General features: G+C 38.3%; 1 protein-coding gene across 2 annotated transcripts; it reads left to right on the top strand.

Annotated features, from left to right (window-relative positions):
• The first annotated feature begins 7,339 nt into the window (after positions 1 to 7,339).
• GXYLT1 (glucoside xylosyltransferase 1) lies at positions 7,340 to 58,020 on the top strand. 2 transcript variants are annotated; one of them, XM_006051512.3, is made up of 8 exons: positions 7,340 to 7,694; positions 16,135 to 16,227; positions 25,392 to 25,563; positions 31,010 to 31,135; positions 35,008 to 35,259; positions 42,835 to 42,958; positions 43,168 to 43,340; positions 52,185 to 58,020. In XM_006051512.3, the coding sequence occupies exons 1-8, from the start codon at positions 7,474 to 7,476 to the stop codon at positions 52,344 to 52,346; spliced, it is 1,323 nt and encodes a 440-aa protein (XP_006051574.2). In that variant the 5' UTR covers positions 7,340 to 7,473; the 3' UTR covers positions 52,347 to 58,020. The 2 variants fall into 2 exon arrangements, with proteins under 2 accessions (XP_006051574.2, XP_006051575.2); XM_006051513.3 differs by lacking the exon at positions 16,135 to 16,227 and having other exon boundaries at positions 7,341 to 7,694.
• Positions 58,021 to 67,853: the final 9,833 nt, after the last annotated feature.

Raw genomic sequence — 67,853 nt, 5'->3', positions numbered from 1 at the left:
GGAAAAAATGAGGGAGGCAGAGAAAAAGCAATAATAGTAGGAGAAATTAGAAAATGGCACACTGGAATGCAGTTGATGACAGCAGAGAAGAATCACTAGGAAGGGAGAAAGAGAACAAAGAGAAGAATTTGTCTTGGAAAAAAATTTAAAACATGATTAATCATCTTCATAATGATGCAGTCATTGTTCCAGTTGTGTTTACTAGAGCAGCAATATGTGAAATAGCTATAAAATGATTTTCTTCAAAACCAGTTCACTTTTAGAAGCGTCATAGAGAAGATTTACCTTGAATTATATGAACACTTTGCTGTCTTGAATCACAGCCCTGCTAGCCTGGATAATCTCAATGTTACACTTTTTAATACAGCTTTGTATTTAGCCAGTGCAGGTATTCCTGCCTGTGCAGAATGGGCCAATTCTGGAGCATATGAAATGTCTTGATAAGACCAGGTCCATACATACTAGAAAAATCAAGTAGAGCTCTGAAAGCTTTCAGTTCTCTGGGACATGTTTCATGTTCTGAATTGGTTTTTGGTGGTGATTTCTCTCCCCTCCTTCAGTGAAAGTTGTAGACTATAGTTGCTGTTTGATCACTACTTCCAGTATTTTCCTGATCTTGATTTTCTTTATGTTGGTATTCAGTGAACATTTATTGAGTATATTTGTGTGCTAGGCACTGGTCTGGGGGTTGATTTCAAAGAGGACTAAGATGTAGAACTCTCATACTAGAGGAGAGATCTGTAAATATAATGCCATTACTTCAACACTAAAAATACATATACAGAAGTAACAGAGAAGAGGGAGTGCTTGCCACTTTCCTTTCCTTTCTAGAAAATTCAGGCTTGGCCTGAGTGCCCACTGTGAGTCCACATTGATATTAGGATCTCACCTTGATACTTGCAGCTGATAATGTTGGGTGTTAACCAGTAACTTTAGCCAGCTACCATTTCATCACCCTAGCTTGAATTTTCAAAAGTTAGACCTTAAGCCATGTAATGTGAGATTATTATTTTTCTGTTCTAATGTTTAAAAGTCAGTAAACCATTGAATGAGATCTCCTGTTGCCTTTTTGTGAGGATATTGAGGAAACATTACATCTCTCAGAATCTAAATCAGAAATTTTGTTCAGACCTGTTTCAGGAAGAGCTTTACTTCAACCTGAGAAATCAGTTTGCATGTTTCTTATGAACAATGCAAATCACTGACTGTTTTAGTTTTAGTTGTTTGCTGTAGTTGTGAGAAATCTCAGATTAAAATCAGGCCTACTTTTAATATTTAGGTAGAACTCAATCATCTGTGTATTTCTATTCTGACTTGTTATTTTTGATCCAACTATATTTTTTTAGATTCCAATTTTTATCTACTTAACCTTTTTCCTTGTGTTCTAAAGTTCCTCAAATCTCTTCTGTAAATAAGGCTAAATAGTAATACTTAAAAAAAAAATATCAAAAAAGCTGCTTAATTTTAGTTGTGAGGATAAGCCCCAATGTGAAATTTTCAGGGCAAGTATCCAGTAAAATGCATCCAACTGAAATTCCTGTAGAGTGGAAATAATACACAAGTTTGGTAGGTCTTCAGTTAACATCCAGGGAAACCTGGATCTGCTGATTTACCTAGAAGTAGGGAATGTGAATGAAAGTTACTATTTCATCTTCATATTTTCATCAGCTCTTACAAGAGAATTCAGAAGCTAAACTGGGTACCAAGATTTATTAATTTAAACTTTTTCATGTGTTTTATTTTCACTGTTTTAATTCAGACTAATAGCAACAATGAGGTTAGCCTGTGTTTAGAGTTGGGATACTCTTATAAAACCAGTTGGGGAGAAGACTCCTAAAGAACAAAAATGTAATGAGAGCATTAAAAAGGAAAGTAGGTTGGTTTCAAAATTAAAGAACTGAGTGATCTGGCCTTTGGTCAGAGAGAGAGCTTTTGGTCTTTAATAAGAGATATATGAAAGACTATGATGTTTTCAATATACGATAAGGTAAATAATGTAAGGGACACTTAATTAGAACAAAAAGAATTTTTTAACTTTATTTAAAATACAGAAATGAGAAAAAAACCATTTCAACATATGAAACCTATTAATATTTTTTAAAAAAGAAAAACATAGGACTGTTTAGGATGTAATTTCTATATAGAAAGGAATATAGATAACAAGAATTCTGACTTTATTTTTCAACTAAGCACTGTACTTCTCAAGTGTAATGGTATCAGAATTCTTTATCTTTCAATTTTGAGGAATCTGGGTCCAGATGGCATGAATGTTTTAATTCTTATTTTCCCCGTGACTAAATTTCCCTACAAATCTAGACTTAATTTCACTGACACTAAATAATAATAGATTGTAATCTATTAATGGGAATGGAGAGTTCCTGTAGATTTAACCAGGGAGAATTATAAGGATGGCCCATAGGATATTCCTTTCTCCCATCCCCACTCTGCCTCTTCATACTCTCTCTTCTTTGTGGGCAGAAATAAACTAGCTGAATTCTGGGATTATTTGGGAGTGAAAAATGAAAGTGAGAGCCGCTCAGTTGTGTCTGACTCTTTGCGACCCCATGGACTATACAGTACATGGAATTCTCCAGGCCACAATTCTGTAGTGGGTACCTGTTCCCTTCTCCAGGGGATCTTCCCAACCCAGGAATTGAACTGGGGTCTCCTGCATTAAAGTGTCACCATTTATTAATTTTCCACTGCCACTTTTTTCCTAATCTTTTTGCCTACAGCTGAGTTTTTTGAGCATGAAAATAATCACTTTACTCTTTCATCTTCCCCCTTACCCTACCCTTTTTCTGTATTTGCTGGTTTGAATGAACACGAAATTTTTTGCTCCAACTGACAACATAGTCTTCCAATTTTTTCCACCAGTCCAACAAGGTCTCTAGGAAGTGGCTTGTGAAAAAAGTAATTTCACTAGAGGCCAAAAAGAGGAGAGAGTGATTTTCATTTTCAGTGTGAATTTCTGATTCTTTGTGCTCTGCAACTAATCTGATTTCTATTTCTTTGGTTGTAAATTTAATTTGTCTTATTCCTTAAGACCGATCTCACAGATTTCCATGTAATATCTTTTTTTTTCTTTTTTCTTTTCCTTTTAATCTGCATAACTTAGTTTAGCATTTATTTGTTCATAGTGAGATAGCTTGGAGAAGGCAATGGCACCCCACTCCAGTACTCTTGCCTGGAAAATCCCACGTACGGAGGAGCCTGGTAGGCTGCAGTCCATAGGGTCGCTGAGGGTCGGACATGACTAAGCGACTTCACTTTCACTTTTCACTTTCATGCCTTGGAGAAGGAAATGGCAACCCACTCCAGTGTTCTTGCCTGGACAATCCCAGGGACGGGGGACCCTGGTGGGCTGCCGTCTATGGTGTCGCACAGAGTCGGACACGACTTAGCAGCAGCAGCAGCAGCAGCAGCATGGTATAAGGGAAAAAAATACACAGTTTGGATCCTCAAATGTTTCCATTTGAATTATGGATCTTCATTATTAGCCATGTGGTTAGTTAACTTCTCTAAGTTTCAGGTTCCTTGTTTTTTTTTAAAGAATGAAATAACATCTATTTCATATAGCTGTTATCAGGATTAAGTTAGATTATGCAGACCTTTATAAAGTGAAAGTTATGTAAAAAAAGTCTTTGAGCTTTACTCTGAAAAGGTATAGAATTTACCTTGTTCCTCATAGGATATCTTTTTTTAAAGAAGTACTGAAATGTAGAATTGGAAAAGAAATGTTGAGCAGAACCTAAATTTGCTCTAGAATGACTTGGGAAGGATTTTTAAATTTTCATTAACTTGAGTGTCTATTATATATCCAACATGTACCAGGAGCTGCATGAAAAATCAAGATTAATCTTTTGAATATAAGATTGTTGATACTGGGATTATCCTGAATCTGAGAGTTTTCTTCCAGGTCTGGAGAAGGTCTCTATCTTCATAATTTAACCCACAACCAATGTTGCTGTTTTTAAATTTCTTTTCATCCACCTAAACTTAACCTTTTTGACAGAATGAAGGGAAAATCAAAATTGATAAAAAATGTGAATATAGCCAGCCTGTCATTAGAGAATCAAGAGGGTGGTCTAGAGATGCCAAAATAGACTTAAGAACATGTACATACACAAAGTAAATGAAATAAATGCCTAACCATTATGACATAAAAATATTTTAAATCACTTTCAGTAATTTACAGTTAATTTTAGAAATATCAATATGTGTGAATCCTGGAAATGATCAGAAGTATTCACACAGCTCCTTTTACTCCAGGATAACCAGTTAGGACAGTGGGTGGGTAATACAAAAGTCATATCTAGTTTTGGAATGCCATATATACTTTTTCAACAATTTCCTTTTTAATTACAGGATTAAAAGGGATCTAAAGGTCTAGAACCCTGATGTCAAGTAAAAGGATGATTGTGCTTCTCGATATGCTCTTCCCATATATTGTGCAGATATGAATACTGCCATTCCAGTATTTTAACATTCTCTGGGTCATTAAATTATTCTTTATTATATTTAGTTTGTTGCAATAGAAACGATCGTAGTTAGCATCTCTTTAAACATACTTTGAGTACTAGCTCGTACTCTAGTTTCTTGTTACAATATCCTTTAGTTGTCTCTCTCAAAATCTATTTTCTGTTCTTACAGATGCTTTTATTATCCATCTTTGTATCTCATTAAGTTTCTATTTATTTCTCTAAGAATTGTAAGGTGTAGTGAAAGGATTATTGTTGCTGTTTTTACTTGCCTGTCTCCCCTTTTGGGGGCAGTACAGAATAGCCCCTTGTCTGGCATGTAGAACATATTCAATAAATGTTTATTGAATGAATAAGTGTATGTTTTCATTCTATTCATACATCTTAACAGCATGCTAGTTTTACTTTTTTGTTAAGTAAGGCAAAAAATTGAATCCTTATAGGGGGAGAAACTGAGGCTTAAATGTGTTAGTAAGTAGTTCCCATGGTCACAGAAGCAGCACTTTGGTGTAGGGATTCCAAATGAAGAACTACTACTAATTACACAGCATTTCCCCATCTTGTTTTGCATGGCCAAACTCTTCGAAGCTTCAACTGCAATTTGAACAGTTTAACAGCATGATTTTTCTCCATGGAGAGAGAGAGGGAGTGTGTGTGTGTGTGTGTGTGTGTGTGTTTAAAGCCGCCTTCCTTGCCCTCACTTTTTGGCACTGTAGCTGCTTTCTGGCTCGCTTGCTCTCTCTCCCAGCCTCCACACAGTAGCCAGAATCTGCCCTCCAAAAGGCAGATGTTACCATGTTACTTCATAACTTAAAACACCCTCAGTGGTTCACCGTTGTCTGCCAGATTACCTTCAAACTCCTTGGTGTGCTAAACAAGGAATTCAGATATCTGGCCCCTTCAACCTCCAGTCTTATCGCTCATCATATCTTCTCTTGCGTTTGCTTAACTGATGGTATCAAACTTCTCCCAGCTCCTGGAACACAAGAGCCTGTTGCACTGATTCCTCAGCCTGGAATCACTTCCATTACCCCATCCAAGACTCGGGGGCCAGTTTTGCTATACTCAAAGATTCACAAAAAAACAGAAGTAAAACCTATGAATCACTGAAGTAGTTACCAGTAAAAGTGTATCGTGCACACAACCAAAAGAAAGCAAACTGGTAACACTCAAACCAAAATATGCAATGAGGCTTAGGGGTATATTGTTATCAAGCAGTGTATATAGTGTGAAGGCCGTGAGTGTGTTGTCTTTTCAGTGATTGGTTAAAACATTACAATTTTTTCTTTCTTTTTTTTTTTTTTCAGTTTAAACTTCAAACATTGAATATTTTATTCGACTGCTTTTCTTTCTTATTTCTAAATTCTTTTTATTATACAAGTTTCAGGTGTATAGCATTATAGGTTGCACTAGTAGTCAAGAACCTGCCTGCCAGTGCAGGAGATATAAGAGACCTAGGTTCAATCCCTGGGTTGGGAAGATCCCCTGGAGGAGAACTTGGCAATCCACTCCAGTATTGCCTGGAAAAGCCCACGGGCAGAGGAGCCAGGTGGGCTATATTTCATGGGGTTGCAGAATCCCTCACGACTGAAGCAATTTAGTAGACATTCTGCAAAGGCATCACTACCATAAGTCTAGGTATCAACCATCACCATACAATTGACTCCCTTCATCTATTTGCCTACCCCTCGGGGAGAATTTACTTAAATGAAAAGGGAATTGGTTAGTGGTTACCTTATACCAGTTTTGGGGACTTAAATATTTAAGTTATGCTTATTATTTTCAGATGTATAGGCAAGAAGTGACGCAGATCAAGTTAAACTCTTATCCTGCAAAATATGCTAAATTAAGCTTTGCTTGTATGACCGGTTTTGTCTGGTCAAGGAATTTGCAAGTCTGGTCTCTGTTTCATTTGACATTATGAAGTACCTCCTGACCATGCCCGCAGGTAGAACTGGTGCTCCTTTCTGTGTGTACCCACACCTTTACAGGCTTCTATCCTAACGTCTGTATGGTTGTATTGCACTTACAAATATTCACTGTCCCACCCCCATGCCCTAGCTAGGGGTTTTTGTGCTCCAAGATACTCAGAGTGCTTGGCACATAGTGATCATCTATAAATGTTCAATAGATGAATGGCGTGAAAATAGGGCTGAAGAAGAGGGAGAAGGACTGGAAAGCTCTCTTTAGGGGGATATTATTGCAAATGGTGAGTTGTGAGCTGGTTCATAAAGGAGTAAAAGCTTGGACCTTAGTCTTACAGGAACTTACAACATCGATGGGAGGCGGAATATGCATCCTCAACAGCATTAGGCATCTGCACTCGATATCTGCGTGGGAATGGCTCGAACCAACTCTATTACAGAACACTAGAGGCTAGGGAAGTCGCTGCTGGATGAGGTTGGAGCGGAAAAGCGGCTTAATCAAGTGCCTTCTCAATACAAGGCGTTTTTTGTGCGTTAAGCAATTTAATCTTTACAACCATCCTATGATGAGGATATCATCTCCATTTTAGAAAAGAAGAAACCCGCTCAGAGAATTTAGGTCGCTCAGCGTCCCAAACTACTGTGTGGCAGAACCATAATTTGAAATTGGGTCAGTTGCCTCCAACGCCCCGCTCATTTCGCCACACTTCTGCAGCGCAGTTGGGAGTTGCAGGGCTTGGAAGTCGCTCGCCCGGCAGCCCCCAGTTCCCAGAGCTCCAGGACACCCCAGCCCACCAGGCGCGCCCCGCCCTCGCGCTCAGTGCGCCGGCGCGTCGGGCCGCCAGCCTTCCGGGAGGGGCCCGCGGCGGAGGCGGGGTCAGGGCGCCGGGGCGGGGTGTCGACGCGCTGGTGAAGGTGGTGGGCAGGGAGCGGAGTGGGGCGGGTGCGAGGCCGTGGCGGAGGAGGAACTTGTTGCGCTCGCGGCTGCGCGGTGCCGCTCCCTCGGTTCCAGTTCGCCCGGACGGGCGCGGCGACGGCGGCGGCGGCAGCAGCGCTGGGCCAGCGCGATGCGGCGCTACCTGCGCGTCGTGGTGCTGTGCCTGGCCTGCGGCTTCTGCTCGCTTCTCTATGCCTTCAGCCAGCTCGCCGTGTCCCTGGAGGAAGGAGCGGGCGGCGTTGGCGGGAAGCCGCAGGCCGCAGCGGCTTCCTGGCTTGGGGGCGATGGACGCGGAGCCGGGAGAGGGGTGGGCAGCGCGGGCCCTGCGGCGCATCACGGCCGGTCGGACAGGTACGGGCCGTTCCCTCTTGGGGGGCCGGGGGTGCTGCGGCACGGGGCTCGGGACTCGGCCTGGCCCGGGCTGCCCGCGAGTCCGCCTAGCGCCTCTCGCCGCCGGGCCCGCATCTCCCGCTCCTTTGCAGCCGACTCTGACCCTCTTTGCTCGTTTCCCTCCTTCACTTCACCCCAGGGGTGAGCTCCGTGCTGCTCTAGCCCGAGAGCACACCACGCGTTTTGCGTTTGTCTTCTAACCTGTTCCTTAGGCACAATTCAGAGCAGTTAGAAATTAATTTTCAACTCTTACTTGACAGTTGCGTCTTCCTTTTCTTTCTTTCTTAGGATTTGTCTAAAATAAGGGGGTCTTACAAAACCTTCTTGCTGTCTGACTAGTGGGAATTCCCTCTTGTTTCCATGGCGTTCCAGTTGAGATATTTAAACAGCCGCCTGGCGCCCTGGTTCAGCTTTCCGCCTCCCTCCTAAATGAGGCGTCTAAATTTCCTGTTAACGCTTAAATTTTTCATTATTAGCCGATCAGTTAAATCTGGAGAGAGCATTTTCTGCTGATTGTGAATTTTTCTTTAGGAAACAATCGGTCTATTGTGAAACTTAGAGCAAGTTAAGAAAAATAAGGGATACTTAACATACGTCTTTTGTGAGTTGGGATAGAGGTGTCTTTCTTTAAAAATAGGAATTTAAAAAGCACAGTGACTTAAGTGGATTAACACAAATCACTGTCAGAGTTGGAATCAGTATGAGATTTAAATGGAAAAAAGAATGCAACGCATTACGAATGCTTAAAATCTGAGCGCTCCCACTTCCTTGAAAAAGAGTCTCCTCCATTTGTGGGCCAACTCTCTTGCTCCTAGTACTCTTTTAGTAAGAGGCAAAGGCTGCTTTGATCGGATAAAATATCGGATTGGTAGGAGGGAGCGCAGGTCAGCTGTAGACTGTTGAAGGTTCTTCTCAAAGTTGATGGCCATTCCTAAAATGAAAAGGAACGTTTGGGCAGAGGAGCAGCACGGAAAAGCCGGACTGTCGTGTTTTTTCACCCTCTGACTTGATTATAAGGGCTCTGTTCATAAAAGCAGAACTACTTTCCAGAGCCAGGTTTGTCACTGCCTTTATCTGTCCTGGGAGAGGCAGTGACCGAAGATCTGGACGAGCTCATGAAAAGCTGATCGAAGTCTGTGTTGTTCCTGTGAAGCATTTAAAGTTAAGGGAAGGAAACTGTTTTTGTATTGGGTAGAATTGAAGAAACATTTTTGTCAAAATGAAATTGAACTATGATATTAGCATTTCAGTTTGATAGAGTAACATGCATTTTTAGTGCCTTGTCTGAGATACTTATATATTTTGTGACAAATTTTTATAAACTGTATTTGCTTGGCTAGCTAATTTTAACAGAATTACGTTATTTGAAATTCAGAAAATAAGCGCCTCAGTTTTAAAAGATATTTTATAGAGCCGTTACTGAAATCTGAAGTTTGATATGTCAGAACCAACTAAAAGCTTTGTATTATAAGTCCTCTGAGCAGCATAACTCCTCATTTTAAATGAGGCATATATTTGAGTTAAAACTGAAGGTGTATCATTCTTTGCTAAATTGTTGTGAAATACATTTCACCATGTGTGCATGCATAAGAAGGTTGAGAAGAGGAACAACATGGAAAAGCTGGATTGCTTGGATCGCATGATTTGATTACGGTCAGGAGAATTCCTAAAAGATACCAGGCTCTCTCCATTTTCGATACTATCATTTATAACATCTTTTTAGACTTCTCACAGAGTTCAGTTTTTTTGGCTATCATGGGATATGGAGTAGGTATTAACCTGCTTCCAGTGTATAAATTGTTTAGCCAAGATGCAGGGAGCATCAGTAGTGGACCAGAATTAGAAACTGTATCTTCTGCTTGCTCTGCCAGTACTCCTATAAAGCTGCTGTGATAAGACCCTAGTCTAGATAGTGTTTAATCAGTGAAAATTGGGGCTATGAGGCAAGCAACATCTGTTTTTTCCTTGGTAGGACTTATCAATTACATTCTTACTTTTTTTTGAAGCAGTCTTAAACTACTGTTTCTCTCTCTCATTTAAAACAAGGGATTACAGTTGTATCTAATAGGTTCCATTGGTCAAATCTTAATAGAAAATATTCATTGCACAGTATTCCATGATAACAAAATACTTGTAAACGTCCTTTCACATTCTCAAAGTAAAAAGTCGAAAATGATGGAAACAGTTTTTCAGTGAAATTTATTATTAGTCATTTTGTTTGAATCCATTGTTTTGGTATTTAGAAAATGGGTAGATCTTAGTGTCAGACAAACCTGTGCTGTCTTTCTGGCTCTGATTGCTATGAAACCTTGACCACCTTTCTGCTTTACTTTTCTCACCTGTAAAATATAGTTTATATTTACCTTAACTAGCTCAAGTCGGTAAAGAATCCGCCTGCAATGCAGGAGACCTGAGTTCGATTCCTGGGTCAGGATGATACCCTGGAGAAGGAAATGGCAACCCACTCCAGTATTCTTGCCTGGAGAATCCCATGGACAGAGGGGCCTGGCAGGCTACAGTTTATGGGGTCTCAAGAGTCGGACTTGACTGAATGACTAAGCACACACACAATCAGAATTCTTAGTTGTCAGTCATCAGAACCCATTAAAACTGACTTAATGTAGTATTATATATAGACTGTATACTATAATAGACTATATATATATATAAAACTGACTTAATGTAGTATTATATATAGACTGTAGACTATAATAGACTATATATATATATATATATATATATGAGTCTCTCTCTCTCTATATATAGTATTACATATAGACTTATATGGGTTGTTAGAAGGAACAGGAGAAATGCCTGGTCAGCCATAGGAACCTCAAGGGCTGAGGGCTCTTTCTCTTCTGCTGTATACAGGCCTTTGTTCCTGCATCTTTCCACTTCTTACAGTGTTTCATCTCTAATCTCAAGTAAAAATTCTAGGAAAAGACTCTCTTTGGACTTGCTTTGCATCACATGCCCATTGTGGGCCAGCGGTTGTTGACTGGAATGGGGATCTCTGATTCTGTGGGCTATATCCCTTGCACATCTCTACTGCAGACAGAATCACATGACCGGTGTAGGAGAGGAGTGCTGCCTCAGTGGAGGGAAGTGAGAGACTCTGAAGCTGCTAACTATGGACAGACTGTATTACAGGTATTCGATCTACAGCACTTAATATTACCAGGTATCAGTAATTCTCCAGAAGGAATTAAACCATTTTGTAACTAGATTCTCAGGATGAGTAATTTCTCACCTTTCACTGATGAATCCTGGTAGTGGCGAACCAAGAAACTAGTAAGCACTTCAGTGATGCCTTTTCTGGACTGTCCTGCCCTTAGTGTGAATGACTTACCTTGGGAGGTAGGCACCTTCCTTTCCTTTGCAGATCTGGTCAGGCCATCAAGTTATGGTTTCTGCTGGGTCCCAGGAACACCAGTAGGATATACTGAAAATGTAGAGTGCCAAGAGTTAGGGCTTTGGAAACAGGCTTCAGCTTTGCCCCTTATTAACTCTGTTAACCTTGAACACATTTCCTCATCAGTTACACAGAGGTAAGAGTATCTATGATAACTGGGTTTTTTGGTGGGAACCGAAATAAAATAGCATATGTAGATTACTTGGTGATGCCTGGCACAGTAAAATTAGAGCTAATTCAGTGATGGTTTTGATCATTTAAATTTTAAGTGATTTTTTTTTTTTTTTTCTTGATTTCTGACCTTTGAGGAAAATTGAGGCCCCAGTCCAGACCTACTAAACCAGAGTGCCAGGCAGTGGGGCCTGGGAATATATATTTTAGATAGGTGCTCCAGGTTATTGTTATAAAACCAAAGATTGATTAAACCATTGATTTAACTGGGAATCATTTGACCAGTGTTTTTGCACTGTTGTTTTCTGGGGGAGAATTTTCTTCCCTCTTCCTTGTGCTTATTTTTGAAGAGGAGAGGAGTTAAGCAGTGAACAGTGAAGAAGGCTGAATTATTTACTAAAGCCACTTTAATCTCTGCTTTGTTAATGCAGCGACATCTTATATAAAAACCAGTAACTTTGCCCCTTGTATTTCATTTCATTGAAGATTACATTTCACGTATTTGTAAAGTGCTTAGCACAAACTTAACTAGTAATTAGTTATTCCGTGATTTTGAAAAGCGAAAATGATTAGGCAAGTGAAAAAATGTGTACTTTTGACTTAGAAATCCTATTTTAAAACCTTAAGATTATTGTCTGTGTGTCATACCTGTTGGAAATACTTACCCCAAACATGTTGACTTAACTTTGTTTTTGGAGTGTGTACTACGTGAAGTTCAAAATTTTACTGTATTCAGATTGGCAGTTTTTTCTTTTCTTTTTATTTTTGTTGTGTAGAAAAACTTTCTATCAGTGGGATTCCCCCCCGCCCCCTTTTTTTTACATTTAAATCTTTAATTCAGTTTTTTTTTTTCCGGATAGAGGATAGGTTGTACAGTGTGATGCTAACCTACTTTTTGAAATAACTGTTCATTGCCATTTGTATGTAGACAATTCTTTCTCACTTCCTGACTATTCCTGAAACTAGATATTTAAGAAGAAGAAAACTGATTAGAACTAGAAACTAATCTAACTTGTCTGAAGACAATTTTTAGTTAAAAATGAGCTGTACAGGTACTGATCTTTAAATAGTGGTGGTCAGAACCATGGGAATGGTCTCCTTTTACGTGGCTGTGAGCATCTTCATTTCTCTCGCAGTCACAGTGAAGGTATCTGTTCATGCCTTAAGGTGCATCATTGGTGAGGCACCTCATTGAGACATTGTTATGCTGGATATGCCTAGACATATCCCTGACTCTCCTCAGTATGCGTGGTTTTCACTAAAGCCTCATGGTTATCATGGATGTTTTGAAATGAAAAATACCTTTATCAGTTGAATTTAAAAGTATAAGTGACCTTCCACTATTGGATTTAAGTAAATTTGAAGTTTGAAAACTGTTATCGTGGAGAGAGTTATTACTGTTTAATGCTCTGTTTAATCTCCAGAGGGTGATGCCTCAATTTTTAAAACATTTTTCAAGTACTGAAATTTGTGACCTGTTTGTTTTTTTAAACTTTTGAAGTAAATGTAAGTTTACAGAAACTTCATGGACATCCCATTTAATCTTCACTCAGTTTTTCCCCAGTAGTGACATCTTACATGAGCTTGGTATAATACCTCTATATCTGGAATATATGTGTATGAACGTAGTGGAGTACTAGAACCCCAGAAATTGACATTGTACAACCCATACACCATCTTCAGACATCACCAGTTTTACATACACTTGTGTGTGTGTAGTTTTATGATGTTTTATCAATAGGTAAAGTTCATGTCACCACCCCCACAGTCAGGATACAGACTGTTTTATCATCATGGAGAGTCCCGTGCTATCCCTTGATCGGTTTGCATCTAGACAAGCCACCTAGTTAGAAACATTAAGCCTATGAAGTAGGAGGATGAGCCTTAGTAAAGTTTTATTGCTGTCTGATCCACGGTGGAAAAACTTTGCATTTATGAACTTTACTGATTCTGGATATTATTACTTACTGAAGACATACCCATTTGGCTCAGCTATAGTTTTATTCCATTGAATATATTGAAGTTATCTTTTTAAATTTTGTATATCTTATGTTCCATTTTTCAGTAGTCTTAAGGAATAAAAGCAAAAGGAACTAATAACTAGAACTTGGATAAGTACCTTTACTTTTCCAACATTTTTAAGTTTTTTTTTTCTGGCCTGAAAGTGCAAATACTATCATCGCTAGTTTAGTTGCTTTTCCTAATTTATTGTTTGTAGTGATAGTTACTGATATGTAATGAGTTCTCAGTATGAGTTTCTACTTTTTCAGTCTTTAAAACCAAGTTTTCATAAGTGAGAGAATGTAAGCTTGGGAGATAGAAAACTTAAGTAAATTATGTCTCCTCTTGCCATCAGCACATCAGTGTTTTATGTGTGTTTTGTTTTTTTTTTAAATAAGGAAAATGTATAATCACTAATGCATATGTTTTATATTTTCATTAAAGAAAGAAAGAAAACATTCTTCCTATAAACTGTGTTTTCTGACATTGAGTTATGGTCAAGAAACTTAGGTAAAACTTGACATTTTTTTCCCATCTGCATTAATCAGTTTACAGTGGTTACATGATCCAGCAATTCCTCTTGTAGGGATACGTACTCACACTCAAGAGAACTGCAAACATATGTTCACTTTAAAATTGTACATGAGTCTTCATAAAAGCATTATTTATAATAGCCAAAACTATCAACGACCCAAATAGTCACTAATTCAAGAATGGATAAAGAAAATGTGGTATATACATTCATTTATAAAAGGGAATATTATTTGGCCATTAAAAGGAATGAAATGTGCTGATAAGTGCTACAGTGGGTGAACCTTGAAAATAAGCTAAGTGAAAAAAAAGTCAGACTCAAAAGGCCACATACTAATGATTCCATTTATCTATGGAGACAGAAAATAAATGTGTGCTTCCTTAGGGCTAAGGGATTGAGTAATGCAAGTTAAGGCAGAAAATGGTGTTAATACATAATTTCAGATAATCATTTTTACAGAAAAATTGACTTAGTCATTTTCTTGAGACTTCATTTTCATTTTCTACTGTTGGAAGATTTGACAGGAGACGGAATAACTAGCTTCCTTCCTTAAATAAAGGTGTTGATTATAAATCAATTGTGGGCTTGAAAGAAAGGTTTGATACTGTCTGTATCTGAAAGATAAGGATACCTATTTGAACAGTTGTTGTGAGGTTTAAATGGATGTGAAAGCTCTTGAGTCTGGAAAAAAAAACTTTGTAATTGCCACTTCCACCGAGCCTAAGGAAATGCAAAAGTTAAAAAGTAGGTGACCACACCTGGAAGGGGACAAACATAAATTTCCTTATCAAGTTGTACATTTTACTGGTCTGTACATGTTTTCTTTTTCTTATTTATTAACCATTTAAATTAAGATATGTTAACGTTTTATGCCGTGCTTGAGAATGCCGTCCCTTTCAAGAAAAATCACATTACAGTGTCAGTTTTTTCCCATTGATTTAAAAGTCTGATCTCGTTTTTTGTGCAGTAGTATACAGAATTACTTAGGCAGGGTTTTAAAAACTACTAGTTTTTTAAAAAAAATCTAGTGCCTGGCCCCAGAGAAGGCAATGGCACCCCACTCCAGTACTCTTGCCTGGAAAATCCCATGGGCGGAGGAGCCTGGTGGGCTGCAGTCCATGGGGTCCCTAAGAGTTGGAAACGACTGAGCGACTTCACTTTCACTTTCCACTTTCATGCATTGGAGAAAGAAATGGCAACCCACTCCAGTGTTCTTGCCTGGAGAATCCCAGGGACAGAGGAGCCTAGTGGGCTGCCGTCTATGGGGTCGCACAGAGTCGGACACGACTGATGCGACTTAGCAGCAGCAGCGTGCCTGGCTCTGTTTTCACAGTTTCTGATTTAACAGGTCTGGTGTAGGGGTCTCTGGTGATTTCACTGTGTGTCCTGGATCTGAAACCCCCCTGTCTTAACCTGTTGGCATTTGTGAGAGGTGGACTCAGAGATCTTGCAAATATGACATTTCATAGACCTTTCACTGTAAGAATAGTCACTTAATTGAATTCATGATGATGGGACATGGTTTAGTGACTCTGGCTTCATACTTGCTTGCTTTAGTAAACTCGGGCTTCCACTGTCCTGAATTACCAGCTAGACTATTGTTTTGAGAAGAAATAACGATGAAAATACATACATTTTGTATTGTTAAGTAGCTGCTGTTTTGTGTGGTTTCTTTTTTTTTAGCTCCAACCTGCAGTCCAAGAAGAAATTTGATCCTCCCGTTTAGCTTGTGAAATACAGTGAAGCTGAGATAAGTGTAGAAAAGTGAAACAGAACTGTGAATATCAGTATGATTTCTTATGTCCCACTTAAAACATCATATGTGTAACTTGGATTCAAGATTAATTTAAAAGCGTTTAAAGATCTTTTTCCTTTCTACCAGCATTTGTGGCTTAAATTTTGCCTCAGGATAGCAGATGTTTTGTTTGGCTGAAATGGATTTTTTTTTTTTCTAGGGGGGATGTGTGCAGGTCATGAAGGAAAATTTTAGAAGTATTCCAGTATTTTCTGTGTCATCTGAGAAGGAGATCTTATTATATTAGAGAATTCATGACTAAAACACTGTTCCAGTCTGTAGTATTTTCTGCCTAAAAGTTACACAGTTCTGTTTAAAATAGTGGTACCCTAAGGGAGAAATCAATTTCCAGAAATCCTCATTACCATAGCAGGTTGGATTTGCAGTTTTGTTGCTGTAAAATAGAACAGTACGTTTTTATGTTATTGAGTAAATTTCTTGTTAGTTTTAAGCCTGAATACTCACATAGGTTTCTGTCTCACTCTGTTAGGTGTAAAGAGTTCTCTCTGTGTTACTGGAATCCCTATTGGATGCTGCCCTCTGATGTTTGTGGAATGAACTGCTTTTGGGAAGCGGCCTTTAGGTAGGCACTTAATATTTAATTGGTAGATCAGTGTAGGTAAGATCAGATAGTAGATAATACATTTTTAACTGTAACAGGTCAGAAGAAGGTTTCTTTTCTTGTCTTCTAACATTATCATAAAAGTAAGTAATTCATTTTCTGATTAGGTTTTCTTTTTTTTCCCCACTTTGAAGTAGTTACGACTAATATTTAAATCCATACTTTGCGTGAAATGCTCTAAAATTTTTTAGATGTTATTAAGATAAACCATTGTTCATAGAACAATTTATGGTCTAATTTTAGGTAATAGGTGATAAAATGATAAACAGATATTGAATATAGACTTCCACTGACATTTGCAGGCATATGGCATTTATCTAATTTAAAGCTGGTGTACTAAAAAAACATTTGTAGGTAGATGGAGACAACTGGGGCAGGGTTAAGTTGGTCATTAGCAGAGGGATTGAATATTTGGGAATGGGAGGAAAAAGACAAATGTATAATGAAGAAGCAAGTGATGTGACAACGTTTATTGACCCTTTTTAAAAAAGTTTTTGAGGAGTGTGGCTTTGTTAACTTATCAGGATAATGAAGGCACAGGGTTGGCTGACTCTGGTACCTCCTGCTTCTAACCCTCAATGAGGGAAACAAGTGTTGGTAGAAATGGAATATCAGACTCTGAGATAGTGGCAGGGGAATGCCCTCCCCAAGAGTAACATTTTTTTGTGATTCATTTGAAGTTTAATTCTACTCATTCCATTTGCCGGGCACAGTGCTAGATGGTAAAAATCAGACTGAGTCTGGTTAACAGGGCCCTGTCCTTCTGGAGCTTACATTCTGATGGAAGCTTCAGATCTGAGATTATAGTAGAGGGTGACAAGTTATAGCCAAGATGATGGAAGAAGCAGGTGGTAATCAGATGGAATTATCTTAAGGCATCAAGGAAGGCTTTTTGGAGGGGTTGACTACATGATGAACAGGAAATTAGCCAGGCTTAGGACAGGAGGTGACATATTCCAGGTGGGAAGAACTGCATTCTTAATCAATACTAGTAGTGTATATTTTTAAATTCTTATAGTCCAGATATATTATGCAGCCTACAAACAACTGGGAAGAAATCGTTGAAATCAGATATTTTAATCTGGTTGCTATGGAAAAGATTCGATGAATGAAATTCTAATACGAGTCAGTCAAGTCAGATTATGTAAACTTTTAAATAAAACTAAATTTTTAAGATAATCTTACCATTCAGCTTGTTCATAATTTTGGAGAGTAGGAGCTCCATATTTTTCCTTCTTTAAAGAGTTGGCTAATGAATAGAGTATTGACAAGCTTCACTTGTTATCTCTGGTCTTGTGACATAAATCTATTCACTCTGGAAGCTGGGTAAGCTTGAAAGCCCCTGTATTCTCCAATTTATACAACCCAGACCCTTTTGTAAGTTCTGGCATGAGTAATAATCTTCCTACTCCTTTACTGCAGGAGCAGCCTAGAGAAGCTGACCTAATCTGAATCCTGGAGCTCTGCTCAATATTCCTTTTGTTTGAGCCTCTCCAACTCATTATTTTCCCAACACTCCCATGTATTCCCTGGAAGGAATTCCATGTGGATGGATACATGATATTGCAAACCTTGTGCTTTTTACCATCCTAAATTGGAGATTTTAAAAGTTATACATCCAAAGGGTAATTCTGAAACCGTTTTAGATGTATGTGTGCATATTATTGTATGTGTACATATATGTATATGTACATATTACTGTAACATACTGTTACGTGTATCATATCATTATGTAAAATCTCTTAAACTTAGTGTATGATCAGGCTACCCAAGATGGCTTGTTCTCTTGCTCTATGTACATTCCCTCTCCACCGGTGCCTACTTCACATTCACCTTACTCACGTGACTGACCTTCCTGCGTACTTGCCCCTAAACGGACTAGTGAGTGTTCTAACGCTTAAATCAGAACATCTCTATGATAGCTTATCAAAGGGATGGTAAGAGGCCTACCCTTCTGCTGGTTTCCCTGGTAACCAGCGAGCCAACCTGAGGTCAGTTCTCGATAACTGGTGATCTTTCCTTCCCCAGAAGCAGACACTGCTGCCCTGTCCTCTGCACACGGTGGGGTGTTGCTGCAGGGCCTTGCCTCCTATGTGTAAACTCCCCTTGTCCATTAAGCCACTGATGTCCCCGTCGCCTGACTCCAACCTCCCCCTCCTGTCTTGGAACTGAGCAAGTACAGGCTTGCAGGCCTGCATGCTGCAGTCCAGCACGCCTAGTTTCTTGCTTTAAACTTGGGAATCCCGTATTTACTTGGCCTGTTCACACTGGCAGACAGGCCAAAGTGCTATACAGCTGCTGTGTCATTCTCATGCTCCATTTCAGTATTTAATTAACACTGCATTTTGGCCTGACTCGAGAGCTTCTCCACCCACCTAGGAGAGCATCTTGGAAATCCCCTCTGCCAACATTAGGACTCCCGTCTTGTCTGGCAGCAGTGGGCCCTCAGCTGGCACTGTTTTCTCCTCCTCAGACTTGTCTCAGAGTTCCCAGTTTGAATTCTTTGTATATTTTGATCTTCTCTGGAGGATTAATTCCTCCCAATTGATTTATTATACTATGATCATAAAGTAACATCAGTTCAGTGGCTCAATCCTGTCTGACTTTTTGGGACCCCATGGACTGCTAAAAGTAACATAAAAAAGCCCAAATCGCCACGTGTTTTGTCCATTTCGTGCATGTGCTTTTGGTAATTTGTATCTGCATCTGAGTGTTTGCTGGCTGACTGTGCCCCAGCGCTCACACCTCGTCTCCCTCCTCTGTGCTTCAAACAACAAGTACGAAGTCCCTACAGCACCTGCTTCCAGCCCTTTCCCGTCAAGCATCCTTCCTTTATTTTTTCTCTTCACCAACAAGCATTTATAAGAGTGTCTTCTGGCTTTACTTCCTTAAAAAACAAAAGCCACCTTCACACCTCAACTGTGAGCAGCACCCGCTTCTGACCCGAGGTCACCTCTGATGTCGGAATTGTTCCGAGGCCTAGTCTGCTTCCTTGTTACCTCTTCCTCTGTCTTCCTTTCAGTGCTGTCTCCATCTCTGGCTCTTGAGACCAATGTCCCAGGGTTTGTTGCTCTCTGCCTCTGGACTCCTTAGGACTCTGCTCTTTTTCCTGCTCCCTGGATGGTCACGGGATCACCTGTTTAATTGGTCTCTTCAGTCCAGAGCTCTTTCCTGAGCTCCCGAGCCGTGTTTGCAGCTGCGCTGGGGTGATTTTTACCTGCTGATTCGTTCTGGCTCATCACGCCTCCCCTCGTCTGGGTTTTGTATCTTCACGCGTGGTGGACTTTGTGTGTGTCAGTCCACAGTGACTATTCCTGCTCGTCTCCTTTCTTGCCCGCGCTCTTGCCGGCCCCCTCCTTTCTCTGCCTGAACTCCCATGCCATCACTGCTCATCCAGCCACTGTGATCTCACTCCCTGCCCACCTCTTGTTCCTTCTCTGTATCCTCTCATGTACTGTACCTGCTGCATCTCCTGTGGTTGTGAATTGTTACCCATTTCAAGAAGTGCTGGCTTTGTAGGCGGACAGCAAGTGTTGCTCATTATTTAAGCCCCATTATTTAGCCAGGTGCTCGGCAACCAGTAAACGACTAGTAATAATTTCCCCCAGCACTTCCAGACTTAAGGCTAGATGCTTGTGTAGTAAGCCCTCTTAGCAACCTCAGTTGTTTTCTAGTTAAGCAGTTACCATGCTTTCTGTTTAAATCTTTAAAAAATCTGTTCTTCATAACAGGCTGTAAATTGTATAAGGTTCGGATCGTGGCTTTCTGGCTAATCCTGTGTCTAGCATGTGAAAGGAGTTCAGATATTACAAAGAATGGATAATCCCTGTGTTCTAAAAATTATACAGATTTAAGCCTGCCCCAGCATTGTGTATCACCATAACTTTAGCATTCATTATTGGGAATTATAATTTTTGCCACCTATTAGAGTAAAATGATATTTTATTATTGGTTTATATTCATTGATTATTTCTTGAATATATTTCTGTATTTGTTTATCTTTTAAAAGTTTTGTTGGCATTGTCTGTATTGATATTTACCTGTTTGGTTTTTAATGCTTACTTTATGAACTCTAAGAAGAATATACTCTACTTTTGACATTGATTACAAATGTTTAATCTGTTTAATTTTAAAATTTTAGTTATCTTTTCATTATATAATCTCTTAATTTTAATATTATTAAATGACTTGAGCTTTTAAAATATTTAATCTTTCTCTTTATGATGGGAATTGATTTTCAGTTCATAGTGTCTGTGTATTTACTACCTGAACTGTTATCTTGAATGGTTCCATACTAGTTTTAAGAGGTATATTTTTACAGACTCTTTTAAATTGTATTTTAACAGTTAATACTTCATATTGAATTTTTAGATTTTTTAATACTTTACATAAAACCTTAAAGAGTTTTTTTGCAAAGAATTGTATTTTGTCCCAAAAGTGATTTATGCGTGCTGCATGTTAAGTTGCTTCAGTTGTGTTTGACTCTTTGCGACCCCATGGACTGTAGCCTGCTAGGCTCTACTGTCCATGGGATTCTCTAGGCAAGAATACTGGAGTGGGTTGCCATGCCCTTTTCCAAAAGTGATTTATATACAACCTTTAAAGTAGTTTTACCTAGTATGATAATTCACTACAACTCTTTTTCTCTATAGTAAGAGGAAAAACTTTTTTTTAAAAGGTTACACATTAAGGAAATTATCATTAGTGTTTCTGAGTAGAGTTTTCCAGTTTTGTTCAACTGCAAATTTTAAAAATTAGTTCATGGTAGTTACTATTTTAGTTTGAGGAGAATGTTACCAGAAATGTAGTTTACTTACGTTGAATTCATGTACTTCGTTATAATGCTAATTCCTAGTCTAAATCTTATTGTACATTGTTTTCTTTTATAGAGAAAACACTAGTTTAATTATAGGCTAGAAGAACACACTGGAAGCTTTCAGTGTGGCCTAATTTTTTAAAAAGAGAGGGAAAGTTATTCCTTTATAACAGGAATGTTACTTAAAATAAGTCTGTTCTTAATGCTTGTAAGTCTATTTACAGTCTTTATATTAGAATTTTCATCTAAAACATTGTGTTAACTTTTTTTTCTAGATTCCTCCTCTCAACTTTCTACCTTGATAAGTTTTCACATCTACAGAGGCTATAAGAACAGCAGAGTGGGCACGCTTATCCGTCACTGGATATTTACCTGTTACTAACATTTTGCCACTTTGTTTGTGGCTGAACCATTTGAGCAACAGCCATTATGACACATGGGCGTCTCAGGTGGCTCAGCAGTAAAGAATCCACCAGCAATGTGGAAGAAGCAGGTTCGATCCCTGGGTCAGGAAGATCCCCTGGAGAAGGAACTGGCAACCCATTCCAGTATTCTTGCTTAGAAGATCTCATGGCCAGAGGAGCCTGGCAGGCTACAGTCCATGGAGTCACAAAAATCAGGCACAACTGAGAGATTAAATCACCACCACCATGACACATATTTTTGTATTTGCCTAAGAACATGTATTGCCTTAGAACACGGGTATTCTCCAATTTCACCATAACAAAATTGGCACTTCAGTTTATTTAACACTGACAGTATGTGTATGTTAGTTGCTTAGTCATGTCCAACTGTTTGTGACCCCATGGGCTGTAGCCTGCCAGGCTCCTCTGTCCATGAAATTCTCCAGGCAAGAACACTGGAGTGGGTGGCCATTTCCTGCTTCAAACACTGATAATATTATATTTATATACTACATATACATTTACAATACATTTATATGTATTCATATCTCCTTATTTACCTATTAATGAATTTTATATCTTTTCTTTCCCATTCAGAACCCAGTCAAGGAAAATACATTACATCCAGTTATTTAAATCTATTTAGTCCCCCTTTTCTCTAGGACAGTTTGCAGACTTTTTTGAAGGGGGGGCAGGGCAGGACATGATACCTTTGTTTTGTAGAATGTTCCTTTGTTTGAACTTGCCTGTCCCCTTGGGATCAGATTCGGGATCTTTGGCAGGAATGCTGCATGGAGATCCGGTGCCCTTTGGGTGTGCTGTTGGGAGGCACCTGGTGGTAGATGGTTAACATAATTGGTTGTTTGATCAGGTGGTTATGGTGGTGGTATCACATTTCTACACTGTAACAGTATCATTATCCCCTTTGTAATGTGTGGGGATAACACCTTGATACTATGTGGTTTTAGCATCTATTAATTACTCCTGTTCAAATCATCTACTACAAGAGTGAATGCAAAATAGTGCTTTTTGTGGTTTTCCCATTCCTTCTACATTTATTGGTTGGTATTCTTCTTTAAAGGAGAGTTCCTCCCCCTGCCCTCCTTACCCTTTACTTAGTATCATTTTGGACCCATTGATTCAGTTTTTTTAATAGAATGTGTTACCCTTCATTACTGTCAAAATTGCTGTTTGTGTTCAGGTGATGCCAAATTTAGTCATGGGGACCCTCAGGTATTAACTTTGAATTATCTGAAGGATATCTTCTGATCATATATCTGTAGAAGAACAGAGTTGACTTTAAAATGTCCTTTTGGATAACATTTCTTTAAATCCACAGGGGTTTTTTCTTATTCACACTGTGATTAATATATAGCATATAGCACATTTTTGTAGATGCTGACAATATTAACACCATTCGGTTGGGATCAAAATTCCTTGAATGGCTACTTTCCTATTAACTTCTTCAAAAGTTTTAGTCATCCCTTCCTCTAGTGTAGAAGCTTACTTTAGATTTCGTCCAGTTGCAGTGACTTCCCATCCCTGGGTCTAGGGACAGGGTGGTGGGCAGAGACATCTTCAAACTATGTTTTGTCTTCTCAGTTTAGATGTACTGTGTATAACGCTTTTACTGAAAAGAGACACATAACAGAAAAGCAAATTTCATAGAAACTGGTGGGAGGAGTGCTAGCAGTATGATTAGAAGAAGCCTTGCTGCAGTACCTGAGAGCCGGAGTCCCTGGGACTGACTCAGAGGGACTTTTTTTCCATGAAGAACATTTGACTTGTTTTTCTTGAGAAGGTTTATTCTGCTTCTTGTCTCTGTATGTAGAGAGTTCTCTGCAAAGTGGCACATGCCTGTTATTGCTTACTCTCTTAAGTCTCCAGGCATTTTATCTTTGGAACAGGATTGAGTTATGGTCAGGTGGGTAATTCGAGCCCATTATAGATTCTCAAATCTTGGTCATCATGAGGAACAGGATCTGGAGGCATTTATCAGAAAGATGAGATAGTTTAGAACTCTGAAATTTTTGTGTGTCTTGATTGCCCTGGCTTCTGCTTGTGTTACGTGACTTCCACTGCTTAGAGATGAACTGGGTTCACGTGCCCTTGTTTAGATATAGAATGTGTGGGTGGTCTCCCCTCTGATAGGGATCCAGTGTTAAACACTGACGGGCTCCACAGAAAAGAGGGAAATGGATAGAGGGTGCAGACAAGGAAGGAGGTGCTGTTGCTTTCTAATTGCTATCAGTACAGAAGAACAGAGCTTTCAAAAGACCCAGGCTTAGGCTACACCTTATGTGTGAGAGAGGTGGCATAGCAGGTGGGTAGGGAAAGGCTGGCCTCTCTGTGACCCTGTAACAGAAGGAGCTTGGACAACTGGATAGCCACATGCAAAATTGTGCAGTTGTCTCCTCTTCAGACCACTCATAAAAATCAGTTCCTGGTAGACTGATGTAAGTTTTAAAGGCAAGATATGTACCTGATATCTTAATCTTATTAATAATCTTAATGACTTGATGAATGAAATATCAGCACCATTTCTTGAATAGTAAATATTCTTCTTCCAAGAATACCACTTTATATGTGACTTCTCCATTTACCACCTTTAACAAAGTGGTGTAATAATGTTTAACTTTGTCAGGTATCTGGGGGAAGTTTCATTTTCTTAAAAGCAGTTTTTGTTATTTTTTTGTAAAGACCTTCACCTTTAGAATAATCAGCCCATTAGGGGTAAGTTATCAAGGTTATGAGTTTCAGTCTCCCAGTTGAGGGGTCAGGGAAGGAAATCACCCCTTTTTTTTTCTAGGAGGTGAGTATTCTGTGCTGAAGGCTGACAGTTACCAGTAATTGTGTATACAAGAGAAATGAACCTGTTTTCAGGCCTCAGGAACCCAGTAAGACCAGAAAAGCATCAGTTTCAACTGCTGTCTTAAGTGTCTCTAGGCCTTTAACAAACAAGCTTGTTAATAGGAATGGACAGATCCACAGTAAAAGCAGGAGCACGTTTTATATATATATATATATATCTCCAGGCTTAATTTTTTATCATGTTAATATAAATAATTGGTATAATTATTAAAAAGGATAAAATATAGTATAATTCCAAATGTTTAATGTTAAAACATTAAGATGTATGAATTTAATATTTGGGCCTACCTGGCTTAGTGGTAAAGACTCCACCTGCCCAAGGCAAGAGATGCAGAAGACATGAGCTCAGTCCCTGTGTTGGGAAGATCCCCTGGAGGAGGAAATGGTAATTGCCTGGGAAATCCCATGCACAGAGGAGCCTGGCGGGCTGTAGTCCATGGGGTTGCAAAGAGTCAGATATGACTGAGCACACACACAAGCCTGCATTTTTTTATATAGTCAGTTGTTTGTATTTAATTTTATTTAGCATATTTTCTCTTTTCTGATATCCTCGTCAGTTGAGGGAATATCCATGAACAAGATTTTCTTCGGAGAACAGTTCTGGGTCCACTCTGCCACATGCAAACGTAAATACTCAAGATTCCAAAGTCCTGTGCTAATAAGCAATGTAACTGCAATAATTTTAGCCTGTAAAATTAAGAAAAATGATTGATCACCCACCTGTCCCTGCTACTTAGTAATATATACATACAACTCTTAATGTTAAACAATATAATTTCTAATCCCCTTTTACATTTTACAGAAAGGATCTCTAACCAAAAATTGAAGTCAACAAAATGATTTTGTTATATACATATGTTTTTTCATATTCTTTCCATTATGGTTTATTGCAGGGTATTGAATAGAATTCCTTCTGCTATACAGTAGGACCTTATTGTTCAAACCTAAGTCTTTGAACACAGTCAGAATACCATGTTGTTAACATGTTACCCTGTACTAAAACTGTTGGAATATGTGGTTATCTTTTCTATCAGGTATGGCGTGAAAATGCAGCCCGTTGAGAGAGTGCACCTAGCCGTGGTTGCCTGCGGGGAAAGACTGGAAGAAACCGTAACCATGTTGAAGTCAGCGCTCATTTTTAGTATCAAACCTCTTCAGTTCCATATTTTTGCTGAAGATCAACTGCATGATAGTTTTAAAGGCATAGTAAGTATTTGAGACTTAGTCAGGTCTGTAGAGTCGAATATTTAACATATACTATAGTAAAATGTTGTTGAACAAAAATATTTATCCTGCAGCTCTGCCCTCTTAGAGTGGGGACTGCTCCCTGCTGCCACTTGTGTCTGTGCGTCCAGACCTGGGGTGTAAGAAGGAGGCTTGTCTCTGTGAAGGCATTAGGCTGCTTAGTCCTACTTAGTCCTTTGCCAAGCATGGAGGTTTTGTTTTACTAACTGTAGTTCCAGGATGTTTTGACTGAGAAGTCTTGTGTCTTAATTGTGTTCCCATTCTTGACTTGAGAGTGGCTCAGTCAGAGTGTGGACAAGGTTTTGATTCTGTTGTGAGTGGAGGGAACTTTTAATTGATAATATGGAGCGAAGTGACTTCTTGTTCTGATAGTAAGGTTTTCTATTTTGGTTTTGCATTAGTTGCAATCAGTTTGGCTGTAATGGCAGAAAACCCAAAATGTCTTAAAAAGATAGAAGTTTATTTCTCTCTTATATAAAAGCAGGTAGTCTGTGTTACGTGGCAGCCCCATGTTTTCAGGGATTCTGCTCTTTTTTCTCTCATGTAGCTGAGCCATCTTTAACATAAGACTTCTACCTCATGATCCAGGATGGCTGCTCAAGCTCCAGTCATCACACTCATATCCTAGCCAACATGAGGGAAAAAGGAGTGAAGAACGGTGTTCTCCTCCTTTCTAAGGAGACTTTCTGGAAGTCGCACAGGATGTTCGTGCTAGTATATCATTGGTCTGATCTTAGTCATGTGACCATATCTAGCTACTTGTGAAGATTGAAAATATACTCTTAATCAGGACCACTGCATTATCTTAACAAAAAAAAAAATTACTATGCAGGAAGAAGAGAACAGATAAATATAGAAGGGAGAACATACACAAAAAAGAAAATTCCCCAGAAATCTCATTACCTTGTGTTCTGAAATGGTAGTAAAAGTGATGGTGATTATGCCTTCACCATCTCTGTCTGTCTCTCTGTCCATTCAGTTAAGCTTTCAAACTGATTTGGATTTTTATGCTTGACCTATGTAGGAAAAGCTTATTTGATATTTTCTCAGGTAATTTAGTTCATTTTTCATATTAGTTGAAAAATACTACTTGTGACCTCAAGTCTTTTAGTTTCCTGCTAAAATCTTTGATTCTGGGAGGCATAAAGCTTACTGTTTTACAAGGAATGGAATTGGAACATTCTCTTAACACCATACACAAAAACTCAAAATGATTGAAAACCTAAATGTAACACCTGAAACCATAAAACTCATGGAAGAAGACATAGGAAGAACACTGTTTGACATAAATCATAGCAGTGTTTTTTGGATCTGTCTCCTAAAGCAAAAATAAACACATAGGACCTCATTAAGCTTAAAAGCTTTTACACAGCGAAGGAAACCATTGACTAGCCAAAAAGACGCAACCTACTTAATGGGAGAAATACTTGCAGATGATATGACCAGTGTGCCTAGCATGCAGGATTTACTGAAAATCCTGCATCCTAGGCTTCAGCATTATGTGAACTGGGAACTTCCAGATGTCCAAGCTGGGTTTAGAAAAGGCTGAGGAACCAGAGATCAAATTGCCAACATTTGCTGGATAATAGAGAAATCAAGGGAATTCCAGAAAAGCATCTACCTCTGTTTCACTGACTCTGCTAAACCATTTGACTGTGTGGATCATAAAAAACTGTGGAAGGCTCTTAAATTAAGAGATGGGAATACCAGACCACCTTATCTTTGTGTTGAGAAACCTGTGTGCCAGTCAAGAAGCAACAGTTAGAAACCTGTGTGGGACAGCTGACTGGTACAGGATTGAGAAAGGAGTATGACAAGGCTGTATATTGTCACCCATTTATTTATCTTACAGAGCACATCATGAGAAATGCTGGGTTGGGTGAGTTACAAGCTGGAATCAAGATAGCTGGGAGAAACATCATCAGCCTCAGATATGCAGATGTTACCACTCTAATGGCAGCAAAGAGGAACTAAAGAACCTCTTGATGAAGGTGAAGGAGGAGAGTGAAAAAGCTGACTTAAAACTTAGTATTGAGAAACTAAGATCATGGAATCTGGTCCTGTCACTTCATGGCAAATAGAGGGGGAAACGGTGGAAGCAGTGACAGATTTCCTCTTCTTGGGCTCTAAAATCACTGCAGATGGTTACTGTAGCCTTAGAATTAGAAGACGATTGCTTCTTGGCAAGAAACCTATAACAAACCTAGACAGTGTGTTATAAAGCAAAGACATCACTTTGCCGACAAAGGTCTATATAGTCAAGGCTATGGTCTTTCCAGTAATTATGTACAGTTGTGGGAGCTGGACCATAATAAAGAAGGTGGAGCACTGAAGAATTGATGCTTTTGAACTGTGGTGTTGGAGAAGACTCCTGAGAGTTCCTTGGATAGGAATGAGATCGAACCAGTCAATCTTAAAGGAAATCAACCCCGAACACTCATTGGACTGATGCTGAAGTTCCAACACTTTGGCCACTTGTGAATAGCTGACTCATTGGAAAACACTGATGCTGGGAAAGATTAAAGGCAGAAGGAGAAGAGGGTGACAGAGGATGAGATGCCTGGATGGCATCACTGATACAAGGAACATTAACTTGGGCAAACTCCGGAAGATGGTGATGGACAAGGAAGCCTGGTGTGCTGCAATCTATGGGTCACAAAGAGTTGGACACGATTTGGCAACTGAACAACAACATGACCATAAGGGGTTAATGTCCAAAATATATAAACAGCTCATACAACTTACCATCCAAAAACAGCCTGATTTAAAAAATGGGCAGAAGAACTGAGTAGACATTTCTCCAGAGAGGACATGCAGATGACCAACAGTCACAGGAAGAGATGCTCAATATTGCATGTTAATCATTAGGAAAACACAGATCAAAACCATGGTGTGATCTTGCTTCACACCTGTCATAAAGGCTATCATCACGAAGACCCAAACAGCAAATGTTAGGATGTGGAAAAAGGGAATCCTGTATGCTCTTGGTGAGAATGTAAAGTGGTGCAGACTGTGGAAAACAGTATGGAGGTTTCTCAAAGAATTAAAAATAGAACTACCATATGACTTAGCAGTTCCACTCCTGGGTTTATATTTGGGGAAAAAACCTAAAAACACTCATTAGAAAAGATACATGCACCCCAATGTTCATAGCAGCATTACTTACAGTTGCTAAGGTATGGAAGCAACCTAAGTGTCCATCAACAGATGAATGGATAAAGAAGAGGTTGTGTGTATACACACACACACACACACACACACACACACAGTGAAATGCTAACAAGCCATAAAAAAGAATGAAAATGTTGCCATTTGCATCAACATGGATGGACTTGGAGGATACTGTGCTAAGTGAAATAAGAGAAAAAAAATACTGTTTAATATTACTTATAGGTGGAATCTAAAAATTACAGTAAGCAAGTGAATATAACTAAAAAGAAACAGACTCACAGTTATAGAGAACAAACTAGTGGTTACCAGTGGGGAGAGGGAAAGGAGGAGGGATAATACAGGGGTAGGAGATTAAGAAATGCAGACTATTATGTATAAAATAAGCTACAGGATATATTGTACAACATAGGAACTGTAGCTGGTATTTTATAATAACTATAAATGGTGTATAACCTTTAAAAAGTGTGTATCACTGTATTGTATACCTGTAACTTACAGAATATTGTACATCAGCTGTAGTTCAATAAAATTACCAAAATAAAAGCCTTACTTAACCATTTTAAAATATTTATAGTTTCTGTATCTGTGATATGTGCTTTTCTGATCCTAAGGTCATTATCTGGGTTGTTTTCTGAAATATTAACAGAAGAATTAATCTTGTCCTAACAGTTCAAAGACTAGCAACAGATTGCTACCAACTGTGGAAGCCTTTGAAAATATAATATAAAAGTAAAATAAATTTATTGCTTCATCTTATATGCAGCTCTGTGTTGTCTTCAAATCTGGATGAGTTATTGCTTGTGTAGTATATGTTATATTTTTAAACTTAGTTTTTCATTAACTATCATAGTTAACTCTGAGAATGTTTGGGTTTTCTTTTGATGAAAGAGAATCAAATATTTTCTGGAATGTGCTTTTACTGCAAAAAAGATGACTAGATACTGGAACTTTAAAAATGATTAAGATTTCATTTTGATGTTGGTATTTAAAGGGTCTTTAATAAGTGATTAATAAGTCATGCAAGGGAAATAAAATGCTAGTGTTTGAAACTAGTTGATGGAGACATCAAAGCTGTGTTGGATATAAAGCTATTCCCTTAAACTATGTTGGAAGGCATATGTTCCTTCCAAACATATGTTGGAATAAAAGAAGAAGAAGGAGGATGTTTCTAAAAATTACTTGAACACAGACATAATTCAAAAAGAGACCTTCAGTCTGTATTTTTTTCTTCCCCAGAGATTGTGAATGCTCTGTAGGAAATTTACATCAACAATACTGTTGAAGCAGCAGTGATAGGTAATGCTTTCTGAATTTGAAACAATTCAGAGTCTCCAGATGCATTCAGGAAACTAAAAAGTAAATATATTCATTATAGATTTTCAGATGAGAAAATCAGATTTTGCTTTTTTTTTTAATTATTTTTTAAAAATTGGCACTGGAAGAATTTCCCTAGCAGACCAGTGGTAAGGACTTGGAGCTTTTGTGGCCAAGCGCCCGGGTTCAGTCCCTGATTGGAGAGATGTGAGATCCTGTGGGCCACACAGTGTGGCCAGAAACAAAAACTCGGTGTTAGATATATATTTACTGAAATATTTTATCATGAGGAATATCTATGAATATAGAAAATGCATAGGTAAATATTTTCTTTCTTTTTTAAAAATATATATTTTGGCCATGCCTCACAGCATGTGGGATCTTAGTTTCCCAGCCAGGGATGAACCTGAGCACCCTACGGTGGAAACATGGAGACTTAACCACTGGACCACCAGAGAAGTCACAGATAATATTTTCTCATCAGTTCTTTACGTTGATCTGACTCGGATTGTAAACATTTTCTATTATGTCATACATACGATGGTAATAAAATTAGTGCTTAATTTTTCTGAGTTTAACTTGTTTACGGATTGAGAAGATTTGTACATCAGGTCAAGTTTGATGGAGGTGAACAGTTTGTATAGTTCTTTCAACTTCCTGGTTTTTTGATTGATATCATTTAATCATTTTAAATGATATCATTTTAATTGTCCCTTAGATCTTTATGATGAATTCTTTCTAGCTATTAGAATGATTTTAAGATTTTGAATGAAAACAAAATGGTGGGAAAGAAAAATCTTTCTCTTAACTGTGTATGACATACGATGTATAACATCTTAATTTTTAGCTTTTGAAAAATAATCTTGGTTTATAATTTTGCAGAAGTTTGAATTGAGTTCTTTTATTTTTTTTTTTATTGTAGCTTGACAGCTGGTCATTTCTGCAAACATTTAATTATTCATTATACCCGATAACTTTTCCAAGTGAGAATGCAGCAGAGTGGAAAAAACTGTTTAAACCGTGTGCTTCCCAGAGATTGTTCTTGCCAGTAAGTTTTTCTCCAGCGTTTTTTGTTTGCATCTTGCTTTTACACACGAGTTAATGAAGAGTTTCATGTAAATCAGTTAAATGAACACACACAAATTATTTTCCCTTTGAATATTAGAAGAAAGAAAAAACTTCCCATAGAACAAATAAAAGCTATGGTAAAATATGCTGTTAAAAATGAAAAGTGTAAGTAATTTCTGTTGCAATACTATTTCTTACATTTTAATTTATTCAGTTGCTATAAACTGTTTCTTCTCTGAGGAGGAGTTGCCTGTGTGCCTGCCTGCTAAGTCACTTCAGTTGTGTCCAATTCTTGCGACCCCCATGGACTGTAGCCCACCAGGCTCCTCTGGCCAGGGGATTCTCTACACAGGAACACTGGAGTGGGTTGCCATGCCCTTCTCCAGGGAATCTTCCCGACCCAGGGACTGTACCCATGTCTCTTATGCCTCCTGCATTGGCAGGCAGGTTCTTTACTGCTAGTGCCATGTGGGAAGCCCTGAGAAGGAGTTAGAGGTTATCAGATCTTAATGGAGCCAAGTCTTTGCCAGTAGGAATGCAGTGGCAGGATCACCTGCCAGTTGCACGCTGCATTTGTAATTTGGGAAATGAAGCAGTTTATTAAATAACTTTCTGTTTTAACAGCAAGTCAGTTCACCTTTTCTAGCTGATACTTTTAACATAGAAACAGAATTTGAGGACATGAACTAAAAGGGAAATGGGAACCATTTATTCAGTGGGGCTCTTCTTTGGTGGTAGTCTCTGGTGATAAACCCTGATTATTATTTTTTTTAATCTAAAAATATTCAGGGACTTCCCTGGTGGTCCAGTGATTAAGACTCTGCCCCCAGTGTAGAGGGCCCAGGTTTGATCCCTAGTCAGGGAACTAGATCCCACTGCCACAGCTAGCGATAGAGGATCCCATGTGGTGCTATTAAGACCCAGTACACTCAAATAAATAATAAATAAATATTTTAAAAAATATTCAGAAGCAAGATTACCTCTTCCATTTTAATTCACCCACATTTAAAAAATTCTCAGTAGTTGTTAAAACCACTATAATGTTTAAAATAATTACGGTAGTAGAAATATTGAAAGTGCATGAGTTCTGTTAAGTATAGGAATTATCAGGAAGAAGCTTATTTGTTATTAAGTGGAATAAGGCAGTTCTTAGCATATTGAGAATAGAGTTTGTCAAATCTAGGATGTCAGTTAAGATTTAAAATCATGTTACATTTTGATAGCTGAATCTGCCTAACCCGTAGGTTTATTGCTGGGCATAAAAAATCTTGATCCTAGGATATCTTCCTTGTCTACCTCCCTTGTAAGAAACACACAAATAAGGGATTAAGAGGGGAAAAGCCTAAGAAGTTTTAGATAACTTCATGCAGGCTTTAAATTTTAAAAATTAAAAAAAATATTTAGGTTGAATCATTGCAGTGTTACATCATTTAATTAGTAGTTTGAGTGCCTTTGTTCTGCCACGTATCTGTACTGAAGTGCTGTGCATATAGGAATGAATATGTACCCAGATTTCTTGTTTTCGTAGAGTTTATTGTCTGATATGGGAGATGAACATTTAAACAAGCACATTATGACATTAAATAAACAAGAATACACCACTGGAAAGCAATGAGTGGTGAAAGAAGCATGAGGTTACAACCACTGCTCTTCTGTTTTATTCAGCGTTATAAAGTTTAATTGTTGATGTTTTGATAGGAAGTTTGCCAGATCATTTAATGATGTGATGTAGTTAAAAATTTGAAATACTGAAATTAAATACTTGAAACTTGTCAAATTGTTCTTGTACTTCATTCACTCTTAGTTTTGCATCTTTTTAACCAGATTCTAAGTAAGTTGATTCTTCATTTTTCTTAAATGAAGAATTTTCTTAAAGTATTTATTGAAGTAGTTAAGTAAAAACCTTAACTGGTTCTTCTCTTTTAAAATGGAGGGATTAAGGGACTTCCCTGGTCCAGTGGTTAAGAATCTACCTTACAGTGCAGGGATGTGATTTTGATCCCTGGACAGGCAACCAACATCCCACGTGCCACAGGGCAGCTAAGCCTGCACACTGCAGCAAAGACCCCATGTTCCATGACTAAGACCTGACACAGCCAAGTCAATTAATAAACATTAAAAAACTTTTTTAAAAAATGGAGGGATTAAAAGATCCAATGTAAGCTCTGGCAAATCCTCCTTCCTCCAAAAGGAACCATAGAAAAATACTGATATGATTGTCATTTCACCTTATGTGTGAAGGTGGACTTCCTTGGTGGCTTCCAGGTGGACTTCCCTGGTGGCTCAGTGATAAAGCATCCACCTGCAATGCAGGAAACGTGGGTTCCATCCCTGGGTTGAGAAGATCCCCTGAGGAGGAAATGATTACCCACTCCAGTATTCTTGCCTGGGAAATCCTATGGACAGAGGAGCCTGGTGGGCTACAGTCCATAGAGTCACAAAGAGTAGGACGTGACTAAGTGACAGAACACACACACACACAACATGACCACCGATGGCCGTGGCTCCTGACAGTGACCTTGGAGCTTCCTGTAGCGTCTTCCTAGACTGCTAACAATACAGTAGGCTGTAAACACGTTTGTCTCATGGTACAGAAGCAAAACAATTGCGTTCAGTTTTCTGTCCTCCAAAAAAGGAGGGACAGACAGACAGACACATACATACATATCCTTTTAATTATAGTCCTTGAACAAGTGAACCTTCTCTATTCAGGCTCTGTGGTTAACTGTCAGATTTTTTTCCCTCAGCCTGCTATTAAATCAGTGGGGGCATGGAGTGATTTCAGCTTCGCAACTGGTCATTAAGGTGATGGCTTAACCCTAGCTTCAGAAGGAGGCAGCAGCTTTGAAAGGGAGCAGAATGAGAATCAAGCTCTTATCCTCATTATATTCTTAACCAAAAAGCTTTAATTTGGGTTAACCTAATCATTGAGACTTACTAGTACACTGGGATAGACAAATTTAAATTTGCAGGGGTCAGATTCTCAAGTCTTTGGGTGAGGCAGAAATAAAAATTTACCCTTGAAAATTCCTGTAAAAGATACATGTTGGAGGTTTAACCCCCGGAGTGGGGAAGATCATATGGAGTAGGAAAGGGCAACCTACTCCAACATTCTTGCCTGAAAAATTCCATGGACAGAGGAACTTGGCAGGCTGCAGGCTACGGGACTGCAAAGAGTCAGACACAGCTGAGCACAGCCGGAGCAGGCAGGAGGTTTGACATCTCTTGGGGAAGTGACATAGCCAGTCTTCCAAGACAAGTCTTGTTTTAGCCCTTGCTATTTAAGTGCAGGATCTTTGATTTGTTAGGAGATGGTCAGCTCACATATAAGAGCATGGACTCGAGCTTGGTGGTCTGGATTCAATTTTGGCTCTACCAATTGCTGGCTGAGGGTATTATGAAGTAAAGGTACCAGTTATTAGTGTTACGGCAGAGGGGACAAGTTCAGATCTTCATTTGTATTGGCTAATTTCTGTATTTATCTCAGGAAATTAAGATTTGCTATGTCAGTTCACCAAAGGTAATGTTATTTTCCATTATGGAAAACATTTCCTCCCTAGTCTTTGAGGATACTGCTTTTACTTTTTTCTTCCAGTTTTTAGTATTGAGTTTTTATTCTGATGTGTTTTTATAGCTTTTCTTCTTTAAAAGTTAATAAAAAGATTAGCAGAATATCTATATATGCTGTTGCAAAAATGTCAGACTTGGGAAAGATTAATTTTAAAAATTAATGTCAAGTAGTTTATCTCTCAAGTAGTTTATCTCTTAAGTATTTTTTTTAAAAAATAATGAAAGCTTCTTTGGTGTTTTATAATGAAATAGAGTTACTGATTCAAAAATCTCTCCCCATAGTTAATCCTGAAAGAAGTTGACTCACTATTGTATGTCGACACTGATATCCTTTTTCTACGGCCTGTTGATGATATTTGGGCTTTGCTAAAGAAGTTTAATTCCACACAAATTGCTGCAATGGCACCAGAACATGAAGAGCCTCGAATAGGCTGGTATAATCGCTTTGCCAGACATCCATACTATGGGAAAACTGGAGTGAACTCGGGAGTTATGCTGATGAACATGACCAGAATGAGAAGGAAGTATTTCAAGGTAAGTCACTGATTCAGGTTAGCATTCTGCTCTTTTCCCTCCAGATTGTTTGGTTTCCAATTTAGTTTTGTTTTATTAAAAGCTAGATCGACGTATTCAGAATTTTTCTACTTACCTAGAATAATTGAAGCAAGTGTGTTCTTAGTATTCTGTTTATTAGAGCATTACAGTAGGTCAAAGCAGATGGCATTACAGTCAAGGATCAAGCAGCAAGTGTGAACATTCCTAGATTGGTATTCCAGACAAGAGTTGTCATTTTGTAGTCGTGCAGCCTCATAATACTTGACTCTAAAATGTGATATGTCCTGGAGGAGCACAGATTGTAGTTAAGAGCTTAAGACTGTCATGTTAGCTTGGTTCAAACATTGAGATCTTGGGTAAGTTTTGAACATCTCCAGGCTTTGATTTCCTCATCTGTGAAATGGTATGATAGATAACAGTATGTATGTCTTGGGGTTTTTGTGAGGAATAAATTAGTTAGAACGAGGCTTAACACATAGGAAATGTTGGCTATTTTGGTGCTATTGGAAGTTATAGTGACTTTTTTAAAATCCCTACGTTTCTTGTCTCAAATTTTGGGATCAGAAAAGTCCGGCTATTTGACTTCTCTGACTGTGCATTCCGGATGCATTGTACTGTTTGTCAGTTTCATGCTGATGAGTCCTTAAGTCACTGTAGTCTGGGGCCATTGGAGTCAGGTGGTTTGGCCTTATGTTTAACTTTGTCACCTGTTCACCACAACTACTAGCCAGCTAGTTAATTTTCAAATGTCATTTCTCTCAGCTGAAAAATAGAGATAATAAATGACTTAAGTAGGTTGTCTTTTTAAAAGAGACCCATTCAAAGTGCTTAGTATAGGGCATGACACATACTAAGCACTTCAGCGTTAGCTAAAAGCAGTGATTTCTGAAACACTCATACTCACTGTTTAACCCTTTACGTCTGGTTAATACTGAATTAAGCATTAAGGGATATTATCTTTTATAATATGAATATCTATACATACATATTTGCACATGTATACATTTAGGATTTTTCCATTGGCTGTGATGGACCAGAGTTTACACCATTATTTTTATTCCTGTCTTCGTGTCTGATTTAAATCTATTGTCCCTTCGTATCCTTCCTACAGGCCACTGTACTGCTTGTGGCCGTCACCACCCACATCTGGACATTTCAATCTTAAGGCAGTTTAACATCCATCACTCTTGTCTTCTGTATATCTAGCCTACATAGGGTTTGTTTGTTTAGCTTTCCCATCTTCTGTACCTTTCTGAAACCTTGATGTCTTTTCAGTTTGTCTTCCACAAATGAATGCTTTAATGAAGCCAGTGTAACCTGTGTTCTTGCTTATCAGTCAACCTCAGTTACCCAATTTGATAATATATTTTGAGTTTTAAAAATTTATCTACCATAACATTTTACTAAACAAAGCAGGTGTCATACCGTGAGTTTTCTTCCTTTTCTGATGGTTAGACTATGCACGGTAATACTATACCAGAAGATGGTGCTGTAAGATTATGTGCTAAGGAATAATGTAAGTCCTTAGGAACTCTTCATTTGAATTTCTTAGAATTATGAGAAGTGTTGTGTTGCAAAGAACCTTAGAGATAATTTAGTGTAACACCACTATTTAATTTTTAAGAACATTTCAAATTACAGCTATGTAGTTCAAATCTATAATTATTTTTTATTTGCCTTTTACTTATTTGAATGTCATTCTTAAGTGTGTATAATGGTTTCTCCCCTTTCCTTTTTGCCTGTGGTATGTTATAATCCAGCTAGAGTTGTAGATACGGGAGCTGAAATAATTTCTAAGCTTTCGAACATTTGTTTCTGTCTGTGTACTACTGACTTAATGAAGAACATATGAGGTGTATGATTGTGTATTAATTTAGTAGCTGCAGTTTGCTTTATACGTACTATCCCTTGGTTTCAGACAACTCTGTTCTTGCCCAGTGGGAACAAAGATTTGCTCTGTTTTTAAAATATTTTATTTACGATTGCTGATACATTACGACAAAATTTATTGATTTTTTTTGTTCCATTTTATATCTCTTTATTTTTCCTGATTTCCAAAAATATCTTTAGCAGACATGGCTTTGTTTTTTTTTCCTACTGACTCATAATTTCTGGCACAGATGTTAAATTTTAGAGCTCTAGTGATATAACTGAATTACTTGTAATAACTTTTCAAACTGTTTCATACAGGTTCACAAATGTTATCCCATAGTTATTATCACATGAAAGGCTGTAAGACAACCCATAGGACAATGACCATGTTTTAAATTCTTATTTGCTTTGTTGTCACCCAGCCCCTACCATTCATAATTATTCTGTTCCAGCCTTATGTGTTATAATTATATATTTTAAAATTTAAAATAGTAAAAATTTAGCTTTTTGTTTTGTTTCTCATAATGTTGACAGACACTGATATAACCCTGGCTAAGATACTGCTTTGTGTTTTGTGTTATAATTGTTTCTGCAGTGTTGAATCCTTAGTAGGATATTTCTTGACCTTTTCCTATTTATTAGATAAAAACCAAAGACTATAAATAAGGCATCTTGAGAATTCTTTTCTTGTATGTTTGTTGTACCTTGTTTGTGTCCTGCCATTTATTATTTTGTAAAGTTTAATTTTTGCCTGTTTTCTCCATGTACTGAGGGGAGGGTATGTCTTTTATACAGCTTTGCTTTCAGAATATTTAGCATGGAGTCTGGCATAAAGTAGCAACTTAATGGATAATTACTGGCAGAAGACAGACAGAAGTTTTAGAAACCAGGCTGTTATTGAACTATTTTTTTTTTTTGCCATTGATGAATTATTGAAAAGTATTAAAAAATAGAATACTTACTGTGAAGTGGTTGTGATGATTATTTTTACATATTTGAAATATGTGTATGATGGACGGCTTTTATTGTGTTACATATATAGCCTAAGAAACAGTGTCAGTGAACATCTTAGCAAAAGGGGCAGAACTTTTCAGAAATTAGTAGAGTAACCAATCTTTGAGAATTCATGAGTTCTCAGTTTCTAGTGTTGTCAGAGCATGATATGAATAGTCATCTGTCAATTTTATTTTTACGTATAACATAGACTGATGGTAATAATGAGTTTGTTTTCAAAAGCTTACATAATGCTAAAAATGAAACTAATTTATCTTAATATGATACATGTGCATTTTTGGTAGAGTTGCTGAAATGAATATTAGAGCTGCATCTTTTTAAAAAAGTTACAAAATCATGCTTGTAAAAATTCAGGCAATTCATTGAGTAAAAAAGATACTTTTCTGCTTTACATACCACTATCCCCAGTTTCATTCTTTGCCCAAATGACATTATGTACTTTGCTCTGTATTCTTCAGACCCTTTTAAAAAGGCATTTTGAAGCAGATATACATGTACATTAGCATTTAAATGTGCCGTCCTTTTATACAGCTTCAGTTTGCTTTTTTCACTTAGCAAATATATAGTTGATTTTTATGTCAGTACATATAGCCCGTCACATTTAATGTGTGTCATATTATGGAGAAAGAATAATTTGATTTGATTCTGTGTACTAGTATTAATATGTAGTTATATGGTTACTTCTGCTTTATTGACTATGCCAAAGCCTTTGACTGTGTGGATCACAATAAACGGTGGAAAATTCAGAAAGAGATGGGAACACCAGACCACCTGACCGCCTCGTGAGAAATCTGTATGCAGGTCAGGAAGCAACAGTTAGAACTGAATGTAGAACAACAGACTGGTTCCAAATAGGAAAAGGAGTACGTCAAGGCTGTGTATTGTCACCCTGCTTATTTTACTTATATTCAGCATACATCATGAGAAACGTTGGCCTGGAAGAAGCACAAGCTGGAATCAAGATTGCCTTGAGAAATATCAATAACCTCAGATATGCGGATGACACCACCCTTATGGCAGAAAGTGAAGAGGAGCTAAAGAACCTCTTGATGAAAATGAAAGAGGAGAGTGAAAAAGTTGGCTTAAAGCTCAGCATTCAGAAAACTAAGATCATGGCATCTGGTCCCATGACTTCATGTCAAATAGATGGGGAAACAGTGGAAACTGTTTTTTTTTTATTTTGATCAAATTATTTTGAGGGGCTCCAGAATCACTGGAGCTGGTTACTGTAGCCATGAAATTAAAAGACGCTTACTCCTTGGAAGGAAAGTTATGACCGACCTAGACAGCATATTAAAAAGCAGAGAAGTTACTTTGTCAACAAAGATCCGTCTAGTCAAGGCTATGGTTTTTCCAGTAGTCATGTATGGATGTGAGAGCTGGACTATAAAGAAAGCTGAGTGCCGAAGAATTGATGCTTTTGAACTGTGGTGTTGGAGAAGACTCTTGAGAGTCCCTTGGACTGCAAGGAGATTCAACCAGTCCATCCTAAAGGAAATCAGTCCTGAATATTCATTGAAAGGACTGATGCTGAAGCTGAAACTCCAGTACTTTGGCCACCTATTGCAAAGAGCTGACTTATTTGAAAAGACCCTGATGCTGGAAAGATTGAGGGCAGGAGGAGAAGGGACAACAGAGGATAAGATAGTTGGATGGCATCACTGACTCAATGGACATGAGTTTGGGTAAACTCTGGGAGTTGGTGATGGACAGGGAAGCCTGGCGTGCTGCAGTCCATGGGGTGGCAAAGAGTTGGACACGACTGAGCAACTGAACTGAACTGATGGCTGAAAAACACCTCATGTATTTTAATTTTACTTACCTGACTACACCACCTGCTACGGCTACTGCTAAGTCACTTCAGTCGTGTCCGACTCTGTGCGACCCCATAGACAGCAGCCCACCAGGCTCCTCCGTCCCTGGGATTCTCCAGGCAAGAACACTGAAGTGGGTTGCCATTTCCTTCTCCAATGCAGGAAAGTGAAAAGTGAAAGTGAAGTCGATCAATTGTGTCTGACTCTTAGCGACCCCATGGACTGCAGCCTACCAGGCTCCTCCGTCCATGGGATTTTCCAGGCAGGAGTACTGGAGCAGGGTGCCATTGCCTTCTCCGACACCACCTATGTGGGTGAAAATCTTTTCATACAATTTTTAGCTGTTTTTGTTTCCTCCTTTGTGAATGGCTGTATGTCCATTTCCTTTGATTTTTTTTCTAGTTTGCTGTTTTTCTATTTCTGTTGGCTTATTAAACTCTTTTTGTATATAATGCCTCTTTATTAAACTCATTTTTCATGGCTTTTTTAGTCTTGGATATTCTAGGTTATATCCTCAACAAGTACTACTAGTGTTATTTCTTCTTGTCCAATATTTTTTCTGGTAGGACTTTTCCTTTGCATAATAAAGATTTTTTTTTTCTTTGAGTAGATGTGTTTCTTTGAATAGGTATATTTTTCTTTTTTTTTAAATAAGTAAAGTGTAGTGAAGACTTGAGCATGACATGATACAAGGGGTATTTCAACAGTACCATATATTGAATGTGTTGCTGGTCTTGGTCCTTGTTGATCAACTCATATTTTCCTTTTCAGATCCTAAGAACATTTAGTTAACATGATCAATGAATCATTGCAGAGTTATCCTTTCAAATAAATTGTTTTCTTACTATTTCCTTAAGTAAAATTTGTTTCAGTCATTTTCCAGATTTTGTGTGTGTGTATGTGTGTATAGTCACTGTATTTAATGCATCCTGAGAAATAAGGTAATACAGTTACTATAGTAGATTATATTTAGTTTAAATATTTAGTTTTTTCCCCTAGGAATTCTTACTTTTCCTTCTCAAAGGATAGATTGCTTATACCTCCATTGAGTTTGTTATATATACCAGTATTCTTGCCTAGAGAATCCGTTAGACAGAGGAGCCTAGTGGACTGTTGTCCATGGGGTCGCACAGAGTCAGACACGACTGAAGCGACTCAGCATGCCTGCATGCATTGGAGAAGGAAATGGCAACCCACTCCAGTATTCTTGCCTAGAGAGTCCCGGGGACAGAGGAGTCTGATGGGCTGCCGTCTATGGGGTTGCATAGAGTTGGACATGACTGAAGTGACTTAGCAGCAGCAGTAGCAGCAACAGCAGAATAGCTTGTAACAATTGTTTTCAGACTATCTGGAGATAGGATCAGTGAAGAAGGAAAGTGCTTTTTTAAACATTGTTTGCAATCTGTCATGAGCCAATGGTTTTGTAAAAAATAATACAAATTACTTGGAAAATGTTAAAATAAATAGATATAAAATTACTCTGTTAAATTGCTATAAAAGTTTCTAAATCTTACTCTCAATTTCTGTACTTAAATCTCTCAGAGGATATGAAAAATTCACTCATCAGCATGTTGCAAACTATAATTTGAAAAGTACTTAGTTTAAACCTGGAGAGTTTGCAGGAGTCAAATTTGTATAAAAGACTTAGTATTCAACTCCACCCCTTTTCACCCCAGATTCAAATGATCCCTAGCCCTCTTTCAACTCTGTTGTTTCCTTAGGTATCTGACTTTGAGTTTTAAAATAATGAGCTATGAGGAATTCCATAGAGGCTGAAAAGGCATCTGATTAAATTCAGTATCTATTTTTTATTTATCAGTTTCAAGTGATCTCTTTGAAATGCCAGTTATAAAGGATTAGCAAATCAGTCTAAGAATCATAGTGATCATGGTGATAAGAGCTAACCAACACTGTGCCAAGTACTGCTCCTGTGTGTGTGTGTTAGTCGCACAGTCATGTCCGACTCCTGGAGAAGGAAATGGCACCCCACTCCAATACTCTTGCCTGGAAACTCCGGTGGACGGAGGAGCCTGGTAGGCTGCAGTCCATAGGGTCGCTAAGGGTCGGACACGACTGAGCGACTTCACTTTCACTTTTCACTTTCATGCTTTGGAGAAGGAAATGGCAACCCACTCCAGTGTTCTTGCCTGGAGAATCCCAGGGAGGGGGAGCCTAGTGGGCTGCCGTCTATGGGGTCGCACAGAGTCGGACACGACTGAAGTGACTTAGCAGCAGCAGCAGCAGTAGCGTATCCGACTCTTTGCGACCCCATAGCCTATAGATTGCAAAGCTTCTCTGTCCATGGAATTCTCCAGGCAAGAATAATGGAATGAGGAGACATTCCCATCTTCAGGGATCTTCCTGACTCAGGGATTGAACCCTGGTCTCCTGCGTTGCAGGCAGATTCTTTGTCGTCTGAGCTACCAGGGAAGCCCCACTGCTTCTAGTACTTTTCATTTATATATTAACACCTTTAGTCTTCAACAGCTGTATTACAAAGACATAGGTACTGTGTCTAGATATATGACATAGGTACTAAAACTGTGCTTTTTAAGATGAGGGTACAGTCATATCACTGAAACCACCACCTCCTTTCTCTTTCCCTTTTCTTCCTGACTTCTGTTAGTTTCGTCATGGCTCTGTACAGCTTCAGATATCTTTTGTTATCTGTCCAGTTGAGCTGTTCATTCTTCCTCACATTTAGGTTTACGTTAGGGTCACATTGTTTTGTAACAAAAGAAGTTTACACATCTGTTGCTCTGTAACAATGGCTAAGGGAAGAATGAGGAACTGTCATTATGCTGCCATTTTTAACCTGGAGGTCTGAGAAATTTGTTAATGTATTTACCAACAGAATGATATGACCACCGTGCGACTACGATGGGGAGATATACTGATGCCGTTGCTTAAAAAATACAAACTGAACATTACATGGGGTGATCAAGATCTGTTGAATATCATATTTTTTCACAATCCAGGTAATATTAAAAATTTCTTTTATTCTTTGTAAAAAAAGAAAAACATAGTATGTAGTCAAAATTGAAAAAAATGCATTTATTTGATTTTGGCTTATATTAAGTTATCACTCTTTATGTTTAAGACAGAGTAAACTAAGTTTAAAATCTTTGCAGAACGTTAATTCTGTGGAATTAGTGTGTGTTTACTTCTTTGTTTTATCTTTGCATAGAAAGCCTTTTTGTTTTTCCTTGCCAATGGAATTACCGACCAGATCATTGCATATATGGAAGCAATTGCCAAGAAGCTGAAGAAGAAGGAATCTTTATTCTCCATGGGAACAGAGGTGTTTACCATGATGATAAGCAACCAGCATTTAGAGCTATTTATGAAGCACTGAGAAATGTAAGCTCTTTTTTTTTTTTTAAGTGTTTTTGTGAACAGACTCCCTGGTTCACAGAGAATTTGCATATCCTTTGCTCCAGTTCATCAGTGATAAAGCCCACCACACCCTCCCCATACAGCTCTGGCACTTGGCATTCTGCTGTAAGGAAGGGCACTGCCTTTTGCCCACTTACTGACCTATGCATTATCAGTATGAGCTCACTGATATTATTCTTTTCAGCAAATTATAATGCAGTGTTCACTTTTATTTATATTGATGCTGAAGTTGTGCCAAATTTGGCGATTGGGTGCCCCTTTTGGCCATCTCTTGTGCTTATTTGACACATTTCCATCGTTATTTTGAGTACCTTCTCAAAGAGGAGGTACAAGCAAAATATCCCAGGCTTATCTTATTATGCCTTCCCTGCCCGCGCCCTGAAATTAGCTGTCTCTCTAAGGAACTCTGATGCTTATTGCTGCAAAGGTGTCTTCCCTTCCAGGCCGTTTCAGCAGCAGAGCTGGGAAATACAAAAATGCAAACACATACACACACACAGTCCTGTGCTCACACCAGTGTGCCCAGTTTCATTCTCCCAGGCTCCTTCCATTCCTCTTCTACTTGGTTTCTGTTTTCTTCCAGTTAGAATCCCAGCTCCAAACTAAAACTTTTCCTCTGTTGCTTAATGCTATAATACATTTAAAATAATTTCAGAAACGCTCCATTTGTACTACTCTTCCCCACTCCTCTCCTTGAAAAACTAGCCGGCTGTTGAAAAACTAGCCGGCTGTAAGCGTTCAGTTTGTTTACTGTCCTTCTCCCGCCCTCCCTACCCCCAGATGAGGGTGTACATTCTGTACTGTGTTCAGACGTGATTTGCATTAGTTTTTTTCTCCTTGTGTCAATGTCTTTATTCATTTGAAATACTGTTGGATTCATATATTTCCATATGCTTTCAGTTACAAGTTTTTTTCCTCATGTTTGTTGATTTAACTTTAATTTTTAAGAGCTTAATTACTTTTTTGGCTGTGCTGGGTCTTTGTTGCTGCACGAGGGCTTCCTCTGGTTGCAGTGAGTGGGAGCTGCTCTCTAGTTTCAGTGCGTAGGCTTCCCCTTAGAGTAGCTTCTTTTGTTGCAGATCACAGACTCTAGAGCAGGGGCCTCCGTAGTTGTGGCTCTTGGACTTCGTTGCCCCATGGCATGTGAAATCTTCCAAGACCAGGAATTGAACCTGTGTTCTGCGTTGGCAGGCAGAGTCTTAACCACTGGACCACCAGGGAAGTCCTAAGTTCAGGTTGATGTGAGGAATATTAATATACTTCAAAAAGTCAAAGCTGTATTAGGGCTTACTCAGAAATTGTTCCTTCTGCATCCTTCTACCCCAAGTCCCAGCCCCAGTCACCAATTTCATTTTCTGGTTTTTCCTTCCAATACAGATGAGTAGGTACACGTATGTTTTGTAAGTCCCCTTTTCTTACATGAAAGGTATTGTTCATCTTTATTTGTTCTTTGCTTTTGTTTTACAATATTCTGTAAGTTTGGGCATTTATAAATATCTTCCTCATACCTTTTTTTACACAATTGTATGATACTCCACTTGGTGCATGTACTAGAGTTTATTCAACTAATCTCTTATGTTTGAACGTTTTGGTATTCTCCAACATTTTGAATAAGAATGCAGCAGAATTCCCTGGTGGACCAGTGGTTAGTACTCCATGCTTTTACTGCCAGGGCTCTGGTTAGATCTCTTGTTTGGTGGCAGTAAGATTCTGCAAACTGCAAGGTGGCCAATAAAGAGAGAGGGGGAAAGAGAATAAGAGAGAGAGAAAAGAAGGAAAGAAGTAACGGAGGGAGGGAGGAAGGAAGTAAAAAGCAATGTATTAATTAGGATAAATTCCTGGACATGAGATAATTTTATTTGAAGTTACTGCCTTTATTTGTATTCCTGCCAACAGTTCATGAGGAAGCCTGTTATGCACAGAAGTGTATTGTCAACCTTGAAAATTTTTTGCCATGCTCCATAAGTGAGAAATGGAATCTTAGTTTAAATTTCACTTTCTCTTGTGAGTGAGGTGAACATCTTTTTATATATCTAACAGCTGTTTTTACATCTTTTTGGAGCGAATTTTCTTTCAGATCTCTTAGTCTTCTATTGATTTTTTAAAATGACTTTATTTTTAACATATTTTATATGCCATCCTTTTCACTCATAGTGTAAATTATTCGGTGGTTTTTAGCATATTTACAGAGTTGTACAATCATCACCATGTGAGACTTTCATACTTCCCACCTCCCCATCAGTTGCTGCAAGTTCTTTGTGTATTAAAGATATTGGTTCTTTTTCTGTTATATCTGATGTAAATATTTCCTCCCAGTTTGACTTTGTTTATGGCATTTTTTGTTGTTCAGAGTTTTTTTTTTTTTTTTAATTTTTGTGTAATCAAATTTAAAACTTAAAAAAAAGTCATAGTTAGCAAGTCTTTCCCTACCTATACTCAGTTTACAGAAAGGTTTACCTATATACTGTTTCACTTACTACATTTAGTCTTCTGCTCGGTTTGGAATTTACTCTTGAGTAAGGGATAGATCTGATTTGATCTTTTTCCAAGTGGCCGTCTTGTCCCAATTATGTTTATTTGAAAGGTTATCTATAACCTGAAGATTTGAGATACTGACTTTATCATGTACTAAAGAACTGGACATGTAACAACAGACTGGTTCCAAATAGGAAAAGGAGTACGTCAAGGCTGTATATTGTCACCCTGCCTATTTAACTTATATGCAGAGTACATCATGAAGAACGCTGGGCTGGAAGAAGCACAAGCTGGAATCAAGATTGCCGGGAGAAATATCAATAACCTCAGATATGCGGATGACACCACCCTTATGGCAGAAAGTGAAGAGGAACTAAAAAGCCTCTTGATGAAAGTGAAAGAGGAGAGTGAGAAAGTTGGCTCTAAAGCTCAACGTTCAGAAAACTAAGATCATGGCATCTGGTCCCATGACTTCATGTCAAATAGGTGGGGTAACAGTGGAAACAGTGTCAGACTTTGTTTTTTGGGGCTCCAAAATCACTGCAGATGGTGAGTGCAGTCATGAAATTAAAAGATGCTTACTCCTTGGAAGGAAAGTTATGACCAACCTAGACAGTGTATTAAAAAGCACAGATATTCCTTTGCCAGCAAAGGTCCATCTAGTCAAGGCTATGATTTTTCCAGTGGTCATGTATGGATGTGAGAGTTGGACTGTGAAGAAAGCTGAGCGCCGAAGAATTGATGCTTTTGAACTGTGGTATTGGAGAAGACTGTTGAGAGTCCCTTGGACTGCAAGGATATCAAACCAGTCTATCCTTAAGGAGATCAGTCCTGGATGTTCATTGGAAGGACTGATGCTGAAGCTAAAACTCCAATACTTTGGCCACCTCATGTGAAGAGTTGACTCTCTGGAAAAGACCCTGATGCTGGGAGGGATTGAGGGCAGTAGGAGAAGGGGACGACAGAGGATGAGATGGCTGGTTGGCATCACTGACTCGATGGACGTGAGTTTGGGTAAACTCTGGGAGTTGGTGATGGACAGGGACGCCTGGCGTGCTGCTCACGGGGTGGCAAAGAGTTGGACACGACTGAGTGACTGAACTGAACTGAAAGTTCCATTTGTGATTTCTGGATTTTCTCTTCTGCTCCACTGATGTGTCCATTTGTGCACTAACACACACTGTTTTCACCATGAAGCCTTTGAGCTGTATTTTAATACCTGGCAGGGCTATTCCCTGTTCACATCCTGTCCTTTTAGTGTCTTCCTACTTGGTGTATTTTTATTTTTACACAGATATCAGCACATTTAACAAAAAGTTGTGTTTTTTGGGGGGAGTGTCTCTTCACATGTCGACTTAGTGACTGCTGACGTTTTGATGGTGTTGAGACATTTTAGGAACAAGGGTTGTCTTTGATTTGTATCTTTCAGGAATGTTCAATAGATCTCTTCATACTGTGGATTTTGAACATATCTTAAGTCTATTCTGTTTTCTTTGTTGCCTTTGTAAATGAGGTTTTCTTTTTTAAATACTAACTTTATATTGAGTTTGGAAAAAATTATTCTGGCCCTGTCACCCCAGACACCTGTTTCTGTCTCTTTTTCCCCTTGGTCTTAACAGTCCACATTTATGTAGCTGAGGTGGATTGACAGGGAGAGATGATTGTACTTCACGTGCCTGTAGATTGATGCATGAATCAGGTCTCTGAGTATGTTGGGGACCAAGACTTGGGGCAAAACCAAATAAGGGTTGGATTTATGATTTTGCTTAATGAGCTGTATATCAGGCACTACCCATGCAGCTAATTCACCGATACCTGGGGAGAGGTTATATGTGACCATTCATCTCTCAGTGGGTATGTTCACTGTGCTGCTGGACTGTATATGGATGTGAAGACAAATACCAGTAACAGGAGTGCTGGTGTGGTCTAAGTATGGGGATCAAAAGAGCTGATGCCCCTATTGGTGAGACTCTAAGCATTTGCTAATGACTGATCTCAGTATTTGCTAGTACAGTCTCATTAATAGGAATGAGAATAAAGATACTGAACTCTAATCTCCTGAGACACAGACTGTTTTAGGATGTGGAAGAGTGCAACAGCTGTGCCCCGAAGGGCCAGGGAAGGCATCATTGATGAGGAGACATTTGAAGTGAACCCTGAAGAATGAGTTAAGAGTTTGCCAGGTGAGCAGGCAGAACCAACACTGCCTGAGAAAAGGTCTTGCTGCTGCTAAGTCACTTCAGTTGTGTCCGACTCTGTGCGACCCCATAGACGGCAGCCCACCAGGCTCCCCTGTCCCTGGGATTCTCCAGGCAAGAACACTGGAGTGGGTTGCCATTTCCTTCTCCAATGCATGAAAGTGAAAAGTGAAAGTGAAGTCGCTCAGTCATGTGGGTGGTGAAAAACCCATGAGGAGGTCAGGAGCTGAGCTGTTTAACTGGGGTGATGGGTGGAAGTAGGCAGTGGCTGGACTGGGCCCGAAGTGGTGACGATGTGTGCTGTGTAAGGTGATGATCTGCAGTACAGGGAGCTGAAGTTTTCTCCTGGAAATGAGTGTTGCTCACACTTGGTGGTAGGGAAAGTGCTGATAGCATTGTAAGCTACAGTTTTAGTGTTTTTCTAAGTTTCTTAATCCTATAAGCCTGAGAGATAGGGTTTCTGAATAATCAGTTTATCATGATACAGCTACACTCACTGAAGAATTATAAAATTTAGTGTTGATGTTCATTTTCATGTAGCTGACCTTGTATGCCTTCAGAATCAATATTATATTTTAATAATGCTTTATTATGGCTTGTCAAGAGGTGATAAAAATAACAAAAGGTACTTCTGGAGTTCTGAGACTTTGCAGGGTAGAAAAGAAATGCACTCCTATAAAAATGTGATTTCTTTGTTGCCTCTGAGCATTTAAAAAAAATCCATTATTAAGGAATTAAATCTTACTAGTTTTACTTGATCTTTTCTTTGATCTCTTATAAGTATATACTTAAAAAAAACCCTGAGTATTTGTTTTAAGCTGATTAATTACATTCGATTTTTAAGAAATAAATCTTATTTTAAAAACTGTTTCAAACACTGAAGTAATTAATGACTAGTGGTTGTTTTTGGTTTGTATTAATTAGCCGTATCTGCCCAGTTTTCAACTTAATGAAGTTAATCAGTCTTTTTGGTGCTTGGTTAGTGTTTTTATCTTCTCTTATCTATTATTCAATGGAAAGTATAATTTTTAAAAGAATTACTGTTCAGACAGAGGTATTTATGCAAGTTTCAGAGAGAAGCTTAGTCATAGCCATTGAATGTTGTGAACCATAAGGATGTGAACCATCTGTAAAATGTGAATTCATGGCTATGTCTGCCAGCAAATCAGGTTTTACAGTCCATACATAATTGTTAAATATTAGTTGTTGAGTGAATACAAATACTAAGATTAAAAAGTGCAGATTCACAGTGGGAATAAAACATTTTATTGCTCTGTAAAGCATTTTCTGCTTCCTGTATTTCATTTGAATTATTAGATTTTGTGGTGTTTCTGTGTTAACTTTGATTTACCTCACATCCTTCTTGTATCTGCATGAGATACAGTAGATTTGCAGAGATGCAGGGGACTCGACATCCTCTCCTGCACAATTTTCTTATATGTAGCTGGCACTTGGCATCTGAAGGCTTGAACTGCCTGCCATTGTACCTGTATTTTTAAAACATGTTCTGTTTTTTGAAAATGCCTTGAAGTATCTCATTGTGGGCATCATAGCATCACTGTTTACTCTCTGCCTTCAGCTGACATTCTTATATATAAAACATGACCTTCCTAAAAGTTTGTGTGCTGGGCACAGTGCCAGTGAAGAGGGAGTGATTATCTGTGTGAGGAGAGTTTCTCGGAGGAGCTGACATTGGACTGAGCTGGAAGGACGAGTACCAGGCAGCCAGGAAAGGTGTGGACGAGTCCAGGTAGCACACAGTAGGGGAGGAGGAGGCTTGCAGTCAGGTGAGGGCTCTGTGGCCTCTGGGCAGGTGAACCTCTGGATGCAATGTGCGTGCACAGCCCTGGGTGTTTGTGGGGTCTGCCTGGCGGAGGGCGTGACTGCTGGCTGTGTATGTACAGGTGGGCATTTGGAGATTTCTAACCTTCTTCTTTCGGAGAAGGCGATGGCAGCCAACTCCAGCACTCTTGCCTGGAAAATCCCATGGACGGAGGAGCCTGGTAGGCTGTGATGCTTGGGGTCACTAAGAGTTGGACACGACTGAGCGCCTTCCCTTTCACTTTTCACTTTCATGCATTGGAGAAGGAAATGGCAACCCACTCCAGTGTTCTTGCCTGGAGAATCCCAGGGATGGGGGAGCCTGGTGGGCTGCCGTCTGTGGGGTTGCACAGGGTCGGACACGACTGAAGTGACTTAGCAGCAGCAGCAGCAGCAGCACCTTCTTTAAAGGTCAAACTTCTTGTGGTATATGGTGGACTAAAAGAGCTGTAATCCATGAGGCACTGTTTTTATTTCAGGAAAATATTCATCAAAAGAGCTCCCCAGTGAAGAAAAAAAATTTTTTAACCACAAACACTGGGATTTAAAATCACAAGGAAATGAACTGAATCTCAAGTATTCCCAGGAATTAACTTTTAAAACACCTTTGTAACATTTTCATTTTTAGTCATTGTAGAGTAGGAAAAAGACCAGTTTGGTCTTCCCAAATTCCCTATGACTTCCCTATTACTCGCGTCTCAGCCACAGTTGTCCTAGGATGTTTTTGTACACAGTGAAATGTTACCAGACAGTGTCACTTCATACAGGTGTTACACCTTGAGGAAGGTTCCCTTCTTCAGCATGGCTGCTACTTTTAACCCCAGAGGAATGCAGACATATCTATATACAGCACACAACAGTTGACCACTGTTAACTGAGCTTCATCTTTTCAGCAGAGTTTTTGAAACTCACTTGGCACAATTTCATTTGCTTTTTTGGGTAAGCAGTGCTGTGTGGTTGTAAAGCTCTTTGCAGGTGGAATCCTGCCTTAGCCACTTAGAGCTTTGTAACTGGAAAAATTCTCTCTCCCTACCTTAGTTGCTTCATTGTAAATTGTCATGTTTCATAAAGTCAGTGTGAGGCTTAAATGCATTACTACATATAAAGCTCTTAGCCTGATGCCTGGTGTGTAGAAGTGCTTTCTTTTTAACCATTCCAGCTTTCAGCAGTTTCTCCCAGATTCCAGAGTGCTGGCTGTTATTATTTTCATTACATTTCTTCCTAGTTAAGCCTCTTCTCCCCTCTGCCTTTTTTTTATTATTATTTTTAAAAATACCTGAAGATATTTATCTTCAGTATATGGGATTAGGTTTGAAAAAATTGCCCAAGAGGGAAGGTTTCATGCATAATGATCCTAGTTTTCTTGCATAGAGGCACCAGGGTGTAGGATCTCTGTGCAGCCCTATCACGTCAGTGTTCTGAATGAGCATTGAAGTTCAGCCTGTTCTCCATAGAGAGGCTGCAGCTTCCTACAGACTCACTAATTGTGATTCAAGTGGTGCTTCCATTTCCTCTCCCTCTGTGGCAGAGTAGTAAACCTCAGGTCATTTGCAGTGCTCCTAGATTTCAGGTTCTGAATTTCCTTTAGAGTCTTCCATTTTTTACTGACTTCAAAATTTCCTGTAAGATATTTTCAAGCCTCATCAGTCTTTCTAATTGTGGTTGCAAATAACAAAAAGGTACATGGCCGAAAATACTAAGATCTCAGGTTTTTTCCCACTTACTACTACTACTGCAGTGTTTTCCAAAATATATTTCTTGAGATATGAATACATTTTGCAGTGAAAAAGGATTCTGAAAGTACATTTTGGAATTAGTGGGCCAAACAACATTCAACAGGTGCATCTTTTGTTTTAATAGTTTCTCACGTGCCCCTGTGAATCTCGCTCAAGAGTGCATGGTGTTTAGCAGTTCTCAGACATTTATCCTTGTGCAGCTAGGGTTCTTTGGGAAGCCCTGAACTGTGCTCTCTTTATCTCACTCCTTTCCAGTCCAGCTTCACCAGTGTTACCGGAGTGATTTTTTGGCTTTTATTAGTCTTTCTCAGCCCCTTTCAGACTGGTTGCTTGTCTTCTCACAGCTGTGAGAATCTCTGGGTCTTTTCTGCTCTTGACCATGTCCTTGCCTTGACACAGGATTCTCTGCCTCCTCCCTCCTCCTGTGAGATGTCTTCTGTTTAATTCATTGAAATTATTTGTTGGGCACGTGGTTTCTATGAGACTTTAAAGTGGAGACTGTTGATACAAAGTTGATTGAAGAAGTTATTGGGAATAGAGTTAAATTTTTATGTATATCTTTGTCTTTTTATCTCTAGTGTTCTTTTGAAGATGACAACATCCATTCCTTATTAAAGCCATTAGAACTGGAACTACAAAAGACAGTGCATACATACTGTGGAAAAATTTACAAAATATTTATCAAACAGCTGACAAAAAGCATACAAGACCGTTACGACAGACCACCAAAAGAAAGGTGATTCGTGGTGACTGCTAAATCAAATGAATTAAAACAACAAAATATCAGAGACTATTGTGAAGGAATAGTCTTAGATGAAGTTTTCAGGAAGAAATTACTCATCTTCAGTATAATTTTTTTCCTGAAGAAGTTAAATGAGCTGTATTTTCATGTAATGAAGAACAAGTTGAAGTCTTGGACTTCAACAAGAAGATATTTTTGATCTCTGATGTTTTATAATGTTATCTGGTATCATTCCAGTATTGACAAAAATCTTATTGAATGGATATAGCCTACAGACTTGGGTTGACTCTTAACTCTCAAGTAGGTAAGAGCAGTAGGGATGTATGGATGGAGAAAATGTACCTCATACAAAGTGGAAACACTCAAACTGTGAGTATAGCAATAATCTTATGTCAGCACTAACCTCACTTTAAATGTGTGAGAAAAAAAGTTGTTTACAGAAACAGGAAAGGTTCTGTTTCTAAAGAAATGTGATATAACTGATGTCACTATCGACAATCTGTGCGTGCCTTCATACATTTCATCTCTGTTTAAAATATTTTTGTGACAATCATGTTTAAAAGTGTTTTTAGTTTATATGTAAGCTGCACATTTACAACTGAGCTCTATAAGAAAAACAGTGAAAGTTTGGATTTTCTTTATGTGTATTTGTGAAATGTAGTGTTTTCATTTGTATGTGCTTAACTGTCTTGCCAAAAGTCAAATCTAAGATTATTAAGCAAGTATTTTAGGAAAATTTTTTTATCACTTTAAATGAAAAATTTCAGCTTTACTGGGCATTCTGGAAGCAATAAATAGGCAGATAATAAAGTGAGAACCTAACAAGTATACTTACGTGATGGTGGAAAATGTGGTGGACCAAAATACGGAAGCTATGTCTTCTGTGAGCAGTGATTAATTACAGTTACAGTGGAGCAGGAAAAAGCGGTCCATTGAAACCTTTTCCCTTCTACCTCAAAGTGGCTTTGCAAAATATCTTTGAAGAAGCAAATATACATATACAACCTTAATTTAAGTACATTAGAAAACTTTCATGGATGATTTGGCTTAAGATTGTCACATCTGACTGTAGAAAAAACAGTTTTGATTTGGTTAATGTGCATGTCCTCCTTTTTTTTGAATGTCACTTGAGACAGCTATGTTTTTTATCTTGACAGTAAGAAAAATATTACTTTTCTTAGTGTTTTTGACCTTTAACTGATAATAACTATAGATTCTGAGTACTTAGCATGTACTGTGCTGGGGCACATGTCTCTTTACCAAGTACTATGAGGTTAACTTCTTTTTCTCCTTTTGATATTTTAATACTTAAATAGAGAAGAGAAAATCATGAAGGAAAACTGCCACTCTCTGGTCGTTTATGAAGTACCCAAAATAGTGGTGACTGGCTTTATGAAGACACAGTGCCCCCTGTGGGGATGTGGGAGAAGAGCTGGCCTCTGGCGCGGTTCAGTCAGGGACAGATTGAGAAAGGAAGCTGTAAGAAAGACGAATCCGAATTTGACAACCAGCCCGGCTCTCAGGGCTGGGACAGAAGCATTTAGGGAATGCCACAGTGAACATGAGAACTCATGAACTTGTTGATTGTTGAGATTGAATTGGCTAAATAAAAAATGGGATCCCTAGAATTTTGAAATTTGGAGCAGATAGGATCATTTTTAATGGCCCCGGAGGAGCCCCTTGGCCGCCTGGCATATTAGGCTCTTGTGGGGACCTTGACGAGAATGGCCTGGGCTTCACCTTGGATGACCCTGGTATGCCGTATCCAGATGGGTCTGCACATTACACAGAAGTGGAGAGAACAGTACAGTGTGGGACTCCTTGTCCAGATTGAACATGTCAGTGTTTTACCACATTTGTGTTATCTGTCCCTTTTTCCTTTGCTGATGTATCTTAAAGAAAATGCCAGTCATCATGTTATTTCACCTGTATAAACACTTTGCTAACTGCAATGACATTGTACCCCCTTTGGCTTCAGTTAATATCAAAGGCACATTTCCCTTATGATAAGAGTGCAAAAATAAGTCACCTTATAATTCTATTTTTAACAAGCACCTCAGATGATTTTGGTGTCATTTAGTTTGGGAACCACTGGAAATCATTCTGCCAACTTGAAGGTTGAAGTTAGGACCACAGTTCTCAGCACAGTTGGTGGATTATAAATGTGATTCTGAAATGTTAGTGGAAGTACTTGGGGTTATTCACTAGATATGAGTTTATATTCTTAGGAGGTTTCTTAGGTTTAATTTTCTCAGTGAACAGACTCTTAGCCCCATGGGCTCTAGTATGATTGAGCCTGGGTAGAGTGTGTCGTAATTTAACTGGACTGTGTGCTGTGGTGTCACACGTGTTGTGCCTTATTTATACCATCACACACTCTCCACTGTGGGGTCAGTTGGAAGGTTCTTCACTTGGTTTATTCAGTCCTGACCTAATTTTAGCATTTTACCATAAATTGGGTTATGGTGAAAACTCTCCACTGAGGGACTGTTTTTACCTAAAATTTAGGATATCACAGAAAGTCCTTAACAATATTAAAATGAATTTTCTCAATTTATCTTTAGATAAACTTTTTCCTTGAGAAGTTTCAAGAAATACAGTTTCTCAGCATTAGTGAGGTTAAATTCTAGAGCAGCTTAGAGAATGTTTTATATTTCTTTCCTTAAGACAGTATATCTATGCAGTGTATTTGAATTATATATTCTTTGATTCTATGTCTTAGAAAAATTTTGACCTCATAATTATCTCTGGGCTACAGTGTTACCAAAGTGGAATGACTTTATAATGTAGTCAACCTTCATTTATATGAAGTTGCCATCTTAGAGGAAAAAACCTTTAGAAAATATATATTGTGATTTACATTTTAAGAAAATACATACTTTGTTTTTTTTCCCCCCTGGGAAGAGTAGTTCATAATGTATATACAGCAACCTGGTTATCTCTGGATACTTCAGAGCCTGAAACAGTTTTACTGCTTCACTGCTCTCTCATTTTGCCTCAAGTCGAATGTTATTGGTATAAAGGAAAGAAAACCAAACTGAACTGGATCTACATTCTCCTCTTGGTTAGGGGGCCAGGGCATATCATTCACCTCTGTACCCTAAGTTTGCGAACAATCAGCGTGCCTTTCCCGCCTCACAAGACTCGGCAGTCATGGAGCTGTGAGACCCAGAAGAGAGAATGGGTTAGCTGCGTGGCTTGCCTCATGCCCCTCCAGCCTTGCTGCTGAAGTTCTGGGCTGCCCTGTTGCCTCCTGTACAGATCATTCTGTTTTAGACTGAATGTTTGCTGACGTGCATTGTATCTCCAGTGTGAGTTTGCTTAGCTTGTGTAAGGAAGAATTTTTAAGGAAGAGAAAGCAAAGAAAAGAATGATGTAAATGAATGATTAGAGGAAGAAGGGAAAGAGAGGAAGTGAGAAAAGTGAGGAAGGAGAAGGGAGTAAGAGTGAGAATGGCCAAAGGCAGAGAAAGAGAAGAGTGGCTAAGAGTGGGGAATAGAGAAGGCAAGAGGGAGGGAAGTGGTGTGGGGACAGTCACTTGTGAAGCAGCAGCCCCCTAGCCTGTACTGCCGTCAGCTTGCCTTCCTCTGTTTCAGTTCATGGCCCTGCGGGGTCAGGCGTTCATGGAAGGGGCAGCCAGGCTACCTCTGTTGAATTTGTTTGTTTGATTTGTTGATAGTAGAGTCTTTCCCCAGTTACTCTGCTCACTGATCATTTAGTGCTATGATTCTACATTGTAGTTTTTTTTTTTCTTCTTTTTATATATTGGATCCCAGTTGTGACCTAAGACCTGTGGAAACAGGATGACAAATATCTTCTTTTTTGACATCCTTTTAGTCCTCCCAGATAATGGATTATGCAGGACTGACCATATAGATCATACAGAAGGTTAGAGTGGAGGGCATAACCTTATTAGATCTGAAGGGGGCCCAGGAATCTATCTGGTTTTCCCAGATGATACTGATAGGAGGCCAGGTTTGGGAACCACTGCCCTGCCTTGAGTGGCAGTTTAAACCACACACCACATCCATTGATTCCTCAATAGGCATACTTCCAGGTGGAGTGTTAGGAAGGGATTCAAAAGAACAGGAGACAACAGGAGTACATTAAATGGGAAAACCTTAAAAGAGGGTAGTCAGTGTCTTCTTTTTCAGAAGTTTATATTGTAAGGAGTAAACATCTTAGTGTTAATCAGTAGCGATTTAGCAAGACCACTAATTTTTTTCTTTTACTTTTTGATTTTGTAAACAGAGAAGAAAAGTAGGACACACTGTGTCAGGAAAGGTGGGTGCACAGTGTGGCGGTGTAGGAACAGTTAGCAGTTTATTCAATGTAACTTCAAGTGTCTTAAAACAATTGCCTTATTGCATTTTAATCTTTAATAAAAGTAGATTAAATAATGATTAGTACTGTAACAGTTATCCTTTTATACATTGCCAAAGCAACCCTTTTTTGCCTATTAAAGCCTGGCTTAACTGTTCTGATGTTTGTTGTTTCTTGATTCATTGAACATGAAACAAGATTTTTAAAACTAAGTTATATGAACTTAAAGCAGGTGTAAAATGTGGTGCAAGAATTTTTTTAACTAAAAATGAATATGATGTTAATTTAGATATCTAGCAATTACAGAATTATGAGAACATGGAATAGCATGTTGAACTAGGCAATTTAAAACTGATTACAAATCAATGTCAGACTTACTTCTAAATAGAAAATATCTATTGTCACCTCATTTCTACCAATAATTCCAAATATCTAATGGGATTATTTTTTAAGAATTTTCTATAACTCCAGTTATCAAACAAAAGAGAGCCTTTGGAAGGATATGGAGAGAAGAAGGAAAATCTCTCTTACTTCTAATGCTGTGAATGCTATTTGGAATGTCTGGTCAGACTTTTTAATACAAACTGAACTGATGTGAAGCCTCTGATGATGTGTAGTTTACGTATACTGTCTGAATTTGTAAGCATATTCAAATATATAACAGCATGGTAAGTCCTTGTAAAAACTAAAGAGAACCCAACAGTGTACCTTCCATTTAAAATATAAGTGGACTTTGACTATGATGGAAAATAGCTGTTTTCAATCTGTGTATAAAATTTCTTCAGGGAATATTGGGGTGTTATGCAAAAATAATTCAGGTCTTGCAGCTTTGCTGTGGACTGTTGCATCCATTTCAAACTCAACAGAACACACGGGCACCACATTCACTGTCAGTATTTGAGGGCTGGGCCAGTGGCTTTTGATGGATGTTGTAACAGAAGATCTGTGAAGGAGATGGTGGTTTGCACCTGTTCCTGAAATCAGAAACTGGAAGGTGTTTCCATTTTTCACAAGTATTTGCATAACTGTGTTAATATTTTGAGTAGTAATGATTCTAAAGCTGCAAGAAGGCATTTTGCTGTACTGTGATACATAGCGATTACTACTCTTAAACTGCTTTTTACCTTAAAATATTATGATTTTAGGATAAATTGAATATCCTCCTCCAAGTAGTTTGTGTGTCTTGACATTTATTAAAGAGAAGGTGAGTGCAAGCTTATAGATTCAGATATAATGTGAGAATAATGGCAAGTTGCTTTGTTCTCTTTTGGGGGGAGTTCATATCATCTTTTTCACTCTGTGGTGTTATTAAATGAACATATACTCAATAAATGTCTGATTTCTTCAAATGATGTGTCTGAATTATTCTAGAAGGCTAATACCTGTTGATGTATGGCAAAAAACCATCACAATATTGTAAAGTAATTATCTTCCATTTAAATAATTTTTTTAAAGTAATTTTGAAATCATTAGGCTTGGGAAACTTGATAACTAAAAGTTCAGGCAGATGGCAGTTCCTGGATTGACTAATTCAGCAACTGGACAATGTCATTGGAGACCTAGGTACCTTCTGTCTTTACATTACTGTTCTCACCGTGTGAGCTAGTTTTCCCCCTGTGGTCCCCAAATGACAGCCAGCATTCTGGGTCCCAAATGACAACCAGAGGCAAAAATACATCTTTTTATAAGAGGAAGGTGCCACCTGTCCCCATTCACTTGCCCTCATAGCCATAGCAGTGGCTGTCTGTGTCCAAAACAATTACTTTTCAAAGAGAATGAAACTTGAACGGTTCGCTCAGATTTTGATTTGCCACAAACTTAAACATAGCCTCCCCTTGAAAAATGGCTACTCACAGGAAGGGAAAAGGAAGTAACATCAGGGTTCTGTTAGAAGTCTGTGGGGTAGAGGGGTAGATAATAGACCTACATGATTTTACTGGCCCAAGTATTTCTTAAAACTTCCCAAAGGATCAAATTTCAGATCTAGAGAAGAGCACTTTTCCTGTGCCAGAGTGTAATTGTGCTTTAATCGGTCTCCATAATGTTATGATCCAATAGTTCTCAGGTTTTTACGTATTTTATTATTTATACTATGATTTTCTGGTCACAAATGATAGCATAAGCATAAGGGTTTTAAAAGATACTGAGGTGATGAGTACTTACAAGAGAGTTAAAATCAACTATCTTTTGTTTTAAATCATATATGTTACACAGTGTCCTTTTTGAAAAAAATTCAAACAGTACAGAAGAATTAAAAGTATACGAAGTAAAAAAAAGACTCCTAACAAGCCACCCCTGAGAACATTTAGTGTGTATCCTCCCTGTCTTGTTCTGCACATTTACACATGAGGCACCCACACTGGGTTTGCTGCTACAGTGTCTGACAGCTTGCCTCATTTCAGATTATACATTATAATATCTTGCCTTGATACATTAGACCCACCTCATTTTTAGCTACTTATTATGTAATAATAGTGTACTTAAGTAGAGATTAGCCTATGGACTTATGAAGTATGAAACCAAAAGTAATGAGTTTTAACTTGTTAGGGGAAGTAGTCATTAACTACTTTTACCATTTTTCTAGTTGTGATTTAAGTGCATTAAGTGGAAAGTTTTTGTAAAATAAATAATTTGTAATATACAATAGATAATATAATCAAAGTAAGTAATAGTTACATCTTTGTGAGACTGACATGTCTAAGTACTGTTACTTCGGGGTTATTCTTATACCTTTCCATTCTTTCTTAAAAAGACATTTTGAATAGTAAAGTTTTAAAAAATTTGTGAAAATTAACAAAATTTAACCATCAATTTTACTTATGCTTTATCTACTGTTCTTTAGCATTTAAAATATTTTAATAGGGTCACTTAACAGGTTAAAAGAGGTTTTTAATCTGTTAGAACAGTGTTGTCTGAAAAATATAATACAAGCATGTATATAATTAGGTTTTCTAGTAGCCACATTAAAAGCAGTAAAAAGCACTTGCTACTAATTTTAATAATACATTTTGCTTAAGTATATCCAAAATTTTATCATCTGGGCATGTAGTAAATATAAAAATATTTAGTGAGATCATATTTTTTCCATAGTGTACTAATAAGCATGTGCTTATCGCACACAGCACATCTCAGTTCAGCTTTGTCACGTTTTAAGTGGCCACTTGTGGCTCGTGGTTAATGTATTGGACAGCACAACTCTACTAGAGTGTAAACTCTGGAGGCAAAAGTCATTTCTTTTTTCAAGCAGTGTCTGTTACCATGACTATACATGGTAGACACAGATTTGCTCAATATATTTTAATTGAGAGATGTTTTATAAAACTTTGGAGGTGTTTTGTAAATTGGTATGAGTTTGAACTCTGACCATTTTATTTTTAAAGACAAGAAATAAAATTCTATTTCCCCAAAATGTATACCCTCATGGATAGTGAGGGAAGTTAAACCAGAAGAGGTGAAAAAATTTTAGTCTAATTAAAGTGTGTATGTCTGAGATAATGAGAGGAAGCTCAGTGCTAGCAAGGTTGTGGTGTCTACTGCACAGAACTTCAGGTGACAGTGTGAGGTCATATGATTCACATACCCTCCTGGTCCACTTTTTGGATCATTGATTATTCATGCACACATATTAATCTCAAATCTGTATAAACCTGAATGTGCTCTGGTAGATTCTGGCTTTCCTATGTTACTATGCTGCTGCTGCTAAGTCACTTCAGTCGTGTCCGATTCTGTGTGACCCCATAGACAGCAGCCCACCAGGCTCCCCCGTCCCTGGGATTCTCCAGGCAAGAACACTGGAGTGGGTTGCCATTTCCTTCTCCAATGCATGAAAGTGAAAAGTGAAAGTGATGTTGCTCAGTCGTGTCTGAACCTCAGCGACCCCATGGACTGCAGCCTTCCAGGCTCCTCCGTCCATGGGATTTTCCAGGCAAGAGTACTGGAGTGGGGTGCCATTGCCTTATACCTCCCGTCTAAAGCCAGTTCTTTGACTTTGCACTGGAAATGTCATGAGGCTGCTGTTAGCATGTGCGGTGGTGAAAGGTACCCGCTCTGCCAACTGTCACCCTTGCAGTGGTGCTCGCGGCAGAGTGTGGAGGGAGATGGATCACTGCCTTCTCCCTGGGGCCCTCCTGGCGGCCTGTAGTTCATAGGGATGCAGTCAGACACAGCTGAAGCGACTTAGCACGTGTGCCCACCTCTCTCCTACTCATCTCTGAATTTGCTTTTATATTTTAAATTTCTGGTGTTTTCTTTCATAGCATCTTGTACTCATTTTAAAAATGCACTCTTTTCTTTTTTCTCCCCAAGGATGTTAATGATTTTGCATTATTCCAATCACAGAGTTTCTTTCTATTCTTTGTTTTGGTCTGCCTCTAATGTTGGATGTCTGGTGATTGTAGTTAATATTAAAAGTGCCTAAGAGCGGAGTGGAAGCTCTGTGTGGGTGGGATTTATTATCTGATGGATTTTACTATAGGATAATCTATGCTGTTTTATTGGGAACTCTTGATTCTTTCAGTATCTATAGGTCTTTTTCTTGGGCTGCTCAGATGCCTCAGAAAGGAGACCAAGTTTATGTGGTTTGAGCCTGCATTCAATTATGAGAACTAAGGAGGGGAAGGGGGCTGTTAGCTATCATTTAATTCACCTCCCCCCCCTTTTTTTTTTGGTAACGTCAATTGAGGCTAATGTATCCAAAGTCAGAGATTTTTATTTTTTAAAAAAAATTCAAACTCTTTAGCCAGTTAAACTCCAGTCTCTGTGGAGGAATGGTACTCACTGCACAGAGGTGCAGGGTGGGGGGAGGTTGGGGGGCTGTCTAGCAGCTGCAGCTAGCTCTCATTTGTTGAGGTCACCAGTGCCCCTACCTTCAGTAGAAACTTGTCCTCCAGTTCCTGATATTTCTCCAGGAGTCTGATTCAAGTGGCTTATTCCTGTGCTTTCCCCATTTCCTGCTTGTGCTGTGTGCTAAGTTGCTTCAGTCGTGTCTGACTTTGTGACCCGCCAGGCTCATCTGTCCATGGGATTCTCCAGGCAAGAATACTGGAGTGGGTTGCCATGCCCTTCTCCAGGGAATCTTCCCAACCCAGGGATCAAACCTGTGTCTCCTGTGTATCCTGCACTACTGGCGAATTCTTTGCTGCTGAAACCACTAGGGAAGCCCATTTCCTGCTTACATTTCAGCAAAGAAAATAAATGGTCAGCAACTCCTTGTCCCTTTACTTTTCAGCTTTCAATTTTTTTTGTTGCTGCTTTCATCTCCTGTCTTGTTTTCTTTGCCTGTGTGGATGTATGCTTCTGTTTTGCTATCATTTTGGTGGAATTTAGTGAAGACACAAAGGTAAATATGTGAGTTCAATTCACTGTGTTTAATTAGGCAATTTGTTGTATTTTAGCCATGAGCTGTTGCAGGATCTTAGTTCCTCAACCAGGGATCGAACCTGTGTCTTATGCTGCAGCGGAAGCATGGAGTCCTAATCATTGGATCACTAGGGACGTCCCAACATGAAGAGCTTTAAAAAAAAATTTGTTTATTTGTGTCTGTGCTGGGTCTTTGTTGCTGCATGGCCTTTTTTCCAGTTGTGAGCTGGGGCTGCCCTAGCTGCGGTGGGTACAGGGCTTCTAATTGCAGTGGCTTCTCGTGTTGCAGAGCGCAGGCGCCAGGGCAAGCAGGCTTCAGCATTTGTGGCGTGTGGACTCAGTAGCTGTGGGACTTGGGCCCTAGAGCGCAGGCTCAGTCCTTGCAGTGCATGGGCTTAGTTGCCATGCATCATATAGGACCCTTCCGGATCAGGGATTGAACCTCTGTCTCCTGCACTGGCAGGTGGATTATTTACCATTGAGCCACCAGGAAAGCCTGAATGAAGAGTTCTGTTCTTGAAACTCCAACATGAAGAGTTTTGATTTTCTTTTCTATCTATGCTTCTAACTTTATACATTTCTAATGGCCCTAATTACATGTGAAAGACTCATTTAGCTAAACTCTGGGTGTTTTAAGCTCTGTCTTCTTTCAGAAAGCTCCTTATTCCACCCGCACTTGAGTTTATTAAAGGAGCTAAGCTTTTTCTGAGATAGAGCACTAAGTATGATGCTCTTTGCTTTATATTTATTATCATGAAATCTTTATGACAGTTGTAGGAGTGAGATAGTACTATCTGCACTTTTTAAGTGGAGCAAATGAGAGGCATAGTGTGTTACTGGCCTAAGGCAAAACAACTTTTAAGTGGCAAAAGCAGACTTCAATGCTCTTATTCTTTTTTTTTTAGCATTGTTTTTATTTTCTTTATTTGTTATAAATGAAACAAAGACGAGTATTTTTAATGATAAAAGGTACAATTCACAAAGAAAATAGAAACCATAAACCGTTAGACACCTAACAACAAAGGAAAGATACATAAAGCAAAAAGCAGAAGAAATATAAGGGAAAAGAAAAAAAATATAATCATAGTGAGACATACCAACATTTCTCTGAGAATGTTTTATCAAGTGGAGAAAAAATAAGAACAGGAGCATCTTGAATTATATCAATAATTTAAATATAATAGATTTATATTTAATTCATTTGTATTAATCTTATGTCCTACACAAATATATTTAAAACTTTGTATCACGTTCTGATTAGACATTTAGAAAAACTGACAAAAAGATAAACAAACATTACTAAATTTCAAAAAATTATTTTTTTGTGTGTGATTCATTTACACATATACACATATATTATTTTTTAAATTATTTTCCATTATAGGTTATTACAAGATATTGAGTATAATTCCTTATACTATACAGTGAACCTTTGTTGCTTCTTGCATATCTATTTTTTTAATTAGAAATCTAACATTCTATTCATACTAAGTCAAACAAGTGAAATCAAAATGTCATAAGTTTTTTAGGCAAAAATTCATAAGTTTTCTAAAACATATATTTGGAGTGGGATGCCATTGCCTTCTCCAATATATTATACATATTTATATATATGTATACAAAAGCTTTTCTACTATGCTTGATAAAGGCTTGAGAAAGAACATCAGAAAAAAAGGAGATGGAGAAATTGAAAACATAAATGAAATGGGAGCACAGAATATGAAATAGAAAAAGTGAATCAAACTAGACAAAAGTAAAAGATCCTAATATACTCCAGTTGTTTTTAAACATGCTGTTCATTAGAAACATATCTGGATCTCTGGTGAATAAAAGCAATACCTGGGCATTTGTATTTTTCAAAAAATTCCAAGATAATTCTGATATACACCTGGATTTTAAAAAGTGATTACAGGATTTTCTATTAAATGGTAATTTTGGTGATATAGAATTCTTTTATTTTCCTGTTGACCAATCGTGATGCAATGGTATTAAGTGAGTAATAGTTAAATAATCACAATAGTAAAAGATGTTTATCAGTTTTTACAATCAATAGCCAGACCAAAATAAAAGATAATTACAATTGCAAGTCATAATGGAAACATGATTAACCTAACAATATAAAATAATTACATACAATTTGGATCAAGCAGAGTGATGTGGTAAATGGAAGTGCATACATGCACGTTTTCATCCACCCAGTCTATGTCTTTTGCTTGAAGCATTTAATCCATTTACATTTAAGGTAATTATCAGTATGTATAATCCTATTACTGTTTTCTTAATTGTTTTGATTTATTTTCTGTAGTAGGTCTTTTTCTTCTTTACTTTCCTGCCTAGAGAAGTTCCTTTAGCATTTGTTGTAAAGCTGGTTTGGTGGTGCTGAATTCTCTGAACTTTTGTTTGCCTGGAAAGCTTTTGATTTCTCCATCAACTCGGAAGAGGAGTCTTGCTTGGTAGAATGGTCTTGGTTGTAGTTTCTTCCCTTTCATCACTTTAAATATATTATGCCATTCCCTTCTGGCTTGTAGAGTTTCTGTTGAGAAATAAGCTGTTAGCCTGATGGGAGTATGTTATTTGTATGTTATTTGTCTTTTTTCCCTGTTTCTTTTAATATTTTATCTGTCTTTAATTTTCATCAGTTTTTTTATGTGTCTTGGTGTGTTACTTCTTGGGTTTATCCTGCCTGGGACTCTCTGTGCTTCCTGAACTTGGTTGATTATTTCCTTTCCCATGTTAGGGAAGTTTTCAGCTTCAGTTATCTCTTTGAAGTTATCTCTTCAAATATTTTCTCAGGTCCTTCGTCTCTTCTTCTTCTGGGAGCCCTATAATGCAGATTTTGCTGCATTTAATGTTCTCCCTGATCTCTTAGGCTGTATTCATTTATTCTCATTCTTTTTTCTATATTCTGTTCTGTGGTAGTGGTTTCCACCATTCTGTCCTCCCAGTCATTTATCCATTCTTCTGTCTCAGTTATTCTGCTACGGATTCCTTCTAGTGTATTATTCATCTCTGTTTCTTTGTTCTTTAGTTCCTCTAGGTCTTTGGTAAACATTTCTTGCATCTTTGCCTCTATTCTTTTTCTGAGATCCTGAATCATCTTCACTATCATCATTCTGAATTCTTTTTCTGGAAGGTTGCCTATCTCCACTTCATTTAATTGTTATATGTGGTTTTATCTTGTCCCTTCATCTGGGACATAACTTTATGCTTTTTCATTGATTGACTTTCTGTAATGTTTTTGTTTTAGTTGCTGTGGGATTTTGGTTTTTCTTGCTTCTTCAGTCTGCCCTCTGATGGAGGAGGCTCAGAGGCTTGTGTAAGCTTCCTGATGGGAGGACCTGGTGGTGGGAAAAACTGGGTCTTGCCCTGGTGGGCAGGCCCTTGCTCAGTAAAGCTTTAGTGCAGTTATCTGCTGATTGATGGGTTTGTGCTCCCTCTCTGGTAGTTTTTGGCCTGAGGCAACCCAGCCTTCAAGTCTATGGTAGAATTAAGGACAACCTCCAAGAGGGCTTATGCCAAGGGGCCTTTCCAGGACTGCTGCTGCCAGTGCCCCCATTCCTGTGGCCTCCACAGGAGACCCTCCAATACTAGCAAGTGGTTTTGGTTCAGTTTCCTGTGGAGTCACTGGTCTTTTCCTTTGAGTCTTGGTGCAGGCAAGGTTTTGTTTGTGCCCTCCAAGACTGGAGTCTCTGTTTCCCCCAGTCCTGTGGAAGTCTTATAATCAAATCCCACTGGCCTTAAAGGTCAGATTCTCTGGGGATTCCCAGTCCCTTTGTCAGTCTCCAGGTGGGAAGCCTGATGTGGAGTTCCAAGTCTTCACAGCAGTGGGAAAACTTCTTTGATATTATTGTTCTCCAGTTCGTGGGTCACCCACCTGGTGGGTATGAGATTTTATTTCATTTTATTGTGATTGTATCCCTTCTACCGTCTTCCTATGGCTTCTTCTTTATCTTTGGACATGGGTATCTTTTTTTGGGTAGGTTCCAGCATTCTGCTGATGGCTGTTCAATAGCTAGTTGTCATTTTGGTGCTCTTGCAGGGGGAGATAAGTGCATGTCCTTCTACTATGCCATCTTGAACTGGAAGTTCCTCAGTGCTCTTATTCTTAGCCTCAGAACAACTAATATGCATCCTTTTGCTTTGTTATTGTGGTTCTTCCTTTTTCTACTACTATATTATCTTTGGGGAATATGTAGTTAGCTACTGAATGAATCATTTAAATTTCTCTTTAAAAGGACTTTCTGTTGGTTTTTATGTTAATACCACTTTAGGTCATGTGAGGGAGGGTAGTTTATTAGAGTAAAGTGCTTTTCATTACCCTCATGCTCCAAGAATCAAATTCACCCCATACTTAACCTTTTGATAGCTTAGCGTCATATCCACAGCTCTGTAATTATATACTAAACCATAGAGACTCATTGGATAAAAGGTTCATTTTTAAACAATTGTCAAATTTGCTGACAATTTGCCAAGTTTTTAATACCAAAATATCATCTGTGAAATTAATTTGTAATATTTATATAAAGTATTCCAAACCTGTGACCACTCAGTCTATACAAAAAAAACCTACCCTGCAAAAGCAAACAACAGAAAACCTTCTCACCCAAGACCTACAAATTGATGCAGAATTTGTATATATTCCAGATATAATTGATCCTTATTTGTGATAGTTTTAGAAAAAATAATATTTAAACTTTAAATTTTTAAATTTACTCTCCTTTGCCCTCTGTGTCAGTCTCTCCCTCTGTAAAATTAAAGCTTCTATATGAATTTTTCCAGAGTGAGAAAAGAATCAGTGAAGAAATGTGAAGGTGATCAAAAGTCTGAAATTTTATAATTATTCTGTCTCTCTCCTTTAAAAAAAAACCCATAATATTTCAGAGATGCTTTAACTGCCTCAGGGAATAAACTGAGTACTTCTGGCTAAATATTGAAGAGAAGATTCTGATATTGATGTCAGCTAGTCTGAGTCCTATTCATTCCTGTTAGAGTTCTTGTATAACAAGTGATTAAAAATGGCTTGTTACTAGGTGACAAAACAGTAAATTTAAGAAAATCCAAACCATTTCAAGCATCTTTTCTAACCAAAATTTTATGTGACTAGAAATCAAGTATAAGGAAAAAATTACAAAAGACACAAACATATGGAGGCCAAACAAGATGCTACTAAACAACTATGAATCACTGAAAAATCAAAGAGGGAATAAAAAATATGTGGAGACAAATGGAAATGGAAGCACAATGATCCAAAATCTCTGGGATGCAGCAAAATCAGTTCTAAGAGGGAAGTTTATAGTAATACAAGCTTACCTCAGGGAACAACAACAACAAAACACAGTATTGGATGTCCTAGCCACAGTCAGACAATAAAAAGTCATACAATAAGTCAGACAATACATTTAAGTCATACAATAAGTCATACATTTAAGTCAGACAATAAAAAGAAATAAGAGGAATCCAAATTGGAAAGGAATAAGTAAAACTGTCACTGTTTGCAGATGACATGATACTGTACATGAAAATTCTAAAGAACTCAACAAAAAACTACCAGAACTCATCAACAAATTTCATGAAGTTGCATAATATAAAATTAATATATAGAAATCTGTTGCATTTTTATACAATAACAACAAATGGTCAGAGAGAAATTGAGTAAATAATCCCATTATCATCACATCAAAAAGACTAGAACACTTAGAAAAAATGGAACTAAGGAGGTAAAAGGCCTTTATATGGAGAACTATAGACACTGATGACAGGAAGTGAAGATGACACAAAAACATGTATTCATGAACTATAAGAATATTGTTAATATGTCCATACT

Source organism: Bubalus bubalis, chromosome 4 (assembly GCF_019923935.1).
Source record: "Bubalus bubalis isolate 160015118507 breed Murrah chromosome 4, NDDB_SH_1, whole genome shotgun sequence".
In the NCBI taxonomy this organism is placed as follows: Eukaryota; Metazoa; Chordata; class Mammalia; order Artiodactyla; family Bovidae; genus Bubalus; species Bubalus bubalis.
Note: the sequence above shows the minus strand (reverse complement) of the source record. Positions and strands in the feature narration are given on the sequence as shown.

Excerpts from the sequence above, each read along its gene's own strand:
- GXYLT1 (XM_006051512.3), top strand. The coding sequence starts at position 7,474 with ATGCGGCGCTACCTGCGCGTCGTGGTGCTGTGCCTGGCCTGCGGCTTC. Across the intron at positions 25,564-31,009 it reads ATGATAGTTTTAAAGGCATA|CTTGACAGCTGGTCATTTCT; the intron begins GTAAGTATTTGA and ends TTTTTATTGTAG. Across the intron at positions 35,260-42,834 it reads TGAGAAGGAAGTATTTCAAG|AATGATATGACCACCGTGCG; the intron begins GTAAGTCACTGA and ends ATTTACCAACAG.